This window comes from Phoenix dactylifera, unplaced genomic scaffold (assembly GCF_009389715.1).
Source record: "Phoenix dactylifera cultivar Barhee BC4 unplaced genomic scaffold, palm_55x_up_171113_PBpolish2nd_filt_p 000352F, whole genome shotgun sequence".
In the NCBI taxonomy this organism is placed as follows: Eukaryota; Viridiplantae; Streptophyta; class Magnoliopsida; order Arecales; family Arecaceae; genus Phoenix; species Phoenix dactylifera.
In genome coordinates this window covers 87,736-146,042 of record NW_024067810.1, presented here as the reverse complement: position 1 = coordinate 146,042, position 58,307 = coordinate 87,736, and the positions used below count along the sequence as shown (strand labels likewise).

At 37.8% G+C, this 58,307-nt stretch overlaps 4 protein-coding genes and 1 long non-coding RNA gene across 16 annotated transcripts; 2 read left to right on the top strand and 3 right to left on the bottom strand.

Annotated features, from left to right (window-relative positions):
* Positions 1-3,078: 3,078 nt before the first annotated feature.
* Positions 3,079-17,123, top strand: LOC103717410 (transcription initiation factor TFIID subunit 14b-like). Of its 12 annotated transcripts, XR_005508052.1 has the most exons (9): positions 3,079-3,244; positions 8,135-8,217; positions 8,352-8,573; positions 8,666-8,853; positions 8,938-9,059; positions 12,913-12,991; positions 15,301-15,411; positions 16,442-16,499; positions 16,585-17,123. XR_005508052.1 is itself a non-coding variant. In XM_039118451.1 (8 exons), exons 1-7 carry the CDS (start codon positions 3,128-3,130, stop codon positions 15,393-15,395), a joined length of 900 nt encoding a protein of 299 aa, XP_038974379.1. In that variant the 5' UTR covers positions 3,079-3,127; the 3' UTR covers positions 15,396-15,411; positions 16,442-17,123. The 12 variants fall into 12 exon arrangements, 8 of the variants coding, with proteins under 8 accessions (XP_038974379.1, XP_038974378.1, XP_026664355.2 ...); XM_039118451.1 differs by having other exon boundaries at positions 12,919-12,991; positions 16,442-17,123; XM_039118450.1 differs by lacking the exon at positions 16,442-16,499.
* An 8,576-nt stretch (positions 17,124-25,699) lies between these two features.
* On the bottom strand, positions 25,700-27,091 carry LOC103717412 (indole-3-acetic acid-induced protein ARG7-like). The gene has a single exon (XM_008805787.3). The coding sequence runs from the start codon at positions 26,436-26,438 to the stop codon at positions 25,953-25,955; it is 486 nt and encodes a 161-aa protein (XP_008804009.2). The 5' UTR covers positions 26,439-27,091; the 3' UTR covers positions 25,700-25,952.
* A 2,937-nt stretch (positions 27,092-30,028) lies between these two features.
* On the top strand, positions 30,029-36,499 carry LOC120105736. The gene is made up of 2 exons (XR_005508051.1): positions 30,029-32,227; positions 35,476-36,499. It is a non-coding gene; the product is annotated as an uncharacterized LOC120105736 (long non-coding RNA).
* A 97-nt stretch (positions 36,500-36,596) lies between these two features.
* LOC103717411 (ribosome production factor 1) lies at positions 36,597-44,884 on the bottom strand. Its single transcript, XM_008805786.4, has 11 exons — positions 44,500-44,884; positions 44,307-44,387; positions 42,953-43,048; positions 42,693-42,776; positions 42,536-42,605; positions 42,368-42,450; positions 38,358-38,437; positions 38,089-38,187; positions 37,774-37,879; positions 37,041-37,130; positions 36,597-36,936 (listed from the first exon to the last, which is right to left on the bottom strand). Exons 1-11 carry the CDS (start codon positions 44,749-44,751, stop codon positions 36,898-36,900), a joined length of 1,080 nt encoding a protein of 359 aa, XP_008804008.2. The 5' UTR covers positions 44,752-44,884; the 3' UTR covers positions 36,597-36,897.
* A 2,163-nt stretch (positions 44,885-47,047) lies between these two features.
* On the bottom strand, positions 47,048-51,180 carry LOC103717413 (ubiquitin-conjugating enzyme E2 variant 1C-like). Its single transcript, XM_039118449.1, has 4 exons — positions 51,023-51,180; positions 47,857-47,996; positions 47,654-47,779; positions 47,048-47,468 (listed from the first exon to the last, which is right to left on the bottom strand). Exons 1-4 carry the CDS (start codon positions 51,057-51,059, stop codon positions 47,328-47,330), a joined length of 444 nt encoding a protein of 147 aa, XP_038974377.1. The 5' UTR covers positions 51,060-51,180; the 3' UTR covers positions 47,048-47,327.
* Positions 51,181-58,307: the final 7,127 nt, after the last annotated feature.

Genomic DNA, 58,307 nt, shown 5'->3' with positions numbered 1-58,307 from the left:
ATGGGGCGACAAAATATTCCGCCTTATTACTGGCTTGCTCCTCTACTCTCCTCCAATGGTTTCTTCTCACTATCCTAATCTTTCTACTTCGGTAGTGCTATTGCTCCTATTCTTAGCTCAATTGACATCCTCTTTGGATTGTAATTATGGCCATTATTGCCCTTTCTCTATTATTCCTCATTTTTTTGTGTTACTATTTGATCCTGTCTTTGATTTGTTGGCATTGTGATCTACGGGGTCGGGGACTCCTTCCATTCTTCAATTATTTTCTAATTTATCCTTTGTTGTTTTGTGTTATGGTCATATTTCAAGGGTTTCGCCTTGGTTATCAAGGCCCTCAGTCTGTTACAAATGTCCATCCCCTTACTTTCTTAACTGCCATGGTACTTTCACTTTTTTCTTATGATTTAAACTTTAAATCTCTGTTTATATTCGATGATAATAACTCGTGTATTTATAGCCAATTTCATTATTAGAGCCCATGATTTTGGTTAGCTCATCTTCATACTATTGCCGCCCTATTATACGGTTTAACGATACTATTAGGTTCCTCACTTAGATAATAATGCATGCTATATATTTTCCTTTGCTTGATTTCAACTCTATTTTTATGCTTTTTTTGGTTTTATTTACATAGGTATTATTTTTTAAATCTAAGTTTTTCATATACTTATTCTTAATGAGATATAATTGGATGGCTAGTTGGCTGCATTGTATCCTATGCGTGAGGTGATGATGATGTGCCCATTTTCATAAGGGGTTTGCTAGCTATGGCATGCAACTTTTATTGTCATGATTCATGCTTGACACGACATGCACCATATATAGGACCAATGACTAAGCAACTTATAGTGTGGGTCTTCTTATTTTGTATCTATCGAACCCTATAAAATAGAGTGTGTTTGCTTTTGATTTTTGTTACATTTTGCACAATGTAGCCTTGTGAGTTTTGTACATGCAATGGCTTGCATAGACAAAAGGCTAAATGGCAACCATTGCAACTTGCATGTGTGGCAATAAGGACAAACCAATGTCAGATGGTATACATAAGGAAATGCAGTCTAGTATGCCCATGTATCCTCTTGTATAATCAGATATTGATATATATGGTTTTGAGCCCACCTTTTCTTTAACTCAAAGGCTGGTTTGGTCAAGCATTTAGTTGAGCATTATGACTAGTCATGTTACTGAGGAGATGGATTTCTTCAAGATGATTTATTATTATTATTATTATTGAGTTGTTCGTTATGTTATAGCAATTGTTGGTGTATCAACCCAACTCGTTCTTCTTTACATAGATAACAGGCGAGTTATATGATAAAGATAGCTCAATATTGCAAGCTATGATTCATGTATATATTGGTCGTAATTTATGTTTATATATCATGGCATGTCAAATGTACAACTTTCTTGATAGATGCTGTAATATTGCGAGCCATCAGTTACATATGTAATCAATGTATTGTATTAGTAATCTTGTGTGTGAGTTATTAATTATATATATAACATAAAAAGTCTATGAAAATGAAATTTCTTTCTTTTAACTTTAATATATATCATCCAAATTATATTTATCCAGTACCATTTTAATAGGAGGGGCTTATTTAGGCACTTTTCACAACTGGTTTAAGGGCAATTCTATCAAAAAAAAAAGAAAAAAGGAAAGAACTTGTTCCTCCAAGTTATCCATCCAACCAATCACCATCAATAGAATAACCTCCCAATTTATCCATCCATCCAAATTCCCTATTCCATGGAAAAAAATCTTATTCCTCCACACTTAATTGGATAACTTTCATTTTTCCTTCCAATTTTTTCTACCGCCAAATGCTATCCAAGAGTTTAAATCTAATGTTATAAAAAAATTATTACCATAAGACTCTATATCCTTCAATAGTAGATTGTGGAGCAACGCAAGCAAGGTTGTGAGTGATATCCCGATAATCCAACAACTAAAACTAATCATTAGTAGAATTGGGTCAAACACCAATAATGTATATAAACCAATAATTGAATATGAGAGGCTCATTGGGTCAAGCTTGGAAATAAATGTGTATAATCCAATAATGTAATGTATAATATAATAACAAATTACATGGCACATACACATGTGAGCTATGAACTATATATTAGCAAATTTTTCATGCATCAACATATAACACTGTATTAGCAAATGTTCTAGGTTAATTGTGTATGTGTGCTTGTGCATGTATGTCTTCTATGGTGGGTCAGCTCTTCATTTTCCTTCCAAACCCTATGTCACTTTCTCTTTAATTCAAGAATATTTGGCATCAAGAAAATTGTCGAGTCACTCAGGTTAGCCTTGTAGTTGATTTGACTATCCAACTCCAAGCATTTATATAGGTAAATGGTACTTTGAACATATCTTTACTTTCTTTTATACTAAATTAGTATTTTGTACATGATATGCATGCAATTAAAAACTTTCTATAATTAGTTGGACTCCGTAAAAAATGACTTCGAACCCAATGCCTCCCTTGTTGTTAGGCTGTACTTAGTGGTAATGGAATGGAGTGGGTAGTCTTTCTAGCCCATTTTGCTTTTCCTAGGTAAAAAAATGATTAAATGTATCATGTAATTACTACAAGAAAGGATGATCCAAGTAAAATTCTACCCATATTTAGCAAGGTTTAAATAAGTGATCAGTGATATTCACTCTCTGCACAATATGCTCTCTTTTTTTTTTTTTCAAAAATTCCTTAAGATCATGTAGCTCTATGGCATATTTAAATTTATTACTTCTACTGATATTTGCTCCCAACATGACAAGGTAGGGGCCAAAATTTCAGTGCTAAATCTAGGTTTGGTTCTTTATTTGATCCACCACCATCATGTTGGATTATCCATATCTAGATTGGGGTCAACTTACGGTTCACACAACTCAAAGTTCTTCGCCTATCCGACCGGATCCGGTTCAACGACGGCTCGACCGCTGGTTTCATCCCAGGAGCTCAAAAGAGCAGCGGTCTGAGCGGTTGAACCGCAGGGTACGGTTCAAGTGTTTTGAAATGACCAACCCGAACTGAATAAATTTAGAGCTCGCCTGCTCCTTTTCCGTTCTTTCTTTTCTTTTGGATTCGATTCCTCTTTCTCCTGTCCTTCCTCGATGCCGCCCACATCGCCGAAGAAGCACGGCGGCGAGCAGCAGCCCGATACCAACTCTGGCCAGAAGTCTCAGCGCTCCAAGGCCGCTAGGGTTTCTGATGACGCCGCCGACAAGAAGGCCTCTGCTCTCCCCTTTCCCTCTTTTATTTCTTGTTTCAAAACCTAGATCTTTCAGTAACAAATACAAAAATTCATAGGATTCCGCATTCTTTTGTTTTGTTATCATCATTTTATAATAGCACTTTGTAGTCCGAATTCCATCAGTAAAGGGATGAAGTCGAACCTTTTAAGCAATCAAGAAATTCGAGAGAAACTGATCAAAAAATTAGGAAGTTCAGCACCGATGATTTGGTGCTGATGCTTGCCTAAAATGGCACGACTGTAAGTTTCTACGTAAGTTGTATTATTAGCTAGATAGAAGTTAAATTGCGAACGAGTTTTACCTTGGAGTTCAGTTATTTGAGCTTATCCAGTATATGTTAAAACTAACCAGCATTTTTGAGTTCATGAGACAATGATGTGTATCAATCTCTATCTTGATTACTGATCTGCACCTCATCACCATCCATGTAATGGCTTTATTTAAGCTCGTATGGATTTTTTTTGGACCCTAAGGGCCTTCATGGATGACCAATGTGATATCTCCTCTGCGAATGGGAAGATGTGAAGAGGCAACATGGATCAAAGATGAAGAAGTTGGAAAGGGGGATTGTGCATAAAAAAAGGCCCAACCAGTTAGAAGAAACTTCTGGAGTTGCATGGAAGAGTTTTGGTTTCTCTATCTTAAATATCTTGACCACCTGTAGTGGCTGGAAAATTGACTCTCACCTCTATTTTTGTACTGTATCCTAATTACCTCCATCATTTGCGACCCTCGCTAAGGCATGCTTTATCGTAGATCAGCTTATCCACTCTTAACTCTATTTTTTGATTCATGATCGTCTATAGTTAGTGACATTCATTGTATGCATGTGATATGGATATATCAATAACACTTTTTTTATTGCATATCTTGTACAAACAATTTAAATAGAAGAGAAAACAAAAAGGCGACTGAAGAATTACATTATCTCCTATTTTATTTGGACTAATTATAATGCATGTGCAAATGCATGACTAAAACTAAATTTAGATATAGATATAGGGAAAATTTCAAAAAGATTTTTAATATGGATATCTTCCTCATGAAATTGTTTAAGATTTATTTGATATATTACATCCTTATTCTAAATAAGTTTAAGTTGTGCTATAGTTTTCCCTCTTGGTCTCCTTCTCAGAGTCTAGCAATGTTAGGATCCCTTTTTATAGAAGTTTAGCATGATCTAGACATCTAAGGAAGATATATAATTATAATTATTATGGGAATTAAAAATTTAGGAAATAAAGCCACCTTTGTGTAGTTTTAAGATATTCCAATTGCAAACTAATAGATATATCTGGCCATGCCATACCTAGTACAACTTAATTAGCTTGAATTTGGAGCAGCTGTTGAAGTAGATGACTTAAACTGTGAGACACATAAAAAAATAAAAAATAGTTTTAAACAAAGAAAGTGAGATCATTTATGGAGCATCAATATTTGGTGTAATTCTATAATTAAGACATGGTACGGAATCTACATATGAAGTTTCATTTTTTCTTTTAAATAATAAAGAACACATGGCACATTGATTTAGAAGTTGAAAATGGCTTCATCCAATTGAAGCTGATTATTTTATGATATTAATACGGACAATAATGCTAATGGAGATAATAATAAGAACTGCTATTATAATCATAGTGATAGAAGTTTAATAGGTCTGACACCATAATTAGAAACATTGGCTACTAATAATATAACAATACCAACTTCCTGATTGATACTCATTTTGATTTAATGGAAAACGAGTCTTTTTTTAATAATTTGCATAAATCATTGATGTCCAAGCTGCATTTCTTACTTCCTCCATCCATAAGCTGATCCCTTCTTTCTACATTCCTTGAGATTCTCATTTTGATTTTTATTCTTCATTGGAGATTTAAGCTTTTTCTAACCTTATACGAGCAGAGACTTGAAAATGATTGCTGTTTAACAATAGGAAGCAACAAAATTAATAACTATGGATTGATCTAAATGGTTCTGGAGACGTGAATGAATGGTTCTCCTAAATTCTTCTACTGTTAATCTGAGTCTATGCATGGTATAGATTGGCTTCACTATCAATGAAGAAAGAGGACATATACATGTCCAAATTGTAATTGGGATTTATAAACCTATAGGGGGACTTTGATGGTTTTCTTGATATTAAAAAGGAAACAATTGTCACCTCTGCATGGATAAGTTTATAATCTTGATCATCTGGATAGTAGGTACATGCGAAATTCAATATGAAAGGATCATGTGATGGATATTGTGATCTCGTAATCTAGATACTGTTCAGACAAATGACGGCAAGCTATATATTTCTTCTACTATGCACTCTAATATATTATTCGCAAGAGTATCAGAAGTGTGTGGTTAGCAAAGAAGATTGTTATTATATGTCTATAGTTATATACACTCCAGCTTCTTTTTCTGCAATTCTTACGTCTCTTTATTTACAGTTTATTACTGTGAACAGTGTTAAGACTTAAAAGTGTAAAAGAGGGATAAGTTAGCATCAAGCGAGATATTTAGAGCAACTACTCAAACACTATAGGGAACTTGAGGTGCTTAAACAAAGGCGTACATGCTAACCTTGATGTCCTTGTGGTTGTTTGCCTGATCTCGAGGTAACAGATAGTAGGGCGCCTAAATGTTCTTCCTACGGCAATGGTATAGAAGTGGATAAAGCGATGAAGGAACTGCTCTTTCTCTCAAGTTAATGAAACAAATAATAAAACTTAGGAAAAAAGGGATCATGCATTTCTCTTTTTTCCTACCGTTTGCCATAATTGACGATAATTGGAAGAGCAGGCTATTGAAAGAAGACATCCTAGCATGCCTTTCTGTCTCCTTCTTTGTGGCATATAGTTTAGGCCAAGCCTGTGCTTATAATCTTTCTCTGCAGTTGTCTGGGACATTACCTTCTCTTCATATTAGCTTAAGACATGCAATGCCCCGATTGATTTAAATGCCTAGATATGCAATTCCCTGATTCATTGAGATGCCTTGCAAAATGAAAACAAAACCGAACCTTTTCCAAAGCATGGCATTTGTTTTTCCTTTGCCTGCAGCTAAAGGAAAGCTTTTTGAAGTGAAAAATAGTAACCTTTTTCCTATTATTCCTTTTTTTTTTTTGGGGGGGGGTAGGGCTGTCAACGGGCCGAGCTGCTCAGGCTCGGCTCGTTAGTCAAACAAGCCCGAGCCCGAGCTCAAAATAAGGCCCGTTTAAATCCGAGCCCGAGCCCGAGCAGCTTGCGAGCCCAAAAAAGGGCTCGGTCCAATTAACAATTTAATTGGGTCCCAATTAAATTTGGATTCAACCCAATTAAATTTTATTTGGCTTAATCAATTTAAATTCCAATCTGATTGAACCCAGTTGGATTTAAATTAGACCCAACCCGAGCTAACTCAAATCCATTTAATTTCTTTAAATCGAATTGGATTGGTTCGGGTTCGGACTTAGCCTGTTAACCTGAACCCTATCCGTTAACCCTTCCCTCCACCTCTTTCTTTTTTTTTCTTCTCCTTTCTTCTCGGTTTCTCCAGAAGCTTCCCGCACCAGCGCACCGGCTGTCCCTCCCCTCCCCTCTCGCCCTCCTCCTCCACCGCCGATGCCTCGCTGCCTAGGAAAGAAATCGCACCCGAGGCCCCTCCCTCTCTTTCTTCTTCATTTCTCCCCCTCCCTTTTCCTCTCTTTGTCGACTCCTCCACCGGCGAGATTGCGACAGAGGAGAGTCCCTCGCATGGGAGGGTCGGGCCACGGCCAGCGGCGTCCTCGGCCGTGCCTGCGGTTGACGCCCGTGCCTGCGGCCGACGCCCGTGCCGGCGGTGCTCACGGCTGAAGCCGGCGGCCGCTCAGATTTAAGACAGCTTGCCAGTCGAAGAGGCAGTTGATGTCAATCTCGCGAGGACAACCCCAAGATCACGCGATGAGGTGAGTCCATTCTTCTCTCTCTTTTTTTCTTTCTTTCTTTCTTTCTTTCTTTCCTTCTTTCTTCTCTCCTTTTCTTTCTTTCCTTCGTTCTTCTCTCCGACGACGAACCGTCGGAACCGAGCTCGACTGCTCGTTCTTCTCTCTAACGGAGACGGGGATGGGGATGGGGATGGGGATGGGGCGGGCTCGGGCTCGGGCTTGGGCAAACGAGCTTTACGAGCCCGAGCCCGAGCCGGGGAATTTGTGAAACGAGCCGAGTCGAGCCTGCGGAGGCTCGGGCTCGGCTTGGCTCGTTAACAGCCCTAGGGGGGGGGGAGGGAAGCAACTTCTGATGCTCATCACCTTGTGGCCCATGTCAAATACACCATTCGAAATTTGAAGAGATAGAGGATGCCAATCCTTGTGCCCCTGATGAGGTTATCAAGGGAAGAGCCCGTAGTCACCAAGACAACAAGGGTGATTGGCAATAACTACAGTTATTCCTATACAACAAGGGTGATTTGCAATAACTACAGTTATTCCTATATTACTTTTGTTTTGATGAAGCAGCACTAGCTTGGATATAGGTGACCTCATCAATTCCTAAAATCTCGTGTAAGCCTTTCTATTTCAAGCTATTTCTTCTTCTAGCATTCAGTTTCTTCTTTTAGATTTTTTGTATCTAGATGTTTTGATTGTTCATGATGAGGTGTTAGAATCATTGGTTAGGAAAGAGCGGGTATGTAGGAAAAAAAAAGCAAAACAAGATAGGTCAGAGATCTTTTGTAAAAAGAGTTTAATTTTAGAGATTTAATTTCCTATTAACATACTCAAGAAAGTACATTTAACCTATTGTATTATTTGATCGTGAAAGAACAATGATACATCCTCTAGTGTATGCCCTTCATTTGTCATCTTGATATTCAATTTGTCATGGTCTTTATGTAAGGTTGTGTTGTCTGTATGATCAGACTAGAAGACTCAAGGACGCGGAGATCAGCTTTCCAATTGTATATGGAACTATATCATTCTGGCTTGGCAAAAAAGCAAGCGAGTAAGCCTTATAGTTTTCTAACTTTTGTATGGGTGCAATTCTCATAATAAGAAACTTCATATTATGATGTGTAATGTGCTATATCATCTTAAATAATAGTTTGTAAGTTGACACAATGTGCTTTTATCATTTAGGTTCAATTCCCACAAATGGACTGTTTATGTTCGCAGTGCGACAAATGAGGACTTGAGTGTGATAATTAAGCGTGCTGTCTTTCAACTGCATCCTAGTTTCAACAATCCAACAAGGGTTGTAGAGTCAGCACCGTTTGAATTGTCAGAATCTGGATGGGGAGAATTTGAAATAGCTATTACCCTCTTTTTCCACAATGATGTTTGTGACAAGCAGCTGGACCTGTAAATTCCTAGCTAATATCATCAACTTTGATCAGCATTGTCATTTGTCTGCTTTTCCTGCTCACATGCAACTTGTCCTAATAATTTTACAGATATCACCAGCTAAAGTTGTATCCTGAAGATGATAATGGACCCCAGTCAACAAAAAAGCCCGTTGTTGTGGAAACATATGATGAGATAGTTTTTTCTGAGCCTACTGAGGCGTTCTTCCTCCGTGTCCAAAATCATCCAGCAGCATTTGTTCCAAGGCTACCTGCTGGTCTAAACTTGCCACTCCCAGGTATAATTTTGTTCTTTTTTTCCATGTTGTGTTTTGTGCTTCCAAAAGTTCTGGAGGAATAAACTGCCTTCTTAATTTCTATAGGTCCTATTGAACATGTGAATGAAAAGAAAAGAGGCGACACCAAGGATCATCCGCTAAGTCAGTGGTTCATGAATTTCTCTGAGGCAGATGAGCTATTGAAACTTGCGGCTGCTCGTCAGCAGGTCAGACGAAACCTATTTTTCTTTTTGACTTTGCATACAAATTATTTGTATAGGAAAACAATATTTACATGAATGCACCCACCTCTGAAATGTCTGCGCACCAGAGCTTAGAAACTCTAAAATCATGATCAGTAAACTTTAAGTAATGTCACTTATCTATGAGCCTAACTAATTGAGAGCCATCCTACGAGCATGCTGGAAGAGGCCATTCTATTGAGATGAAAACTGAGTTTATAAAACTTATATAATGAAATATAACAAAATCATTACTTTTTGTTCTCTAGAATCTGGATACTGCATTTCAATTAGGAATAGAGCTGTGGACAAATGGAATTAGATTGCTTGTTTCTTATCTCAGTTTTCTATGCTGCATTAGAGGTTTTGAAAGCACCTTAACATGATCAAACAAACCAATTGTAAACAGGATTTGAGTCCAGACCTTAACAGATGGTTAGGCCGTGTTGATTCTGGTTATTGGAAATATGTCATGGGCAACGTGCAATCCTCGGTCAGAATTCAAAATGAAACAAGTTGCATCATTCTAACTTTATGCTAAGTTAAGATAATATGGTCGTCAGAAAACTCTTAGCAGATGCAGATATTCTTCCATCAACTTCCTATTAAATTGATTTTAAAGTAGTGAATATATGTTTGTGGTTCACAAATATAATTTATCACAGGCATTTGCTAGTGGACCAAGTAAAAATATTTTTCAGAATTTCTGTGTTATCTAGCTGACTTGTTCCTGAGATCTTGGTGGAGGCTGTTGTTGTGGGCTCAGACCTAAATGCAACCAAGCCTTGGACAGAGTCCGATCCATAACAACTTCGATCTAATCTAGATTAGCCTGAACTGGTTTGACCCCGCTAACCTACCTTGCCCATCTCATTTGATTGAGGTGATTAAGAGATGGTGGGCGAAAGTTGGACCCATGGGTGACACGTGGGGGCCATGTGTCACACCCCTCATCCAACTGCCTTATCTATCCGTTCTGTAGAAGAAAGATTGAGAAAGAATAGGGCTGTGTACAGGGTAGATTCACTAAAAGAAGGGGAAAAAAGATAGCTCTTTAGGCTGATAAATTGTGATCATTAAGCCAGTAGACCATGGTCTTAAAGAGCAATCCTCTGATCTGACATCTGTGAAGAGCGATAAGAATATATCAGATTAAGTCATGGCCTGTCTTCGAGTGGCAAGTGAGGCTTGATTTTGGGATTTGTTCCAAACTACCGTGATATATTTTCTAGTCTTGATTTTTGTTTGTTTATCTGGAGTGCAAACTCCAGTCAATGGTCTGAACAAGCATTTTATTTGGTGCCACGCCATATGTTGGATGCATTGGTTATGGCAAATATCTTGGACCTGGAGCATGCTTTTTTGGTGGAAAAATTGTGAAGTTACAAAATTTAGTGCAATACCAAAGTTGACCGCACCTAATTTGGTATATCATAGCTGCAAGGTAAATATGAGAGTTGCAATAGATCAAGCAAGCTGTAATAGTGGGTTTTGATTTTTATATTGTTTCTATCCTTCTTTTCTTTTCTTTGTTTGGATACAAATAACAGTGTACTGGGTTTTATAAAATGCTCGAGTAAAGCCTGTGAATTGTTGGGCGCCCTGGTATTTTTTTCATTTAGGCTTCTGTACTTTGCATGGACGGTTCTTGCTTGGTATATCCTAAAGGCAAGTTCATCCAAAACAATTGTTCAGATGAATGTGCCCAGATTAGCCCAATGTATCTATGCATGTGAAGCTTCACTTGTCATGATGTTAGCAAAATTCTTTCATATCCATTTTAACTTACACTGCGCTATTCATCGCTTATTGGTTTGATCATTGAGGGGAACCTAGCTTCTGGTGAACAGTTACACTAACATGGTGGTGCAGGACAGAAGAGAGAGAGAGAGAGAGAGAGAGAGAGAGAGAGAGAGAGAGAGAGAGAGAGAGAGAGAGAGAGAGAGAGAGAGAAGAAGAAGAAGAAGAAGAAGAAGAAGAAGAAGAAGAAGAAGAAAAAGAGGGGAGAGAAGAGAAGAAGAGGAGAGTGGTAGGCAGAGGGAGAGAGAAAGGGGATATCTCAACATTCTTAATAATGTAAGCTGTGTTCTCAATTAACACAGCAATGAACTTATATAGACAACCCAAAATCCTAATGTGGCAAACCCTAGCATCCACATAAAAATAAAATTCTGAGTCCAAATAAAATTACAGAATTCAAATAAGAATAAAATTTTCTAATTTCTATATTTGTGTCTAACATAAGTGTGCCTAAATTCCTTATTAATGGTGTTGAGCAAATGTGTGTGTGTGCACGCGCGCGTGTGTGTGAGAGAGAGAGGGGGGGGGGGGTGGATTGTTAAAAGTGAATTTGACAAAGAGGGCAATCTTGATGATAGAGGGTAAATGGGTGGTGAAGTGGAATGTAGTAGCGTAAAATGAAAGGAGACCCATTGAAGTATGGCAAAGTTAGTTGTAGAGCATTGGTAAGGCGTTGGGGTGTTTTTTTCTTGTCTTTTAGTTGTGGAGGGCAGTGTGTGGTGTAGGTCAATGGTCTTGGTATTGCACATCCCTTTACATCCCATAAAATTCGACCTGCAAACCATTCCTCACCTTTAATATAATTGTAGCAAAGACCACTGCTGTACCATTAGGATTCTTGCTTCATCATTTTTTTGCAGTTTATGCATGCTAAAGCAGCAGGTGTTTTTATAACTGCGAATTTCATTTTACCTTTTTTACATTAATGAATTTTCTGAGAATTTTCATTGTTCTTACTCACTGGCTACTTATCTCTAATATTTAAAAGGGACAATTGGTTGATGGAGTTAGAATTGTCTTTTCACTTTCATTCTACTTTTTTTGGTTATAGCCAGACTCTCTTTCTCCTTGATTCTGGACTACAATCTGGGCGTACTGATGCTTTTTGTAAACTCTCAAGCTATGGCAAGCAGAGGAAACAAGATCTATTGTTCTCTTTTCTCATTTCCAGCTGAATGTCTAAAATGCCTTTGTAGGAGATTTTCCCCACGCTCAATATGTCATCTAGCATGAGCACACTGTATATTTCTGGCTTCGGTCATGGGTCTTCTCTAGTGCCATTGACATGTTTACAAGCTCTCTTTAGAAAGATCCTGTCAAATCTAATCAGGGTTTTCAGGTCATTGAATTCTATGCAGCTAACTAAAGTTACTGGTCCCACCATCACCTAAGGTAATTGAACTCCTCATGTGTAATTCATAGCAAAGGCAGAAACAGCGTGGAGGGAAGCATCTTTGCTGCAGCTTCTCCGCCCTTGCTTATCTTGCTTTCCTGTCATTCTGTGTCTGGGATTCATTCAATGCTTCTTAACTGCCTGCCTTTTCTTTTGGTTGCTCCTTGCTTAGTATCCGCCTATCTTTTTAGCAACCTATTAAGTAGTATGTTCGATCACATCTCCATCCATGAGTTGTCCATGTTTTCTGCCGAGACCTCTGGAGTCCCATATGTACTCATTCCTAGGAAGGGGAGTCCAACCATCTGTGCTTCAAGGATAAGTCCAACAAGCGATCATAGATATCCATGCTTCCTTTTCATGTTTTAAGAGGGGAAAGTCCAGTTAGAAGAACTCTATGGACATCTTATATATACACGTTCACATGCGTATGCATATATGTATTTTCAGGGAGTAGATGAAGTGTCTCTTGCATATTCTTAATACAAACATTGCATATGCCAAATTCTTGCAAATGTAAGAATTAAGATGGATGAGTTCCTGCAGATATTCATATGATGGATTGGGTTTTTAGAACTATAAGATGCTGAATTAATTTCAATCCTCGAAAATGGAATTAATTTAGCCAATTATTCTGTGTCAAAGGTGCAGGCCCACATAGTTAAGCTCAGGAGACAGTTGAGCATGATTGATGGCCTGCCTCAGCAGTCGAAAACAGCTTCTGGTCAGTAAATCTTACCAGGTCTTCCTTTCACCTTTCATCAAATACCTTTGGAGACAGAAAAGGGCAAGAAATGAAACTGAATTATAGGTAACAACATACTAAATGAATTTAATCCCTGTGATCGTATTATTCCTGTTTTGTTCCTTTTTCAGCTAGGAGCAATCGGTTTTACGATGAAGGGAGAACAAGGGGGTGAAGGTTGTTTTTTTTTTTTGGGGGGGGGGGGGACACTGGGGGGTTATGGATCACAAGCCTGTCTGTCTTCTTTTACAATATATGAGAAAAACACTTTTTTCTGTGTTTTCATCTTTTATGAATGTAATGAAAGGAGCACCTTTGTTGTGCAACTGGTTGCTTTCTACAAATAAACTAACCATTAGTACTTCTTATATGAGGACAGCAAATAATCATCTAGTCACCATTATCTGCTGGGTGTAAATATGCTTCCAATGTTTTGTCCTTTGAAGAAAAGTGTATGCTTGGAATGCAAAGAAGTACAGGAAAATATATTCCAATAGTGATATAGTTTGCAGATTAAAAATTTTTCATCTTCATATTGCTCGATTTACCATTCAGATTATGGCCTTAGAATGATCAAGTAAACCAAATTGAGGATGAATTTTGTCTATATATCATTGTTTCCAAAATACCTACATGAATTTTTGGCTTTATAATATATTTTTTCTCAGTGTAGAGGTTTTTTTAATTTTGATATATTATTCATCTCGATGAGTGGCTGAGGTCGAGATGAATTTTTATCTTGGTCAATATGGTAAGTTGGGAAATTTGGAAGGAACTGAGATTTTCCAAGATCTCAGCCAATATTTTTGCATGAGATACCGAAATCTCGGCCACTATGGTAAATGCGAGATTAAGATCTATATTTAAGCATTGATTTCAAAATTTATTGGTTAAAAAGCTTTTTAAGAAAAAAATAATTGAAAAATATCAGTTGATATCTCGGATTTTATCAATTTATATCGGCCGAGATAATAGGGCCGATATTTTATATGTGTTACTGTGTATTGTATGAGGGGATACCTGTTAATGTGCAAACCAAGATCTCAGCTGAGATGAAAACTTTGCCCAGAGCTTTCATAAGAGTTAAATCTGTAAATATGAGGACTGATAAATATGACTGATAAAGGGGACAATTTTTACTTTCACGAAACAGGTCTCTAGAAGCAATCACTTGTGCATCCTGAATGCATCACAAAAGAAAAAGTAAAGAGCTCCCACACATATTTGATAGCTTTTGAAAGAGTTTTCTTTCCCATATTTGATAAATTTATGTCGTTGGACTCTGAACTGCAAATTCACACACCTCAGAGGAGGTATGTGAACTAGCGAATAGTTAGAACTAAAAGTTAGCAGCATCGCCTTTGGTATGTACATCAGTCAGTGAATAGCGAGAACTGGGTGGTAACACCATTAACTTTGTCCAAACATGATCTTGTTATTTGTTCAAGCAGCACAAAATCAAAGTTCTAGACCTATTCTCAGAAAGAAGCTTCATCCAGTTTTGAAATAATCTTTTTCAGGAAACTTCATTCGCCAAGTCTATTATTTGCACCAGAAGAGTACTGTAAGATCTTGTTGAGTGTGATTCAGATATTCAGTTAGAGAACATTTGCAACCTTAATACCATATTATTGCTGCTCTTCCATACTTTTAATCCATTACATGTGCAACTCATCCATTGTCAAAGGCATAACTCTGTCGGTAGCTGTTGTCATCTATCAACATTATCAAGTAACATGATGAGGTACCAGTCCTGAGTTTTTCGATATCATGCCTTTACAGACTTTTCCCTGGCTCTCCTTTGCGATGCAGATGACTCCATTCCTTCTTTTCTTTTTCTTCACAGTAACAGATTTGGATCAATCAATATCTGGATTCCTCTTGTTATATACCTAAAGCATCTTCCAATTTTACTTCACATGTATCCTGACTTACTGTCTGCTCAGTTTGTTCCTTGCTTCTATATGAAACATATATTTCAGTCTACTATCTAGTCTTAATTACTATAGGACAATGCTTATTAGTCCAATTGGTCCCTGTGGCTTTGCATTGCAAGCTTCTAAGTTAAGTGGTCACCTCTATAAAGTAGCTATCTGTTAACATGATCTAATGATTAGGCTCCCTACAGTATCAAGAGTAGTGGTCCTTGAGTCTCCCACTTAGGCATTTGAGGAAAGGAAGCAGGAAGGTAGCTTTCAATCTGAGGTGCTTGCTTGGTCCTGGCAGATCCAGGGAAAGGGGTTGGTCTACTGTGATCTTACTGGGGCCTCCCTCTGTTGTCCTTGCAGGTGATCTTGTGGCAAGAGTAACATGGCCTACATGTGCAAAACAGAGAAGGAGATCACCCTCACACCCCACCACCACAGAAATTGCTCTCTTTTGATCATTGCAAACCACTGGTGATGCTCTCCAACTCTTTCTTGCACTCCCTGCATTTCAATGTTGTTCCATCGATCACGTTGAAGGGTTTACAATTTCAGAATTCTCAATCAAACTATGTTGAATTGCATTCTTCTGCTATTTAATCAAGCACCCAAGGTTTATGGAGATCCATTTCTCACTTGGTGGTGGCTCCATTGGACTTGGCTTGCTACCTTGAAGCTGGCAATGTCATGCTCAATCTATAGGACATTGACTTTGTTGACAATTTGTTCCCATCTCGGATCAACTATAAGAGAATAGACTGCAAAAGAGTTTTTAGATGCCATAATTCTCAATATTTCAGTAAACATCTGAGTCATAATCATTGAACGTATAATGATCTACTATTCTAATAGAATCTTGAAAACCCTAGAAAGCATAAATTGTTACCAAGCATCATGATTTCAGTGAGTTGTGAATTTTTGACCTTTGGACCATATAGCTTGGTGCATAACCAAGGACTTTTATCTATCTAGTAAGCATGTTCAGTCAGGGCAAAAGATAAACTAAAAGGATTCAGCCTATCTAATATATAATAAATAAATAAAATTGATAAAAGATTTAAAAGCTCTGCTAACTTGATCTTGTCTAATTATAATTACGCTGTTATCGGTGAAGAATGACATTTTTAACTTTTACATGGGAAAGGAAAAGTAAAGTTGGTTGATAAACCTAAATCCAACTGGCTACAATGAAATTTATCAGGGATGCTTAATCAGCTGCCTACATTTTCTAAGCAAAATCATTCCATCTGCTTATTTGTATCATCATGCTTGCTTCTTATAGCCATTGCAAGTATGGATGACAAGATTTGCCATATTGGTTGGTACCATACTGTATCAGACGTACCATACTATACTGGTATGTAGTTTCGTACCATATTGATATTTAGTACGTCTCGTCATTTCGTACTGTACTACATAACAATATTGTAATAGAATGATACTAGTATAAATTTCGGTACCAAGAGACAAATCTGGATGGATGGCATGTGATCTTCTTTAGCAGATCGTTGGTGTCCAGCTGGTTGGTACCTGGCAGGACAAATATTTTACATGCAATGCTGGTAAAATGGGACCAACCTTCACAATCCGTGACTCTAAAATGCAGAGATATAATTGTACTCGCTCTTTTTCTCATCCATGTTTTAGGAAAAGGACACAGAATTCTGCCAAAAAAAAGGACCAACAGAAAACTGCCTGAAGAGCACAGTGGGAAATAAGCTGCTCGATGTAAATGTATGGAGGCTTCATGGGAATTATAACTTTGCAGTGATACTATCCTTAAAGAGTCTCCACCAAGCCCGGATGGACAGTGGAAAGAGTCTCTACATTATTGTGAGAAGGGAACTTTAGTTTCATATTGAAGTCTAATCATTTGATAAGATCTTGATCAAGCTGCTTGCCTTTGATCCAGAGACGGCTTTGACCATAAATCTGTATTAGTTTGTGATGGGTATGACTCTTTAATCTTTTCCTATACTAGAGTAAAGAAAAGGGGCGTGGAGTCTAAGCTTTTGAAAGGATTGGATTGGTCAAGCAGGAGCGAGCTGTTTACTGACGGAAACTTGGAATTTGAACACAAAGCCATGTTATTGTTGTTATTATTAAATGACATGCTTATCAATCTGTGACTCTGGATCCTTGCAGGATAAATGGAATGAGACGCCATCGCATTTGATTGAGAGCAACATGGTGTTCATTTGGAAGAAGGTTTGGCATTGTTTTTTTCCTTTTTCCTTGAAACAATGAGGCTTTTAGTTTATTCTAGCCATTAATGCGATTCTGCTAGGTGACCGTGAAGTTAAGGCAGCCATCTATTGCTTGCAAACAACTCAATTTCAGAGGAATAAGAACAAAAAGAAAAAGGAAAATAACATGAGTATATTAGACAAACTTGCCATCCAGAATATTAACTTTTACTTAATTATGTTTGTGCGAGATTTCTTCTTTATGCTATCATGGATCTTTTGCAGGAACTTACAAACAATAAGGTTGAATGAAATCTCAGTAGTAAAACCAAAAAAATAAAATATATCTAAAAACACTGACATAAACAAAGTTACAGATGGTAAAGTTGGAAAATTTTTAAAACCAAAATTACTTAACAGATACAGCCAGAGTGCATCGCTGATGTCATGCTCCTTCGGCAGCCCCACATTGAATGAGAGCCACAAATTAGAACAAAAATCATATAGGGCATGCACAGAGAAAGAAATAAGAGACAAGCTTCTTATTTTGGCACGTCTCCAGTGCCCCAAAAAAATCCAAAAGTTAGGAACCCCTACTAAAGAAGCTGTCAGTCCTGTGATAAAAAAAAAAAAGAAAATACTACACAACATTTTTTTTTTTTTGCTTCTCATTTTCAGATCATAATTTTTATCGATACACGTTATATGGTCAGGTGATACCCACTAAGCAAATTAGTTATCTCGCAAATCAATACACATCTGTAGTTAAATCGAGACGTAATTTTTAGAACCTAGTGTTGATCAATGCATAGTATTCGGTCAGATGATACACACTTAGCAAATTAGTCGCATAGCAATCCAATATATAGCTACAAGAAAATTGATACACAGTTTTCATAATATCATGTTGATCAGTACATACTACATGATCAGGTGATATATATGCGTCGACTTCCTGATACATATTGTAAGTTTTTTTATATACACCTAGTAGTGAACCAATACGCATTTCCAGATAAATTAATACACAATTTTCAAAATATATTTTTTACAAGTACAGATTTTTATGACCAGATAATGTTCACCAAATATATTAGTCATCTAGCAAGTCAATATATACCCCTAGGTAAATTGATACAAAGTTTATTAAACATGTTCATCAGGTACGTTATTGATCAAGAAGGAAATCCAAAAGGAACTCGAGTTTTTGGTGCGATCGCTCGGAAATTGAGACAGTTGTATAGTACACTATGTTTTTGCTTTGTTTAACCTGAAAATTTATATACATATTATTTCTTAGATTCCATAAACTCTTAGGTGCAAAGGTTCTAGAAAAGAGAAAGAGATTAGGAGGAGAAAGAAACTCGAAAAGGAGAAATAAGAATTTAAGGACAGAAGAGGCGACTTGACAAGGAAGAGGATGGATGCATGGTAAGGCTTGACGAGAAAAAAGGAGGATACCACATACAATTTTTTTTTTCTTCTAAATCACGGGTCGGTAGGAGAAGTTCTTATCTTTTGAATTTCTTTTTTAAGATGGGCATGAGAAAACATGCGACAAAATGGAAGGTCCATCTGGTAATTTCTTCTTTGATGCCGGCTCCATATGATTTTTGTTCCACAAATTGCATGCAGCAACTGGGCATCGGGCCATTTGAAGCTCGAAGACACAGTACACACTGTACACTGTGATTAATTATGACTGTATACAACTGTAACGTAATCGAACAAAACTATAGTTAGCAAATTTAAACTCCACCTACAAGTTTGTACTTCCTCCAGCTCCAAACTCCACAGACTATGCACCAAAGAGAGCAAGGCCCAGCATGTCCTTTGCCCAAGCCCAAGCCCCCAGCCCACCAGTCCCCTCTCGTCCTCCCCACTCTCCCACCCCTCACAGTCTCACTCACCATCTCCTCGTCCTCCTTTTTAGTTCACTTCTCCTGGTTATAAAAAATCTGACATGAAGAAGAAAAAGAAAAGATAATGACCCTTGGGAATCACTACAAGCTTTCCCAAGCTATGTTATTGAAGCAGATGCTGAAGAGGTGCTCGGGCCTCGGGAGGAAGCAGGGGTTGGGTGGTGGTGGTGGTGGTGGTGGTGGAGAGGAGGAGGGGCTGCCGGAGGACGTACCGAAGGGTCACTTTGCGGTGTACGTGGGGGAGAACCGAAGCCGGTTGGTTGTTCCTATATCTTATCTCGCTCATCCCGAGTTCCATTGCCTCCTGCGCCTCACCATCTCTTAAGAGGAGAGGATTGAGACTTCTTCTTCTTCTTCTTCTTCTGTTCTGGTTTGCTTGATGCATTTGGTAGTGTTTTTTGACGCAAAAACATGAGAATTTTTCGTGGGTTGGAATCGTAGATATCAGAGTGGCGTGCTATATAGAGGTTTTCTTGAAACAAGCTTGTGGTGTAGTATCTTATGAGTCTATAGATGAAGTTAGGCCCAAAAAGGCTCTCGTTAGTTCGGTGGATGTAGAGAAGTTGAGTAGGAGTACGATCTGAAGAGAAGTATAAAGAAGCTAGTTGTGCTGCATACAGAAACAGAGCTGGAGAGCATAAAAGCTGAAAACATATGAAAACATATTTAAACAGAAGCCATGCTTGGACATTGTAATTGGATACAAATCTCTTAGGGATTACATTAATAGCTCAGCTGTAATTTTTATCACATCTGTGCTAGAGAGAGAGAGAGAGAGAGAGAGAGAGGGAGAGAGAGAGAGAGGTCAGAAAAGGAGGATTGCCAGATGTGGTGTCATTTTCATAATTTGGATACTTGTGTTGCAACTTGGAACAGCCTATGCTATTTCTTCAGCATCAAATGAAACAGAAGAATGATGATTTCCATTGACTTCTAAACCCTACTTTTTTCTTCTTGTCTGCACTAATGCCTAAGGCATCAGCAACATGACAAAATTTCCCCCAAAATAAACTCTATTTTTTTTTGCTCATATAATCTTTTACTCAAATAATTATTTGGAAAACTGGGCATCTACTTACTTGCACAGGGTAGTGCAACTACCTTATTGAACAGTTAAGGTCAAGGTTTACTAACATTATGTACTCTTTTTTTGAGGGTAATCCTAACATTATATACTCCTAATGGACTTTCAAATAATATCTATTATTTAGCTATTATGTAATGTAAATAGCAGCCATTTTTTGACTTATTTGAATAAAGTAAAATTCTTAAAATTTACATCTCCATCTCCACTGAATTTTTTTTTTTTTAGTTCAGTTAACAATGACACAATAAATTAATGTTGTTATTTTACCATTATTGTCCATTTTTTATTGTGATGCCTGTTATATTGACTTCTGTTTCATTCTCCAAAAAAAAAAAAAAATCCAATCCAAGATCGAAGTGGACTATTAGTTGCATTATTTTCATTATATCAGCATTATTGATGCCTTAGTTATTACTTATACCATCTAGTACCAAGTACCAAGTAATAGCTACCACTTAACCCTAAAAATCACACTGAATCTTTCTATATGTGCCATTACTTCTTCTATGTTATTCACCCATATAGCATACATTGTCCTTTACACTCCTTACTTCTCTTTATTTAATGGCCCTCAGGGCATATCAAAGGCTAAGGTAGGCCATAGCTAGCCTACCCTCTCTTTTGTTTCAATGAGGAGACGACACCTGCTGCTCTCAACAACAGGATCATCACTGATGGAACCCAACTCCTTGAAACAAATGCTTTAGTTCTAGGAATCTTCCTCATCATCACACTCAAGAAGAATCTATTGTCAGTTGGAATCCTCTCCAAGTAGTTTTTGGTCATCATTTCATTAATTCAGTAGTGGGTGGATTATATAGTACCAGTGATAATGCTTTGGGGAGCCCATCAGTGGACACTTTCTGGGTCCTTATAATTTTCTCACAAAAAATTACAGCAGATATTCACTTATAACTCCAATCTTTAATTATCTCACTTTTTTAGAGAACTGGTTATCATATAATGTCAATATCTATATGTTGATATCTAGAAAGTGTTAATCCTGCCACTGAGGTGGTAGCTTAGTGGGAGCATGGCCTCACTTCCAACCAAGTGGTTCCAAGTTCGAAACGCACGGGCGTCGATTAAATTGTGGAGACCGGATGCTCCCTGTTCGGACGCGTACTTATACGTGGTATTCGTGCCGGAGCTCAGAGGGGTAACCGAGCCAGGCCCACGAGTGGGGAGGGTATGAGTAAAACCGGCTGGGGTGCCCAACACACGGTCATTTCTGCCCGCATCGAACATTCTCCTGGCGGGATGGGGGCCCAGTGGGGGCTGCTACGCGGGGGTGGGCTTGTCCCTTCTTCCCCCCTTCTCCTTTTCTTTTACCAAAAAAAAAAAAAAAGTGTTAATCCTAATTGTAGTCCTAATTGCAATCAACTTTTGTATCCATATAATGTCAATATCTATATGTTGATATTTGGAGGATTGGTGTTTGGCTAATAGTTGATTGCAAAACTTTTTTCTATTTTCATTTTTTTAATTGTAGATGAGGGGATTACACTCTATCCTGCTACCCAGGCATCGGTGAGGTTAGAATCCAGATCATTAGATATCATGGGTGATGACTTTACCATCTATGCTTATTGACATCCACTAAAATTATAGGATAAACCAATTCGACTGCAAAAGTTAATATGTAGACTTGTCTAAATAATTCAGGATGAATTGAATCTTGCACAAGGATATCAAGTTGTTTGAAATAGACTATTTATCTGTTTGAGTTTAGTTCAAGCTTCATTATGTAAGACATGAACTAAGTTTGATCATGAACATCAAACATAAAATTTATTTCAAGTTATGCTGGATCAAACCTGAAATCAATGAAGCCTAGTCTTGCGCAAAAAACTTTTTATATTTTTAAATAATAACTTCAAAGCTATCACTTGAGCCATCCCGCATTATGCGATAATTTGTCTTTGGCCTAGGCTAAAGACTGAATGTCTTAGAATGAAACCTAGTCTAACCTAAATAGAGCTCAATTCCTTTGCTCAACTCTAATTAGCCTTGGAATTTGGATAAGGTATGCCCTAAATAGGCCTACCAAATATACCTATAATAGTGCATCCACCCACATGCCTTCAGAAGCATAAAATATGTAACGACTTAGAACCTCATCCAATAAGGCCAGCTGAAAGATATTATTTGAGTTCCTTGGCTCTGCGTAAATATTCAAGATCTACCTAGTAATATGGGATTAAAGACATGCCTGTATGTTCCTCATATACTCCCTCTGGTTAAGGATCTAAATCCACGTAGGCTATGAGTCAGATGCGCTTTGATACGATTTGTAATGATCCAGGATTTCATCAAAAAAACTAGCTAAAAAGTTTTATCCATGTTTCTTAGTTTTGAATAAATACTCAAGATCTACTTAGTACACAGCCGATGTGGAATTAAAGGAACTCTCGCATGGTCCTCACATAATGCGATGCTGGAAGGATTCAGGTATCTTACAGTTGGGTCCTTGATGTCCTGTGAGACATCTTCATGTCTTGATGGGAAGCTCAATGTACTAGTTTGTCGGTCTCCTGTCCCCAGCATGCACATGACATGCTCCCATGCCATGACCCACTGCAAGTACTGTCAAAGATCCAATCATCTCGACTCCAAGTAATCAAGAATGGCACTCTATAGGAAGAGTGATATTAGTTGGTCTAATTATATCTAGGAAGCTCAGATGCCCAAAAGCAAACTCCTAAATGCTCTCAACTTTGTTATGCTTTAGTTAAAGATGGTATCACTACTATTTCCTGTTAATCATATGATAAGGATGTGGCTGAAAATTTTGATGGTTAAACTTGCAACCACAGAGGTTTAGAGATGACCTTTCCTAACCGAGGACATGAATATTATGGTCTATGTTAAGCCCTAATACACACTGGTTCATGTTAACCAGTTATTCATGAAGTGGATTTTGTCCAAACCAATAAGTGAAGTCATTTTCTTGACAAAAAACAGAGTATGAATTTATATATACATGCAAATCTGAGGACTTTGTTGTACGATTTCTTCTTTTCGGATAACAACCCTAGCATTTCTGACTTCGAGTTCTATATGTAGGGATTTAGTGAAACCTACTCGATAAAGATATTAATACTCTTTTTGATGAAAAGGTAAGGAGTCGTAGGATGCTTCTTTTTGACAAAAAAGGAATTTAGTGATTTTATAAGAGTTTTCAAAAATCAATTAGAAGAGACAACTTCACCGTAGCACTTACCAGGAACAAACTAATCTAAATTGATAACTACAAATTGCTTCGTTTTCTATATGTTTTGTACAAGATAAATGAACCAAATTTTATCATTCAAGCCATCTATTCATTACATGTTATTAATAATGTATTGTATACACATAAACTTTTTTTTAAAAAAAATTAAAAATAATGCTACTTAGTGATCTTATTGAAAACAAGATACAATGTGTTGAACCCTAATTGGCCTATAAACATGGGGCCTCGATTTATGTAACATAAGCTAGAGCAATGTTACAACAGCATGCCAAATCCACTAGTCTTCATCATAAATCTCCTCTCCTCTAGCAAAGTTTTGCCTAGGGATATTTCTATTGTAAATTACATTGCCATTACTAGGTTCCATACGAAGGATTAGATAGATTATACCATAGCACTATTTTATAAGTACAGAAATACCTTGGACACCCAGAAAAGAGCACCAAAAATGACCCCAAACCGCGGTTGCAGTTTGTGTCATCACCCTCTAGCTGGACTTCCTATTTCTTAAACAAGCAATGGCTTACACTTAATACTATGTTTCATGGCCCATTCTTGATACCATATAGAAAATTTTCTCATGAGAAGCTATGATCTATTAATGAGATAGATCTTGCTTACATCAATACTTCCCCTTATGGATGATACCTCCATGGGTTAGATACATAAATACCCTTGACTCTTTGACATAAGTAAATTTTAATATCAATAAGAGATGGCCTATGAAGTTTGATTTGCTGGTTGATACCTATCTTCTCATTGCATTTAAACATGCTAGAAGTGTAGATATATGTATACATGCATTATGCACGTGCCCTTGCGCACGTGTACAATAAAGGACCATGGCAGGGGAGGGAGAGTTTGGATCCTTTGCAGTACAGCTTGTGCACCGTAGAGTCAAGTACGATCACGAATAGTTATCACGTCATCCATATCTGAAACGGATGGCTCTTATTCATTCCTGAAATTCGACGAGATATTGGTAGTGCGATACACAGCGTCATGATGATGAAGGAAAGCCATCCTATTCTAAAATAGATGACGTGGTGGCCATCCATGGTGGTATAGGACTTTGCGGTGCATAATGTTGCAGGGCAGAGGATCTTGCTATGGGGAGGGATGACCATGTCAGTCTATGGACAAGCACAGATTTAAGTCTTGGGTTCAACATTGCCAATTTTGGCTCGGTGCAGCTATATGTTATTGTAGTAACTTGATTCAATCCAAACTACATGCCATAAATTGCTTAACAGGGAGTTTAAAGGAATCATTGTAGAATGATTGCCATAGTGACAAGATAATCCGTCCATCAAGTCGTGGTCCTATCATATCAGGAACTTTTTGGACAGACAAGATGCAATACCTTACACTAATGCATTAAACCTCCATTATTCTTAGAACATAGGTTCGTTGGTTGCATGTCCGTAGGCCCACTTAATTAATGTTTTTCCTTTGCTTTCGTGCTTCTTATTTTTATCTCAGAAATAGTTTATCTTCTGCGAGATGTTGCTGCTTTAAAAATTATAGTGAGGCATGCTCTACATGAAGGCCTAGATTGTGAGAAATTATTACATAGGCCAGATCCGAGACTAGTCCAAATCTCGAGGAACACATACGATCGATAACATGCACCCTTCTTTGATTTTGAATTGTTTAAATACAAAATAATAATGTGGCGAGTGACTATTAGACTGGTCGATTAGATCGGTCCATTAAATAACCAGATCTAGATTACAAAAACAAGTCAATGCACATAAGAAATTGAAACCATGTTCTAGTGCCAAGACTAAAATAAATAATAATAATAATAATAATTTAGTAATTATGTAACTAATTGGATAGCGTTTTATGTGATCAGGCTGATCTTTGACGAGTGATTTTCCCTTTTCAAAATAGAGGACTTGGGAGAGTTTGAACGACTGATTGATTGATAAAATCCGAGGCCCTTGTTTTTGGTGCTAGCACTCTTTCTAGATTCTTTATTAGCTTTGGTTCGAAGCAAAGAAGTTCTTTCTCTGCTCTTCCCATCACGGGACCTAAAACTGGCATTTGTATAGCTTTAGGTATCATTTAGTTCAAGACCTCGGTCAGATCCAACTTGAGGGGACTTCCTTATAAGCCTTATCGGGGATAAACATTATGGGATTTCATGACATCTATTCCTATTTAATTGTTAAATTTTTTGTTTGATGATTCTCACATTTAATTTATCCATTTTACCCAAAAAAAATAAAAAATAAAACAAAAAATATATTTAAATAACGATGTGCACCATCTTATCACCTTTTGACCTTTTCATGGGAGAAGTGGAGGACAAATAAACACAACCATGTGACCGAATCCTGAACCACTTTATTTTCCTTCAGCTTTATGCGGATTCGAATCCGGATCCAAAATCCAAAATTGGAGACATAAAAACAGAGGAGCTTAAATTTTAAACATGCAAATAAGACTATAATGAAGATGCCACCGCCCACCGGCCATATTAATAACTATGTATTAGAGATAATCACATTATTATTTACATCGAGGGCAACCCCTGGTCCGCCCACCAGCCCAACTATTTGATGTAATGCCTGAGTGAATCACCAGACGGATTTCTCGGCGCGGACGAGAGGGACGGACTCAGGGGAGTGCCATCCGGCACTCCGCTGGCCGGCGTGGCAGCAGGAGCACGAGCAAGAGGAGGACGCCGGCGCGGTCTTCCGGAAGTCCTCGAGGCTAACGAAACGGGAAGACGAGGAGGAAGAAGAGGAGAGGTGGCGGAGAATATGTTCGAAGAAGGACTCGTCGCAGGGGAGGGCGAGGGGGCCGGGCCGGGAGGAGAAGCCGTACTCTTCCTCGGCTTGCCGGAGGAGCTGCCGGAAGACCGGGTGGTTGAGGTGCGCCGCCCGCACCACAAATCGCCGCGAGCTGCTCCCCACGCACACCGCCACGTGCCCCGCCGGCACGTCCGCCGGCGCCCCCCGCGACGCCGACGCCGCCCGCATCCGCCACCGCCGCAGCATCTGCCGGAGCCTCACAATGTGCCTGATCTTGCTGCATTTCGCCATCCCCACTCCATTTCCCATTCTCTCCTCTCTCCCTCCCTCTCTCTCTCTCTACAACACCTTTTGTTCTCTCTCTTCCTTTCTTTCTTTGGGATTTTGGGAAGAAGAAAGAAAGTGAGGGGGGAGGGAAGAAGAGGGGGGGATTGAGGATTATATAGATGGGAAGGGAAATGGTCCCAGGACCCAGGTTGGTGATAATTACAAAAGAATTTTTGCTTTTTTTTAATAGTTTGTTATATTTATTTTGGGGTGGGCTTGGTCCAAAGAAGCACAAGTTCAGCTTTATTTTACTCTAAATATAGCGAAGTTATGGATAAAAACCTCATCTAGGTCATTTAACTTCTTCCATATCATCCAAAATTTAAAATTTGATTGATCGGGCTTAAAGGATTGGGTTGGGTTAAGATATGATAAATATTTATAATTTTGATTCATAGTTACATCCAACTACGACGGGCTTTCTTATTCCAAAATCATCCTTATGGGATAATCATCGCAAGATCAAGAGTGATGTGGGTGGAGATGATGATATCACCACGATGATCCTACGTGGCAGTGATTCTAACTTACCTCCATCCCTCAAATCACCGCCCAACCTAATCTGGGTTGCCTATCCTTGAGGTTGGAAATCAAAGATCACCGTAGGGCGGTAATCTTAGGTTGAAAATTGAAGACAAAAATGCCCCTCAGTCCAAACAAAAAATATATATCAATATATCATTAATACTTATAACAATATTATATATATTATATTTATAATATATTATACTATAATATATTATTAATTATATTGATGTCATATGACTATTCAAAGATAATTTCAAATTATAGTAAAAGACTAGAAGTACATTATCAAAATTTATATTTATATAGTGAAAGTATTTATTATATTATGTTTATTGGCCGTATTTTCCTTGATTAAATTAATTATTAGTATTAAAATAATATATTATAAGTAGAAATAAAAATATTAATTCTATATAATAATTGATATTCTTCTAAAGGATTAATAATTTATAACACTAACAAATATATTTTTATGTAATATATTAATAATTAAAATGTGAATAAATATATTAATATTTTATTATAGTCTATTTTATATAATTAATAAATATTTTTTAGAATATATTAAGGATAATTTCTATATTATATGGTTGGTCCGTGAGTGATCTTGGATTTTTATGGAATGCCAAACAGGTTACACGTGGATATCTAGATATTCTTAACCACTGGAACATAACATACCAAACACAGTTATCCTAAATCATCGAGGATCAGATTATCCTACGATAAAGATCACCGGTGATCTAAGATCACCTTGATAATCCCACTTTGGTCATCAAATGCCACCTTAAGGTAACTAAATTACAGTCTAATATAATTCGTATATTTTTTGGATTGTTGAGTTGCTTGTTTTAGACCTATATTGCTGTCAAAATGATTGCAAGATAAGTTGCAGCTCCTCAAGTAGGTATTTTAATTAAAAAAAAAATCTCTCCTCCTCCTTTCCTTCCTCTCTCCTCCCCTATCTTGCTCTTGAGTTCCTCCTCATCGCTGCTCTCGACGCCTCCCATCTATGGGAGGCTAAAGGCTGCCTTCTCCGCTCAAACTTTATTGCAGCAGGTCTCTCCTCTTCCTCCTTCCTCCCCTTTCCCTTTTCTCCTGGCCTTGCTCTCAAGTCCCTCTTAGATGTCACCACTAGCTGCATCTGCCATCACCAGCATTCTAATCCCTTGAGGTAGGTGAGTTATAGAAACAAATTCTATGCTAATCCCTAACTCTGCTGGTTGATTTCCTTCTCTGCACCCATGGGATAAGTTAAAATAGTCCAGTACTGTAGCCACACATTGAACAATGTCTGAAAGAAGAGGATGCAAGGAATAGGTTGGTACTAAACCGGTTCTATGATTTTTAGTCCATTCAATGACAGTTAAGCAGTCTCCTTCTAGCCAGATATTTTTTGAATTGAAGATGTTGAAATGGTTAGCAGATTAGTCATGAGATGGAGTTCATGTCATCATATGAGATGGAGTTCATGTCATCATATGATTCAGTTCGACTCGCAAGGGCTAGCCATCATCTGTTGGTAATGCATGGAAAAACTATCCACAGGCCTAACAATGTTCTTTTGCTAATTCTAATTAATAGTGAGATTAGTCATGAGATGGTGTAATTTTCTCTAGAGATTATTGCTTTAATACATGATTTGGTACTCTTCTGCTCGGTTGGACTCATTGGTTACAACACCTCGAAATGTAAGTCATTAGCAAGCTGTTTCATCATAGATTAAACACATATCATCAGTTCTCTAATTAATAAACAACATGATACAGAGGGTGGTTGGCCATGATTTAACAAAACACATAAGGTTAAAACTTTTGCCAATAGTACATCAAAAGAAGGAAAGTACATACAAGGGTTGTCCTCTACAAAATTAACCTATAAGTGTTGGTCAAATTTGAATGCCAATTAAGTTTAAGTTTCTTTCTATCCTAGTCATTATCATTATAATCCAATTTAGATAGCATGAAATATCAAGCATTTCCTTTCATAAAATGTTGAGTTGTCCGATCTACACAATCTCAAAGAACCTAAAATTGTGGTTATCTTTATGGGAAGGATGACAAAAGATTAGTCAATGTTGTCTCAGTCAAAATGAATGCTTAGGAATTTGAAAACATTGTAAGACCCCACAGAATCTTGGCTGACATGTAACAACAATTTGAAACATCAGTATTTAGTAACAAAAACAAGAATAATTGTCGTTTTATCAAAAATAAGTACAACATTAGTGTTGTTGTGGCTGATAATATATGTTTAAGAAAATAGTAATGTTGAGAAATTTATCTTAAATGAGATAATGATAATGTTAAGAGGAATTTGTTATAAATGAGATAAAAGTGACAAATCTTAAATCTTTATGCTCTTTTAACCCCTAAAAAAGTCACTATTTACACATATTGTATTCCCAATACAAATTGATATATTTTCTAGAACACTCAATCAAGATGAAGAAGGCATTATCAACTAATTATTTTCCAATCATTCATCATTCAAAGATTCTTGTGTTAGTTATCAGAGAGCATTGGAGTGAAACTATTCTAAAAGAAAAGTGGTATTAGGTTCTGATTGCTCATGTTAGTTATATAGTGCATACATTTGAGTGAAAATATTTAAAGAAAGACTGAAACTAGGTTAGAAATGGTCATATAGGAAATTTTCACAAACCCAATAAACAATTCCCACCTCTGACTCCCCAACCATGTGCAAGCTGGACCATCTCCTGTTAGTCCTCTTCCTTGGTCGCTTTCTTTATCTTTAATAATTGCTTCCCAACTGCCATAACTCCCTAATTCAAAGTAAACATGGCATGCCCGGTTTTAATTAAGAATAAAGTGCTAGCTTCATGATTAGTTAGCTATTAAAGTAATCATTTTCTCTTCTCGCTATTCTTAGTCTTTGGGACAAGAAGTATAATGGGGTATGCTCGTTTTAAATATTTATGGAAGCTATGCCTTGAATAGTAGAGTCAAAAATTCATATACTCGAATCTGACCCATTTCTTAAATAGGTCAAAAACCTAAATTCAAACCTGACCATTTTATAGAATAGATAATTTAAATTTAACTCGATCTCCTACAAGTTGAATTAAGTTAAACAAGTTAAATGGTTAAGCATTGCTACCTCTATTTTTGATTTTTGTTACTTTTTGCAAAATGTAGGCTTGTGAGTTACGTATGTACATGGATTGTATAATCAAAAGGCCAGATGGCAACCATTGCAACTTGCATATGTGGTGATGAAACCAAATCCATATCACATAGTTTGCACAAGAAAACACAGTTTAATATGTCCTTGCGACCTCCTCTATGAGACTGTGACTAGATATGGGTGTCTCAAGTTCTGAACCGCCTTCTCTGGTCATGCATCATGACTAGTCGAGTTAGTGCAAGAATACAAGATAGAGCTTATCAGGGTGATTCTGCTTTCACACTTTCTTGACTTGAGTTTTTGGTATATCAATTATTAGAGTATTAACCCAGCTTGCCTTTCTTTTTAGGGTTAACCGGCTGGTCATATAACAAAGACATCTCAGTATCATGAATTATCATTCATATGTATGGTAGTCATAATTTGTGCTCATATATTATGATATATCAAATGTACTACTTTCTCAATAGATATTTCAATTTTGCTAACAATGTTTTGTGCAAGTAATCTTATGTGAGGTGCAATTATTAGTTTGAAACCAATCCAAACCAAGTCAAATCAGTTTGGTTTGATTCCTATCATGTCCCAAACCAATCAATCTTAATCTGATCCATCTAGTTCCGCACTGGTTTGATATGACATATTATGACTTGGATGGTTCAGATTCGTTTTGCAACCTTTGGCAATTCCACTTAATTCTATATAATATGCCCCGAACTAGGCAGTTCAGGTCGATTTGGAAAACTTGGGTGCCATGGCTCTATATGCCTGGAAGGCAACAAAGGATTTAAGTAGCATGAAGGAAATAAAGGAAAGAAGATGTTAGAGAACAATATAGTGTATACAAGCCAATGTAGGGAATGGTGTCCTTATGGTACAAAGCTTTATTTTTTCCTTTCGCATATTAATATTCATGACACAACACATATCAAAATGGTCGGCAGCTTTGGCAATGGTCCAAGAGAAGCTAATTAACAAGCAGAATTCCACAAAGGTACAATGACTCCTCATTTTGAATTATGCCTGTTTATTCCTTTAATATAAAAAAAATTATCTGGCGATCAATGCATACTCACCACTATAGGTAATGGCGATGGTAATGTATGTGGAGAAGTTCAACAGAAGTTTGAATGTGAATTCTACATGGTAAAATTGATTCCTTGAATTGAACTGCATCACATTCGCATCTTCCTCTTTAAGAATTATCATATATTCATCATATGTACGCCACCATGGCGGGCGATGGAAGAGCCAATGGCAATGGTCTTTGAGAAGCTCATCAAAAGTTTGTGCGCTCTCTAATAGATTCCTTGAACTGAATTATAACATGTTCTTTTATGAAAAATTATGTCAAAGTCATATACCAACCTGCCTATGTTCAATAGCCTACCTTCCTTGACCAGCATTCCCCTCCATTTTGCACCCTATTTCTAAAAAAAATCATGCCACGCTCATATTTGCTCAAAAAGAAATATTTGCATTCTTTTTGTAACTGCTACTACGCGCAATGACGATGATAATAACCTTTGAGAAGCTCACAACAATCTACATGTAAACTCTGAAAAGTACATTGATTCCTTAAATTGAACACTATTTTTCTCACCTTAGTCCCTCAAGCAATTGAGGTCCAACCTTTGGATTAACTGCCACCTAATGTTTAGGCTCATCCACAGGCATTTTTAATGATCATTTTTCTTTTAATCCCTGGCCCAGGCATAAGTATGTATAAAACAGACATAACTACTGCATATATAGGGAAAACAGTGTGTAGGAAACTATGGAGATTGGCCTGCAAATAGGCAAGTAATTTGCATAGAATGCAGAGAAGACACAGGAGAAAACTATAGTGTACCGGTCTTTGGCTAAAGCATGAGGTTTTCCACAGGACTTAATTTTTTAATTTACATTCACATTTCCTCTAAAGTTCTTCATCAGGAGAAGTGATCGGTCTCAATTCCTCAACAAGTTCTCTGGCAAATTCAAATTGGATAGGAAACGAGTTTCCTGGTGGCAGTTCAACCCTTTAAGCAAGGCTTTCAGATGCCACAAAGTTTCAATCAACCTGATATGCCTTGATGGGCCTTCGCCTTGGCTAGGTTTAACTAGAGTCGGGCATCGGGCCGTGCCGGGCCGGCCCAGGCCCACCGGGCCCAAGGTCTAAACGGGCCGTGCCTGGCCCGGCCCGCTTATGAAGCGGGCCGTGTCGGCACGGCCCGTCTCGGGCGCAAAAGGAAGCCCGGCCCGGCCCCAGGCCCATCTATTGACGGGCCGGGCCGGGCACGGCACGAAACGGGCCGTGCCAGGCACGGCCCGCAACGGTTTCAAACGGGCCGTGCCAGGCACGGCCCGCAACGGTTCCAAACGGACCGTGCCAGGCACGGCCCGTCTGGAGAGGGGGGGAGAAAAATAGCCGTTTTCAACGGCTATTTTGGAAAATTTCCAATTTTGCCCCTCCCAACAGTCCAAAAACGGCTAAATTGAGGGGTATTTTGGAAAAAAAATTTTGGGCTTCTATAAATAGCCCTTTCCTCCCTCATTCTCACCACACCAAACCAACTATTCTCTCCTTCTCTACTGCTATTATTTCTCTCTTCTAAAGTGCTCTTCTAGCAATTTAATTTTTAGTTTGCATTTAGCAAGTGTTCAAGTGCTACACAAGAGGAGGTTCCTGTTGAGAAGAGAAGGTCACTCCTGTTGAGAGCACAAGAGGAAGCTCAGAATCTCGGCTCTGCCTCTGCCCTCCGACCCTCTACTCAATTCCTCCTTGTGGTTAGTTTTTATTTTTTGAATTCATCAATTTAGATATGTCATGTTTTGAGGAAAGTCAGTTTGGCATTCCTCCTGTTTCTGAGGGAGAAGAAACTAATCCCCAACCCCATGTTCCTAGTTCCTCTAGAACTAGTGAATTGAGTGAAGATCAAACCTCTTCTCGTAAGAGGACTAGTGCTGTATGGAATGAATTTGATAGAGTTATGGTTGATGGAGTCAGGAAAGCTAAATGTAAAAAATGTGCCAAACTTTATAGTTGTAGTAGTAGTGGGGGAACAGGGCATTTAAAAAGACATCAAGAGAGTCCTAGGATGCATGATTCTCATGCTCAAACTCAAAGTACCCTTAATATACAAGGGGGATTACTTGTAGGTAATTTTGCATATAATCATGAAAATCAAAGAAAAGCACTTGTAAAATGGATAGTTAAGGATGAATTACCTTTTAGTTTATGTGAATCTTTTAATTTTGAAGAATATGTTCAATTAAACCTACAACCTACTTACAAAAGAACTAGTAGGCGTACATTTAGAAGAGTAGCCATGACTAACTTTTTAGCAATGAAACAAAGTTTAATTGAAACACTTTCTACTTTAAATGTAAAAATTTCATTAACTTCTGATATTTGGTCAGCATCTGTAGGTAGTAATTGTTTTATTGCCATTACTGCTCATTATATTGATAATGATTGGCAATTAAATAAACGTATTCTTGCTTTTCGTGCTTTTGATTTTCCACATTCTGGGCAACAAATTTCAAATATCATTTATCAAACTGCATGTTCATATAATATTAATGATAAAATTATGTCTATTACTTTTGATAATGCATCTAATAATAATTCTGCTGTTGCATTATTAAAAGACTCATTGCATCCCATGTTAGATGAAAATTTATTGCATATTAGATGTGCATGTCATATCTTAAATCTTTCTGTTCAAGCTGGCATGGGTATGATTCAAGATGTGATTGGTAAAATTAGAAATGCAGTTTCTTTTATTCATGCTTCAAGATCAAGACTTCAAGAATTTAAGGAACTATGTATAAATCATGGTAAACGTTTTAAAAAATTTAAACTTGATGTAATTACTCGTTGGAACTCCACATATAACATGATACATGATGCATACCCATATAAAAATTTATTAAGTGCATATATTAATGATCGTGGATTAGGCTTTACATTGACTGAAACTGATTGGAATAAAGGAAAAATTTTGGAAGATTTTTTGCTTAGTTTTTATAATGCTACCAATGTTCTTTCTGGTATTTATTATCCAACTTCATGTTCATTTTTACAACAAGCATATATAATTAGTCAAAAATTTGCAGAACATAGATATGATGATGTTTTAATGCCTATTATTGACCTAATGGAATCTAAATGGAATGAGTATTGGGACAAGATATGTCCTATGCATAACTTAGCTGCTGTATTTGATCCTAGAGTTAAATTAAATGGCGTGCTAATTTTACTTGATGCATACTGTGAAAATATGAATCAAGATTCTGAATCTGCTAAAAATGAGGTAAAACAACTTCTTTATGATATTTATGCTATATATGATGAAAAAATTCGTGGATCTAAAACACAAATACAAACCTCTATTTCTTCTTCTAGTAGTTCTTGTTCGTCATCTATTTTTTCATTCATTGCACAGAGAAGACACACACATACTTCAAGTTTATCTTCATCTTCTTCATCTTTAAGTAGTGAACTAGAATTTTATTTACGAAATGATCTTCAGTCTGCATATGATGAAAATCAAATAGAGAATCTAGATGTATTATCTTGGTGGAAGAGTGTTAGAAATCAATATCCTGTTATGTCTGCAATTGCACGCGATATTTTAGCTGTGCCGATGTCCACGGTAGCATCGGAATCCGCTTTTAGTGCAGGTCGGCGTGTTCTTGACGAAAAGAGAAGTATGATGACGGGCGAAACGGTGGAGATGCTTCTCTACTTCAAAGATTGGTTGGATGCTGAGGCAAGACTTCAAGATAAAGGTGGACATAATACAACATCCTCTGATGATGATGATACAAACACTATTGAAGACTGAAGAGTGAATACTGATTCACTGAATTACTGATGATTAGTAAGATTTCTTAATTTTTTATAATTGTACATTTTTATTGTATTCTGGAGGTCAGACCAAGGTCCAAACCTCGGCCCTTTCTTATTGTATTCTGGAGGTCAGACCAAGGTCCAAACCTCCCTTCATGTACCATTTTGATTTAAATTAATAAACTGGTAGGGGTCTATGCCAAACCCCCCACCATTAAGGTGGCTTTATATTCATAAATCCTTAGTTTTCAATATTTATTAATTTATTAAAAAAATTTATGAAGCATTAATTTTTATCGGGCCGGGCCGGGCCCGGACCGTGCCAGGCCCGCGGGCCAGCCCGGCCCAGGCCCGAAGCGGGCCGTTCTGGGCTCGGCCCGCGGGCCAGTAACCTGTGACCCAGCACGGCCCCCTTAAATGGGCCGTGCCAGGCACGGCCCGGCACTGTAGCTATCGGGCCGTGCCAGGCACGGCCCGCTTCGTGCCGGGCCCAGTGCCCAACTCTAGGTTTAACCACAATGCTTGCAAGCAATTAAGCATTGAGCAACAACGTAGCAGAGACTTTGTCAGGAAACTACATAGACCAGAATAGAAAGTTCAACATGAAGAATAATCTTTAGTTAAGACCTCTCAAAATTAATAGATTGCAAGTACAACCTTGCCAAGATTTGCAATCTCCAATCATACCTCCCCTATGGCCCATATCGGGTAGGGTACTAAAACTTTAGTATACCCCCTGCTTCAAGTATCAGTAATGAGGCACATGAGGCACATGCCGTAGGATGTATTGGTTGGACATTGGTACAAGATCTGGTACCAAGATTGCAAAATACATGTCTTATGTCTAATATCCGTTAAAGTTAAACAAGTATCTTCGCATGCAAATTATAGCTAAATGTTCTTAGCTTACTGCATGATGGCAACCCTTACCATTTTCTACATATGTACCTGGATTGCACTGTGTGTGGGGCTTTGTGCTAGAGTGACGCATTGGTTTCTGAAAGATTTAACAGAGTGGTTGAAACAATACTGTCAATTGTTAATATTCTGCTTGTTAATATCTTCATCACAGATTTTTCGGAACAACATTGAGTTTGTCAAATAAGGCTAGAAAGAGCTAGTTATTGACTGCAGGTGATTCCACTTAGCAATATAATCAGTTGTCTTGCAACAGGTATGCAGTTCAGTCTCATGGCTAGCACTAACACTTGTTCCAATTCAGGAGGAAGATTAATACAATCCATCCGAATGTTAGTATTTACATCCAGAGTAATGAAGATTATTTGTGAAAGTAGCATTTGCAAATCAGACTTGGAAGCAGAGACGCTTCAGTTTGTAAACAAATTTGGAGAAATGAGAAGAGTTTGACAGAAGTTGACAAAAAAATAAAAGAATAAATATAATAGAAAGCATAAAGTTACTGACAAAAATACAATAGTCCATGAGGGGGCAAGCATGGTAGACTCCAGCATTGGCTAAAGTTCTTTTCTTTGAAAAGACCTTTTTGAAAAAGTGATTGAGTAAAAAAAAAGTCTAGGCATATCCCCACCAACACCAATAGCAACAGATAACATATTATTTTGCAATCATGCTTATTCTTTATACAAGTCACAAATAAGTCATGAACAAATCATAAAGATGGTGAATGATTGAATAACTATTTACTAAACAATTATTTGAAAATCAATTGGATGATGAAAAGTCATGAATAACTTGAGGACTTCCAATATTTCAGAAAATGTTCTCACATTACTTTGAAACAGTCAAAACATATAAAGCTCGGATAACCAATGTAAAAAAAATTGCTCGAGAAGCTAGGACTATGTTGTTAGACACCAACAGATGGAAAAGATAAATGCAACTGCTGCCGATACCTCGGCCAAAAACTTCACCCCAAAAATCAAGTGACTCTGTAGCAGATTCTCTTGATTATAAGAAAAATCTCCTGCGGCTAGTATCCATCTCCGGCTAAAATACACAAGAAGCAAAATATGATGAGGAAAACAGCACAAACAGTTGCACATTATTAATGGCAGAAGATGCTATTAAAATGACACACGAATAAAAAATACCTTATGGACCCATTCAAACTCTCCACCTTTTGTATCAAATGTTCCATGCTGCAGACTAATTAATTTCATTGTGAAGCGAGGGCCACACTCCTGCATGTTGGAAACAAAATATGGTAAAGGACTGCTACAATGGATACATAGCCAAATATTAAAAGATTAAGACCCACAACAAACATCTTAAGTTGTTTGCTATGGATAAACTTTCAGAAATGGTGTCGCACAACAGATTGCAAAGATGAAAGGACATTAAGATAAGAGTGCTTGCTGCCCATGACCTGAGATCCTTCTACAGTTTTACTCCAACAAGGTCCAGCAAATTAGAGACAACCAAATAAAATGGGTCCATACCAAGTCAATTAATCATGTGCATGAGTGCATGCATGACTGTTTGCTGTGCGCATACATGTCTCTACTCGAAGGGAACACTTATGGTAAATCTGGTAAATGTGCTAGACTTTCTAAAGCTTATGATGATAGGGTGAACACAAAGCAAGTTTTGGATCTTTTTCAGATGCACTCCAATGAAGGTGTGGGAATATTCAATGGCTGCTGTGTTGGATTAACAGAGAACACAGACTAGACTAAAATTCAAGCTGAGAACATTTGCTGTCATTAGGAGAACACAGAGGGAAAGGAAGAGAGATGATATATCTTGACATGTGAACCAAGTGATGAAATTACAATAGCTGGAAACGCATAGCCAAATGATTAATAATTGCAGATAAACCTATACCTGAAGGCGCGCAATCACTTTTTGCTGTGATGCATTCTTTTCCTTTGCACCCTTAGCTGCTTTATCCTTTGGGTCGACTTTCTTTTCTTTTGTTTCAAATATATACCTAGTTTCCACAGTCAATTGAAGCTATTAGTAAATTCTAGAGGGAGTAAAAGCTTCAGATCTCTAATACATTTATAAATAGGACTACAGAAAATAGAAAAGAGAACCAACAGAGGGCCACTTTGGGCATTCAAATTATAATATCACCATCTCAATAGTTAACTACATCAAAATATACAACTGATAAAACAGTGATACATGCATATATACCTATGATGGCGAAAGAATATGAAGTCTCGCTGATTGTGGAAGGTTACAACTCGACGGCCACGGAAGTTAGGATCATGAGGGAAAAGAGATTGTACCATTCTAATGAACAGAGAAAAATCCAACAGGAAAACTATTAGCAAGTACAAACAGATAAATATATTAAGGAAAAAAAGAAAAAAGGAAAACTAAAAAGGAGAAAATAAATAAATTAAAAGAAAGGGTAATGTATCATTTGGCATCTCAAAAATTTATTGAAAAATATTAATCACCTTCCAATACGATGACCAAGGCGTGTGGTGAAGTTGTTCAGTACTAACTCTGGCATATGGCTTGTAGGTCTCCCATGATTCTGTTAATTTTGGAAGAGAAAAATAGATATGTAGAGTTGAAAAAGAAATAGGTATTGTATTCTTGCATGTAAGATCATACAATGTCAATATTTCAATGAATTATAAAACAGCAGCACCCAAAATATGCAAATATTAAAACTTTATAAGGTTAAAAAAATTGCTAAATTCAATCATGAAATATGCACAAAAGAAATTTAATAATTCAGTGCACAAGTCAACTATGGTCATAAAATGATCAGTGAAATATGTGCAAAAGAAATTTAACAATTCAGTGCACAAGTCAATAATGGACATAAAATGCTCAGTGAAATGTGTGCAAAAGAAATTAAATAATTCAGCACACAAGTCAATCATAGACATAAAATGCTCGGAGTAAATCACAATATTTAGTAACTGTAGATAATCATCCTAGCATACTGGAATCATATCCGGAGTCAAGGAGCAAAGGAACAAGAATGAAAACAAAAAACAAGATGGCTGAAAGGCACATGATTCAGCATATCACAGAGATTGCAATATGCAGAGAAACTAATAACCAAATGTTGAAGGTTGAATAGACCAAAAATTAAAACATATAAGTATGACAATATACTAAATCATCTAGTATCAAACATAGCTTTACAACTCAGAATCCTGATTTAAAAATCAAATATGTTACAGCATGACTATGATATTATTGGATATCTGAAAAATTTAAATGGACTACTAGTTTATTTATAACTATACAGAAAGTATAAATCATATAGACTGAAGCAAAAAAATAAAAAAAATAAAGGCATATAAAAATGAAATTTAAAGAATTTATATATAATACAAATACTTCTGGAGGCATAGGAGTAATAATTTCTCATTCTGCAAATATCCTCTTAAATACTACTGAACTATAACCTTTATTTCAGAACCTATATTTAGGGAATTCTGTCCCCAAATCCAACACAAGCCTCTGCTTTCTAATTGAGATAATATAATTCTTTATGATAAATAAAATTCTTCAAAGCATATTTATTCCAATCTTGAAGAAAAGTAAAAACTATCAGTGGTCTATAGGATACGTGGATCAACATTCCTTGTGGATGTTCAGAATATCAGGTTGACCAATTGCAACCTATATGGGCCGTTATTCCTACCATATTCAAATCGATCTGTGGCAAACAATTTTTGACAGAAGATATGACCCCCTCAAAAATATTCAAGAATCCTTCTATCAATTAATTGCTATGGAGGTAATATTGTGAGCACATGGTGGACAAAATTTCTAAGAGGTCCTTGGTTGCTGAACCAAAAGAGAGAACCAAGCACGAAGTTCTCTTTAATAGGTCTGGAAATGGGCTAGGTTGGTCCAAGGCACACCCCTACCCGAACTAGGCTTGAATATGTTTTTTAGGTTTCGTGTTGGGCTTAGGCCCAAATTGTTTTGGAAAACCCAGGCCCAGACCTGACCCGAACCCGATTGAGCCAGGCCGAATTTGTGGAGTGGACTACAATTCATTGAATCACAAACGGCTTTCTCATTGATAATTCAAAATTCTCATCATTTGAACATATCTTGAATCGCATCCAACTATTATGCCTTCAGAAGATTCTATAGAAGCTTGAAAACACCAATATTTAATAGTTGTAAGCACAATGATTTAAGGAAGGATGACGAAGGGTTTGGGACTTGTTCAAACCTAAATTCTGGCTCCGTTTCAGACCTTGTTCGGGCTCGGATCGGGCTCGAACCGGGCCCCAGCCAAGCCAATTTCAAACTCGAGTCCGACCCGAAAAAAAAGTGGGCTCTATGTTTAAGCCCAAACCCAGCCTGAACTCTTTCGGACCCAGCCCTTAGCTCATCCCGAAGTCGCCCCAGCCCGTAGCTCAACCCGAAGTCGCCCCAGCCCATAGCTCAACCCGAAGTCAGCCTAGCCTGATGGGCCTCGGGCCGGCCCGAGCCCATTTCGGGCCCTAATCTTTAGCTATTTAAATTCAAGCATTCAAATCTTTAAAATAAAAATTTGTGGAACAAAGAACAAACTCACAAAAGTGAGAACAAATATTAATGTTCACAAAAGTATGCTTGACATAAAAAATTAATTAATCTAACTTTTATGTCTTTCAAAGGCAAAAGAAATTGCCTAATGTATATACATTGAAAAATCATCATTTTGCATCAGACTTCCTAGATCCTGTGACTTGATGGAAATGAGGCATTACAGTATGGCCTCAAGGTAATAATAATTGGTGGCCTGTTGAAAATGTGGGAAAATAGGAACACTTAGCCATATATGTCAGCAAATCAGATGGGCAAAATGTAAAGAGTTTTGTAAAGAGTTTTCAACTATGTCTTAAGAGAATACATGCACAATTGTTGGCCAAAAACCCATGATAACGACTGATAATATGTAAGTAAAGCAACTCGGACAATGTTTATATTTGATTTTGTGCATGACAAAGTTCTAAAATTACTGCTATTAAATGGAATCATTATGATGTATAACATTTATACATTGACTTGATTGAGACATGACAGCAATCCTGACATTCTGTTGTTCCCATCAAAGCTATACACTTGCACCCTTAACGTAAATTTAAAACTGCTTTGCATGTGACATTCATGTGACTTTTATAGAAGAAGTGAGAAACTATGATCCCATTAGCTAAACAAGAGAAAGGCCATGATCCAATTAGCTAAACAAGAGCATAGCTACGATCCCATCAACTTATCTTTATAGTTTATACATGCTACACCCATGGTTTTTCTAGAGGAAGTAGTTGATTGATAGTAAAAGCCCAGCATATGTCATGAATGATTGCATATACTGACTAAAGTGGAATAAAAATCCAATAAACAGCTTCAATTCATCAACCAACCAAGAAAGTAGAAATATTTGATGGAGAGCTGTGACCTTGAACAATTAAGATAATGAAGAACTGTAAAATCCCACAAATCACTGAATGCTACTATATATATGAAATGCACATCTAATTCAACAGCTAATTTGATGGAGAGTTGGGATCCCACTAATCAATGAAACATTATTCACCACATATGATGCATAGAATTGATTGAGAAGGAAGTAAAATTTAGATGTGATTCAAGATGAAGGAGTATTTCATGCACAGCTCTGGATGCAATATTTAGTGATGATATAAGAGGAAGAAGTATTTGAGAAATAACTATAATTGATCAGAGAGGTGAGAAGTAGGGACTAAAGGTAACATGTAGAGCAGACATACAAATAAAGAAAGGTGTCCCTAAAACACATTAAGAAAAATGGTAAGTGGTGTTCATTAGAAGAAGCTGCTTTCCAAAGTTACCAATGGAAGTGCAGAATTAAATCAGCTTTCTAGCATTATCTCTAACAGATGGCAAGGATGGAGCAACGGAGGATGTATGAAGTCATGCTCAAGGGTGGAGATGCCCACTGAGAGTTCACATTATAATAGTGAAATTGCAAACAGGCTACTCTCTTTTCGTTTGAATTTTCTCACGTGGATGTGATGGTAAATTGGTTCACATATATTAATACTTAGTTGCCTCTTTGAGAAAAGAAGTTCCTCTGTAGCATTTGAACTAAGCATCCAAGTTGATTGAAGTTAATTTTTTAAATGTATATTGATATTTAATTGCCTGCTTGAAACACCCTTTACAACTTTTGAACCAAGTTAGACGATATCCAAGGTGGTCAACTTCTCTAATAGAACTATGATTACTACATACAAGACGTAGGCAAGATCCAACATAATATGGTCCCCAAGGGTATGACTGCTACAAGACAAACAAAGAACATGCCTGGAGGAAAAACAATCCATCCACAGCTAAGACAAGTATTCTACTTAATGAAACATAAATAAATATGGAAATTATTAAAGAAAAACTTAACGTGATCAAAGGTGGGCAATTTTTTTGAAAAAGGAAGAAAAATATGCAGCCCAAGTGGGAAAGATACCTTTATGTCTTTGCGCAAGACAACGTTTGATAGTTTGAAATGCGCAGTAGGTCCATCCGGTAAGTTGATAATCAGCAAGGCATCTACAAATTATTCATTTAAAAAAAGGTTAAAGACATCATTACCTAAAGAATGCTAGTTTCTTGGAGTTTATGGGTAAATGCAGACCTGGTTCCCTGCGATTAGTATGCACAACTATGATAGAAGTGAAGTCTTTGTTCTTTGCATATTCTATGATCTGCAGAAAGAGACATTTCATCTCCATGAAGACCACAAGAATACAATCATAAGCAAATAAAAACCATGTCACTTTCAGATAAGCTACCTTTTTCAGTTCATAGGTTCCCCTTTTGTAGTAGTGGGCATTTGGGATCACCGACAACAGCTCCTCAATAAATGCAGGACCTCTCTATAAACATAAAAAATGTGAAATATTTGATTGTACGAAGTTCAATTTTTTCTTGCAAATCAATATTCAAGAATATTTATGCTGACAAACATCCCATGAAAGTAGTAGAATAAGTAGACAACTGTCATATAGAATGCAGGAATGAAAGTAAAAGGAAAGATGTAAGGAAAACATACAGTAGAGTTGAAACGACATGTAGTGATCAATATCTTCGGACTTACGTCCTGTTTCAGAACTTCACAAAATTCATCAGCATCATTTCCTGCAAACAACTGCATTTAACACAAAGACATCTTCAATTCAGAACAATAAACACTAGGATCTAATCACAAACATATAACATATTCACTATTCATGAAGAAAATACAAGTATCAAGATTTGAGTAGTTAATACAGTCACACAACTACTACATAAATTCTATTCTCATACTCAGAACTGACAAATTTTAAACATTCTTTGCATCAAGTGGTATCTGTTTTGACAGAACCAACCTTACATACGCCTACAAAATCCTTAAAATCTACTCTGGTCTGTATCCTAAAATATTCCAAACAAAATATTGAACCATGATGATACTGCTCCCAAGCATTTTCAAGCCCCTTATTGCAAATATACCTTCCTCTTCCTCCATAACACTGCCATCAGAGTGGTACTGGCCTATCTCTTTGGAAGAAGCACTTATGTTTTTGCAACCAACTTTCATATGATAAGTGATAACCATAAGCAACTTTCACATAAGCAACCCAGTGGCACACCATTGTGTAGCCCAATGAAACCACCAAATTTAGCATATCTATCCGACTTGACTCCAAAAAGCACCTAGCAGGAGCTATAACCCTTTGTGGTTTCATCCGCTGGCAAACTTCCGATATTCACATTTATTCCAACCTACTTCCAGATATCAGGGAAATATGCATTCTTTCTCTCTCTCTCTCTCTCTAGATTACACTAATAACCTGAAGGTGTTTATGTTCCAAGTCCAACTACATATTCCATTCCACAGTGAGCACACTTTCCAGACTTCATTACAAATCATATAACAAGTCTTGTGCCATAGAGTTTTACTTCATCAAACCCAGTACTGTATATGACCCTAAAAATTGGCATATAATGTTATAAATTGGCCATATAGTGTCCTTCATAATTATGAAACATCATTGCATTATTAGAAGTTCATACGAAGGGGGCAAATCTTTCTATAACATACAATGGTAAAATGCCACGTATCGCTACAGCTTGCTTTGAAACAGAACACCCTGTGGTTATCCCATATTTTCTTTGTGTCAATCTTGTACTTTAAATAAAATTCCCACATTGTTTTGAGAAAGAGGAGAAGAAAAATCATTCAGGCCACCAACCCAAATTCCCAATCCAGTCAGTGCCAAAAATCACAAAACACTCTAAATTTCGCTGCCTAATTTCTTCACAATAACAAAAGTACAGTAACAAATTATTAAATTTCACAAGATTAATGTAAAGGAACCTACAGAACTAAAAACAAAAATCAAGAAAACAGATAGATCACTCGCCTCCTCATCATCCGGTTTACAAACGGTCTCATCAGGCTCCCTTGTGTTCTCAATCGTCCGTGGAACCTTCTTTAGCGGAGGCTAAATTTCAACAACAAAAAAATACGATTCTTAGGAAAACAAGAGCTTAGAAAAAAGCCAAAACAACAACAACACACACAGAGAGAGGGAGGGTGGAAGAGTTATTTAATACCTCTTCGCCGAGCTCGATAGCTCTCTGGAGAGCGGCCTCTTGGGCCTTTGCCTTCTTCCGCTTCTCGATCCTCTTCTCGCGCTTGAGCTCGGCGTGGACGGCGCTCCTCTTCTCCTTGTTCTTTATCATCGATGGGAGCGTCCTCCGCTTCTTCTCCTTCACTCCTTCGCCTCCTCCACCTCCCCTCTCCGCCGCCGCCGACGCCGCTTCCACTTCGCGGCCGTCGGACTTCTTCCGCTTTCCGGTGCCCATTCTCGCCTTCTTTCCCTCGCTCGGTCCCGCACTGCAAGAGGAGTCCGCAATGGGGCCGACGGCGAACTAATTAGGGTTTCAAGTACAGGGCGGAGCCGGCAATTGTCTGGGCTTGGCTGGGCTAGGCCCGCCGAAATTGCTACAAGGGATCAAAACTATATTATATAATAATATATACTTTTTATTAAAAAAAGTAAAGAACATCCCGACCGTCCATATTTACGGGTGTCAACTTATGAGCTGCGACTAACTAGCCAACCCCTCCCACAACTGACCCGAATTGAATGGGTTCAAGTTTTGGCATAAACCGTTTCAAGTTGTAAATAAATTGATCTGATTTGACTTATGGATCTAATTCAAGTTAAAAGTTCTGATTCATTTTCACTTATTTAATAGTTAGATCGAAATCAAGATATAAATTTATAGTTTAAGATTCATTTACTTATTTAAGATCCGTTTAATCTAATTTAACTTATTTGTTAAACAAATTATATGGGCCAAATCCAGTTACTAGTTTAGTAAAAAGTTTAATTTGATTTTAAATTTTTGACCCATTTAATAGATTGGTCAAATTAAAATGACAGATCGATCCGTATCTGACTTGACTTGTATCGGACCCAGTTCAATCTATTTGCCGTCATATTAAGCTAATGTTTTTTTTTTTCTTATATCTAAGAGTCTATATCGATGGATGTTGTTGCTCGGAATAATGGACACTTTGTGGCAGGCATCTCACCGTGACTTTTAATAGGGATATCTACCGTTAACCAATATTTACTTTCCCAAGTCCAAAAGCTTACGTTGGTGGATAATTATATCCTAGTGATGGATGCGTCTCTTGCAAGTAGTATTGTGACATTGAATATGAATGACCATCATATCTATCCAATTTGTACTTGGATGTACTTCTATGTCATCATGGATTATGAACGTACTTTTGTTAATATCCTTTTCATAATCTTTAACATGGCTAATATTTAAGTTAGTGCTCACATGGAAGGAGGGAACTAAGATTATCTTATGTATGGGACTATCATACATGTTTTATCTTTCTATATGGGATGATAATAGTCATATATTCTTTAATGTTGAAGCTTATCTATCTTATGTATCTACATGTATGGGTGTTCTTGTTAATATGTCATCTGTAATATTTTTTGTTCTGGAATCAAGCTCAATGCTCCTCTTTCTACCAAAAAAAAAAAAAAAAGAAGTGATGAGTGGTAGAGAAAGGTCAAAGTCCTTAATAATCTGATCATGATTTATGATTCACTAGAGCAGGATAACTTTGTCTCGTCCCCTTTCCAGGTTGTGCCTTGAGGTTACCCATGAGAATTTTGACTTACAAGTGCATGCAAGGAGAGCACAGGTTTCCTGGGTAAAAAGAATTTGAAAAAGATTAGCCAGAGCCTGGTTACTTTCATTAAATAAAAGATAACAAAGAAATGCAAGAAGAAAGCCAGCCAAAAGAACAAGAAAAGAACCATCAAGTAGAACTTTCAGATGCCCTCTAAACACAGCAACCTACTCCAAACCAAGTTGGCTCCCAAACAAGAAGGTCCATCACTTACCTGAAACCCCAGTAGAACTGAGGCTATTAGATCCCAAACAGGGAATCAAGAGGTTGCAACTTCAAAATCCCAATCAATCCATCACCATATGATCCAAACTTGATTCACATTCATTTAGCAGGCGGCTGCTGTTCTAATATTATAACGGCCGTTATAATAATTTCAAAAGCCCATTTAGTTATGTACATCTACAGATACATAGATGCATGCACCATACACAACAGAAATCAATTTTAGAAAATGATTTTTGTTCAGCTGATATCCTATTATAATAGCTGTTACATACATTGCTGCTCATTATTGGCTCACTTAAACATATCAGCTGATATTTTTGGATCACAGTGGCTAATATAAGCTGTTATATAACAGCCACTACTTCGGCCACATTGGTGAATACTGAATAAGGATCTGTCATTACACCGGCATTATCAAAACGTTATTCAGAATCATCCGCATCCAAATCCAAATCTGGTTTGCAATGACAGATTAACCCCCAATTCTAATCCAATTGCACTTGGATTTTGGCTTAGATGCTGCTTAGTTAAGCAGGCTTATATTCAGTTATGTTAAGCAATGAAGGTACATGCCCCTTCACCATGAAGGATAAGGCGAAAGATATTTGACAGCACATTGCTCCCGATTACATTCATGATCTAATAAAAAAATTATTATGCAAAACAGGAAAGCTCAATGGAAAGATCTTTATCAATTTCATGAACACCAACTAAATCAGAATCTGATGTAATGATAAATTATATCACATGGTTGGTCCATACAAACTAAATTCCAAGCACACACCTTCCAGGTAACACAGAACAATAAGGTCAAGGAACAGGCATTCTGAACATTAATTTCTTCAAGTCCACGGTGCAAATGATGCACAATTACACCAGCTAAATACAACATGCAAACTTCCACCTCAAGCACTGTTCTAAGAAAGACTTGTTGATTAACAAACATACAAAAAGCTCACTTCATCAGAAGATGACAATCACACCCAACAACCTAGAAGAAAGTTCCTTCTGGAGGCTGGACTAGTTTCCGGTTTTGTGGTGCTGCCATTTCTTTTTTAAGCTGTGTTAATATCACCTCCATAGTGTACTCGCGTTGCCAGTTTGCCAGAGGGCCAAATTTTTTTGCCTCTACCTGCAATTCATTTGACCAAACATTAGTCTTAGAGACCAGTTGGAGCCTAAAGCATACTGATGATACAAAACTGAATGCAAAGCAAATATCTTTACATGTCTGCGCATGCATGCACAAGCAAACAGGATAGTTAGGAGGGGGTGGAAGAGAGAGAGAGAGAGAGAGAGAGAGAGAGAGAGGCATACAACTCCTGTCTCAGGATTAACACATGTCATGTTTATTCGTGAGTGGAATCGAACACTGGGTGGTTTTTCAGGATAGTCTTTGTCACAGAACAACTTCAGCTGATATATACGGCCTTCATGAACAGTCTGCAAAACAGTGCAAGTAATGAAGATGATAACAGAAACCAGAATATATTTGGGGTTTAAGTACAAAAGTAACTCACGTTATGAGGGCCAATTATTGTGCCTGTCCAGGAACGCATGTAGATGTCATCTCCATCATCCATACCATAGCTAACTGTTCCATCTCCAATGCCCTTTTCTCCTCGTTCAAGCTCTTCTAGCAATCTGAAGTTCCGAGGAACTGTACAAAAATGAAGGAAAATATTGGCAATGGAACAATGAGCCATCATCTTCACAGAATAATGGGTTGTCTCCTGACCAAGTATCCGGCCACAGTATAGTACTCCATGACTTTTATAGAAATCCAAAGCATTCACATAAAAGTTTACAAGCATAAATTAAAATATTCCTGAACTAATTGCTCTCAACCCAAAAACGAAAGGTTAAAAAAAGAAAAAAGAAAAAGACTACGGAACTCAATGTCTAAAATCATTAAAGCTTAGAGTCTCCACACAAGGACTGAAGCCTTCACATAAGTTTTCTTTTTTCATATTCTGCACGGGTCTAAAGAATCCCAACTTGAAAAGGAAATGAGCAGGGATTTTGTTTTTTCACAGCCATCCATAACCCTCGCATGCATTGAACATTTCCCATACTGGTGCTTTTATGGCAGATAATACTAACAGAATTTCCACCCAATCGAGAATTTCTTTGAACTGAGAAGTTGATACAATACATAAATGTATTTATCTTACATCATGTCTTTGTCTTACATCACTTCGTTCTTCAGCATTACACAGCCATGTGATGCCATTTTCTAAATTAGTACCAGAAAAAGCAGGTAGACAAGCATGTAGAGTTACAAATGTTTTTTGATCCAAAAAGTCAATAACAATGTAAAACGAAAACATCACTTAAATGTTCACATAAGAAATTAAAAGACCTTAATCCTTCATGAGACCGTAAATGAGATTAGTTTCTTTTATCCTTGTGTTAATTGAAGTGACAAAAATATATACTTAAATGGTTTTCTACATAGGGTCTTTTAACTCTGAGCAGCCATGCTAATGAAATCTCAAGTTTAAGATGTAATTTCAGAGGATAGGTACCAAGGTAGCATACGGTTGTAAAAGAAAAGATTATATAAGATAATACCCTGAACAATTAAGGCAAACATGCTGTCAATAGTTACGAATATAGTCAAATTTATTTCGGTAGGTTTTTTAATCCACCATGTTATGCTCTTTTTCTTAATTGGAGGGCTCATCACCTATATAATTTTCCTTTGCGAATCTATATCACTAGAGTTATGGCAGAGTTTATGTTTGAATATTTCCACCAAGACATATCTCACTTGGTGAACAATTAGAAAAACATAAACTCTGCCATAACTCTAGTAATTAGTCCTCATACTAGAATTAATGTGGCAAACAATTAGAAAAAGGCACTCATCTCCCCAACCTTGCGTTAGCGCTTTCAAACCATGATAACTTGGTCTAAACAAGACTGTATGCACCTAAAACATTTAAGGATAGGCCTCCCTTGAGAACCCAAAATACCTGTATCTTAGCTAAAACAAGTGCCTGGATTTAATGTTATGGTTCTGAAAGTTATGACTAACTAAACATGAAAACAGGAAAATAATAACAAATAAAATTTAAGCATTATTCTGAAACAAAATTACTAATCTTAAGGGCACTCAATGATGAGCAAACACTCCACACCATTTATGAATTAAAGTGGATGATACAATAACAAAGTGTCTTGATGCTTACTGAGTAATTCCAGATGATTGTGTAATATGTCTAGAGTACTTGAGGTGAATTTATAACCGATACAAGATAAGCAAGATTTTGATAAGTCGACCCTTTACTACAAACTTGAAGGCTTTTTGAACGACGTGTCTTTGGAGTATTAGTAAGCATTAATTCAATTCAAGTTACCTGGTGAACCTGTTAAAGAAAAGGAACTCATTTTGATGTGCCTTGATACATAAAGGACATCAACTCCTTGCTCAGTCTCCACTGAGTCACCTCCATGGATTTTCACTGTTAAATTGCAGTTTACTCTGTAAACCTTTAGCATTTAAATGTTTTTTTATTGCAAATGGAACAATGATGGTGTTCCAGTTCCTTCCTCGCTTCTCCAAGGTTAATATTCCAGGATTTGCTTCTGTTACTGGAGCTTTACAAGATCCAGCAGGTAATCCATCTAACCTTTCAATCAACAGAAAGCTAGTATAAAGCTGGTAATTGTACAAAGTGCTAAACAGGTTGGTCTAGAAATCATCATCCATGAAATGGTGAAAACATGCAGTTGTAGTAATCTAATAGATAAGACAAGTGCTAGCTTTGTATATCCAAGTTCCAGTTTGGAATATATTAGTAGAAATCCGAAACAGCCAAATGACAGTATGTTGAACTGTTCATGGTCATTCAGTGGTTAATTGCCAAATGACTTGTATTCTATTGCGATGTTCTCCTGTCTTCAACTTCATCAATAATTTATCTCTTATCCAGCAAATCCATAGATTCAGTAGACATGCCACCACAAAGGGAGTGTAGATTTTTGAAAAGGTATATAATCATCTCATTTGTGCAAGTTTAAAACCTGATGCCGGTTCCACATATCTTGGATCTCATGTTGCTTCTCTTTGTATTCACAGGAATTCCTTTTCAGACTACTCAAAACATGAGAGTTCTGATAACATGGATGGAAAAAACCTATGCACAGGGGTTTTAAAGACTGCTAGACTGTCCAGATGCACTGTTATTGCACAAGAAAATTGCATCTCTACCTAGTAATTTGCTTCAGTCTGAGCATCGTGACTCTGGCAGTCCAAACTAGAATACTACACCTTGCTACTTATAGGAATCAAGCTAGGTTTTAACACATATAAGCCACACCCAAAACCTTGGCTGATTCTTAAACTAACCGATCAAATAAGCACCAGTTTCTCATCATAAGAACGTCCTACAAGATTTGAGGCACATCAAGGAAACAATTTGAACCATGAAAATATTATGTTTTGATTAAATAATTCGTCAAAAGAATCGCATAATCTCTTCCCCTTTCCTAAATTTTCACGGACGGATCTGTACCAATTTCACTGTAAAACATGGAAAATGAAACAACCACGCGCAATCGTTTATCACAAGCAGCAAGAAAAATACGACCAATGAACAATAAGATATCCGAACAGATCCAGATGAAGCCCTAATTCGATGAAGATTTCGAGGGGGAAAAAAAGGCGAGTTTTTTTCTCACCGACGACGCTGGATCCACCGGAACCTCCAAACGTCATGAAGGATCGCTATTTCTTTCCTCCCTGAATCTTTCTCTCTCGTTCTCTTTCCGGATGTTTCCTTCGCGAGTACGAGACTCCGTCGCAGCCGAATAAATTCCAAGGGTGGATACCTCCACACGTGTTTAGCTCCGTATAATAAAAGTAAAAGTCGGCGTTGGAGATAAATGCTTAGATCCGGACACCTCAGCAACCTCGTGATCAAACGGCTAAGGGAAGTCAACCCAAGACCAAATTTAAAAAATAAATAATAAAAACCAGTAGGCTACGTGCTCCAAATAACGGTAGCTTACATCAATATATCCGCACAAAAAAAAAAAAAAGTTTTTTTCATAAATATCTTCATCAACATTAAATGCAAATATTTTTTTAAATTAATATTTACATGTATACCATCGTAAAACACTTGTTTTGCTATTATACTCTTTTTTTATTCTTATTTTTGTATATGTACCCACGTCATCTAACGTCGTTAAAAATTTAACGGTTTCAAATTAAAATTATTAAAATACCTTTATTTGGTAGATGTGCAAAAAAATTTTTTTTATGCAAATATGGTTTTTATTTTATTTCAAAAAAGTAATTTCAAAATTTTATTTTATTTTTAATTAAAGTAAATATGGCTTTTATTAATGGTGTTAGAAGAACAGTTATATTAGGGGTATTTATGCAAAAATAGTATTTTATGAGAGTATTCATATAAATTTAATTTTTAGAAAGATATTCATGCAAAAAAATTTATAAAAAAAAAAGCCGGTAAAGGAGTGGGGAAGAGGACTCTCTCAACTCCCCCCCCCCCCCCAAACCCAAAATAGCTTCAACCAATCAAAGACTTATTTGATTGGCAAAAAAATAAAATAAAATAAAATAAAATATTTTTAAAAAAATAATATCATAATATATGATGTCTGAAAAAAATTATATATTTTTAAGCAGATAGCTTCTATATTTGGTTGAATATTTATTTTTTAAAAATATTATATACAATATATATTATATTAAAAGATCGTACATTATTCTATCTAAAAATTAAAAAATATTTTTTAAAAAATATCTCAAATTTCAGCCAATGAAAAGATATTTTTTCATGTCCTATATAAATATAAATTTATTATTTATATAAAAAATATTTTTAATTTTTAAAATAAAAATTTTAATTAATATTTTTTAAAAAAAAGATCGACGCTCAAAACTTGAAAGAATTCGATGAACTTGACTAGCTGCCACCTTCAAATCATGCTAACGAGAATGATGATTTGAGTGCATTAAGTTTTGGTTGGGATCATAAAACAATATGATTCTTGTATTAATGACCATCCTGCTCAGTCAAAATATTCTTGGCCCAAGGGCCAAACAAAATTGCATATATCCTCTTCATTGTATACTGTTGCTGGAAATTGGACCCGGGGGCGGCCGTCGGCTGAGAAGGAGGAGCTCCGACGTGTGATGGCGGGCGGCGATCCGTCGGCGGGCGGCATCCTCCAGGGGCCTGCAAAAAAGCCGATGGCCAGGGTTTCCGGCGTCGGCCCTCCGATGCTTAAGTCAGAGGGGGTAAGTGTATGAGAGGAGAGTAAAAAATGTTTCAGGAGTTTCAGAGTCCAACCTCCTCTAAGGTGGAGGGGTTTTCCTTTTATAGAAGGGTACAGGATTACCTGTGATGTGATGGGGCGAACGGGTTACCGTCATGATTGAGCATGTCGTATGAATGAATGCACGATCGTGTGAATTAATGCATTGCCGTAGGAGATCAGGCCGGAGTTGACGAGTCATCGTGGGTCAGCTATTTGTCGTGGAGGGTTTGAGATCCGTAGATGGCATGCGCATTAATTATTGAGTGAGCCGGAGATCAGCAGAGACCATGCACATTGATTGTTGAGTGAGCCGGAGATCAGCAGAGGCCATGCGCATTGATTGTTGAGTGAGCCGGAGATCAGCAGAGGTCATGCGCATTGATTGTTGGCAGTGGAGGCAGGGCATGGTCCCTGATCGAGTTGCAGAAAGATGTGACCACGGCGGATGGATGGTGAGGCCGGGCCTCCGAGGTCGAGAATGTTGAGGTCGGGTGCCAAGTTGAAAGCTCTGAGGTCGGGCGCCAGGTCAAGAGCTCTGAGGTCGAGCGCCTGGTCGGGCATCCGAGGTCAGGCGCTTTGAGGTCGAGCACCTGGTCGGGCGTCCGAGGTCGGGCATGTCACGCTCCGGATCCGAATCCGTGACACGGCCGTGCTATTGCCGACTACTGCCCACAATAGCACGCATCCTCGTATATGGTTAACAGATAGTCAAAAGCAGTCAAACTTGTATATATCAAAATATGTGCATTACAACAAAGGATATATATAAGGTACAGAGCTTCTACATAGTTTATGTACACAAAAGTATATTCATATCTCCCAAAAATAAAGAAGTCCTGTTGTAAAAGAAAAATGCTTCTAGCAGCTGTCACTGGTGGTGATCTAAAAAAAATATAAATGAACAGGCATGAGCTACACGGCTCAGTAAGTAATCCTGCATAATCTTGTCGAATCAACTAAAAAGGTTAAACATGTTTTAGCAGGGTTTGAGAAGCTGACATGTATACTATCTAACACATCATCATGATAAAATATTCATGCTGAGTAAATAAATCAGTGTCCTATATCAACAAGAATTTTCATGCATATATAAAAAGAATCGTACCTCTGGCATGCCGTGGTCATACTCTCAGATGCTACTGCGAAGTCATTATCGGCCACTGGCGGGGCCAGCTCAGTTATTAGGCAGCCACTGGCGGAGCTGGCTTAGTCATTCTCGGCCACTGGCAAGGCCGGCTCAGTTGCATTCGATCAGTAGCTCTTAAGAGTCCGTAAACAATACTTCTTGTAGGTAGTATCTCATGGATGCTACGGCGAATTCATTATCGGTCACTGGCGGGGCCTGCTCAGTTATTAGTCGGCCATTGGCGGGGCTGGCTCAGTCATTATCGGCCACTGGCAAGACTGGCTCAGTTGCATTCGGCCCGTAGCAATAAGAACCCTTAGGTATCCCTTGCAAGCAGTGCACATAACTAGATGCAATTCATTATCTTATTTCATATGGATATCACAATTATGTAGCAATGTAACCCAATTCATCTTGCATGCATAATAAAATCTGCATAAGCTCAATACATGCATTATCATACATTATATGGTTAAAACATACCACTCATATACATGATGCATAATTCATAACTCAAGATACATAATTCACAATAAAGTTGGGACAGGTTAATTACATGCGTGATCCATAGAAGATTAGGACAGGTTACTTACCGTGACTCGCTTTTTCCCAGGTCTCTCGCGTCCTGGTGACGGATCCTGAGTCACCTAAAATCATATCATAACGAGCATGTTATTTCTTTTTACTTGTTTGGATCCTACCCGAAATTTAGCCCAAGTCTAATGCATCCGTATTGGAGCCTTGATTGGATCCATATGGGTTAATTGGCCTTCTAATTAGTCAATAGGCTTAATCCCAAGTTTAATTGGGTCAAATTTTGGGTTTAGGGTCAATGTGGCCCATTTGGGCCTGGGTCAGGGTCAGCCCGAGGTCAATTTGGCCTCTGGTCCGTTGAATTGGGCTTGAATTGGGTCTCATTTTAATTAATTTGGCCTGTTAGGACTAACCCGGCTTAATTGGGTTCGGACCCAATTCAAATTGGGCTTAATTTGGTTTAATTTATAATTTGGGCTCATTCAGGTTCAGCCCAATTTGATTGGGCTCGGATTTAGTCAAATTTGGCCAAACCCGTTTTCTTTTTCTTTTTCTTTTTCTTTTCTTTTTCCTTTTTCTTTGGGCTTAACGTGTTGCGGGTTCGGATTCGGATCCAACCCGTGAACCCGTTATCAGGGTTTTTCTCCCCCCTTCCTGAGGTTTCCGTCTCTTCATCACCCGCTCCCCTCTCTCTCCTCTCTTTTCTCCTTCGTCTCCACTGATGACCTCGGTTGCTCCGGCCGGTCCTTCGGCCTTCCTCTCCGCCTCCGGCCGAAGCAACCCTCTCTCTCCCTCTTTCCTCCCCTTCTCTTTCTCTCTTTGGTTCCGACCGAAAGCCCTAGCCATTTTGGCCGGTCCTCCGACCTTCTTCTTCTCCTCCAGCCGGATCTACGGCCTCTTCCTCCTTCCGACCTCTCCCTCCCCTTCTCTTTCTCTCTTTCTTTTTTCTTCTCTCTCTCTCTCTCTTTTTTTCTTTGTTTCCGCCGAAACCCTAATCACCTTCTCCCCTTCCTTTTTGCTGGCGACCGGAGTGGGACTTCCCCGACTCTCCGGCCGAGTCGGGGTTCTCACCTCGGAGCAGTAGCAGTGGAAGGCCGGCCCTTTCCCTTCTCCGAAGTGATGCCGGAGAGGGGAAGGGGGCTCGGAGTTGGGTCGGGATTCGGGCTATACCCGAGAGTCTCCACCCGCTCCGTCCACGACGAGGCATGGTCGGAGAGGATGAAGCCTCAAGATCCGGTGAGTTCATTCATTTATCATATTATTTATTTATTATTATTATTTTTCTTTTTCTTTCTTTCTTCTTTTCTTTTCTTTTCTTTGGTCCTTCCCTCCGGCACCACCACCTCTTGCCGGAGAAGAGGTGGTGGTTTGGCCGGGGCTGGCGGCCTTGTGGCCGTGTCTGTGCCGGCTCGGCCAGATCCGGCGGCCTGGGGCTGCCCCTCGAGCCCTAGGGTAGCCGCAGCCGATGCTGCGGTACCCTGTTCATCCGCAGGCCGAGCCCAGTTGGGCTCGGCTCGGGTGATCGTCGGGCTCGGGCCTGGGCCGCGGCCGTTCTCAGGCCGACCCACGGCCTGTGAGTCCGGCCCTGCCCGGCCCGGCCCGCGGCCTGTGGGCCTTTCTCCCTCCTCTGTGCCGGTTTCCTCCCCTCTGTTTCATTGTTGAAACAGAGGGGAGAACACCCCACAGAGGGGTTTCTCCACCCCTGTTAAAATTCTAACCCCAATGTTCCTTACCTTGGCCGGTTTGCGGTCGGGCAGTGACTCTTGGGTGGTACCTCCCTCCTCTTCTAGAGCTCCAGTGTTTCTTCTACCTTTGGCTCCAGGGCTTCGGCTCTCTAGTTTAGTGTTCTAAGGGGTCAGGGGATAGAGGGTACAGTACTGGGGCTTAAATAATTTTGTTTAAGGGATGAGACCCCTTTTGAGAGGTCCCATCCCCCCCTTCCCTTTTGCTCCGGGGGCTTCCAGCTGCCCCCCCTTGTCTCAGGCCCGCCGGAATCGGTTGCCAACAAGGGGTGTGAGGTGGCGGCCCCCGGTTTTGCATGGCTGAGGGTCCCTCAGTGAGGTCCCATCTTCCCCTGTTCTCTGGTCCGGGAGCTTCCAGTTGCCCCCTTGTCTCAGGGGCGTGTAGTGGCCCTCCCTCTGCCGGCCAACTATGGCCCTATCACTTCCCTTCTCAGCATGAGGTGGCAACCCCTTCACGGTTGCCACCCTATCAGTACTGCCCATACAGTAAAATCGGGCCCCACTCCCCCCTAACTGGGCCTTAAAATATTGGGCCCAGTTGTTAGTGGGCCCGGACATTACAGGGCGCCTTTGAGGTCGAGCGCCTGACCGGGCGTCCGAGGTTGGGCGCTTCTGATCACGTGCTGACGATGTGCTCATGTGCTTTGGGGCAATTTACATTCCCCCAACATATACTAATAAATGACATAAAGGGTTCTCTTTTCAGCATTTTCTCTGTGCTCTACTTAGTGACAATCAATGGCTTTATGATCACTATATTGCATTAAAAATTATCACACGCAGCAAGCTATAGGGTGTACATTAGTCATACCCAATATAATTATTTTCGAGATTTTAATAAATAAACACGAATTTTGGACCTTGTTATGAATAATTTTTTCTATGTTTATAAAGTAACTTTTGGAAGGTTTCATGGCCATTACATATGAAATAAAAATTAATATAAACAAAAAACTCCAAGGGTCTAGTTATCAAATCCTATTTGTTATTCTTAAAATAGTGACTCATTAGTTTCATGGACGTTTTGTCAAAATTGAATTTTTGTGAGCAACAACTATGGAAGGTTTCCGGATCAAATATAGAGTAGCCCATGTTGGTTATAGGGTCATAATATGTGAACACGTAAAAATTTCTGAATGGTTTTATAATCATGCCTGAAAATTAAAAATTATTATAAGCGACATACAATAGATGGATTGCTAATCAACTTCTTTTAAACATATTTAATATAATGGCTCTATAAAATTTCAAGGGTCATAATATGGGAACTTGTAGAACTCGTTTAGTTCACGAGAAGAGGAGAGAGAAGAAAAAATCAATGCAAAAATGAAACAATACTTCATGTATGGCCGGAGTTTTCAAATGAGAGATGGAAAAGTAGCTTTTTCATAGAAATAAAATTTCCATATTTTATGAAAAAAATCTATGCTTGACATGGAAAAGCCACTTTTCCAGTGATGAAAATTGTATTAGATTCTTTCCCCATAACATGCTTAAGCCATCATGATTTTCTTAATAGCTTTTTTTAATAATTAATCTTAAACTATAAAAAATGTACTATTAAAAATTACCACAATATAAAAAAGTTGTGGTTATTTTAATATAACAATATATTAATAACTATTTAAAATTATCACAATATAAAGAAGTTGTTTAACTATTAAATAAAAACTCAATCCAATAAATATTTTTATTAGCTATATTTAAATATTTAAAAAATATTTTAAAATTTTAGATTAAAAAATATTTAAACATAGCAATTAGAAATATATTCTGATCTTTTTGGTGTTGAGCGTTTAAAACCTTCGGACCTTGGTATTCCAAATTATGCATGTGATGTTTTTTTACCTTATAGTCTCTTTATTAAGAGCATAATATATATTTTGCACAATTTTTTTAGAAAAATAGATGCTCAACCAAATATAAATCACCCTAAAAAGTGTGTTTCTTGTATCATTTTTTCATAATTAACCAAATACGAAAAATTATTTTTTTAGGTATCATATACCCATGCATTAACTTTTGAGGAAAAATATTCCAATAAGGTAATCTTTCCGCGAACCAAATAAGTCCAAAATTGGAGCCTTGTTATAATTTTTTTTTTTTTTTATGTTACATGTAGTGATATATTTTCTTTATGCATCCTATGGTTAAGAGCCATAGTTGGATAAAAGTATCTAGCCTTACCCTCTAGGTGACTCCTCAACAACCAACATAGTCGGCACAAGTCTCTCTATCATCATCATCATCATCGTCATCGTCGTCATCATACTTG

What these genes read in the sequence shown, in the direction of transcription:
- LOC103717412 (XM_008805787.3), bottom strand. Translation starts at nt 26,438, where the DNA reads ATGGGAAATGGAGTGGGGATGGCGAAATGCAGCAAGATCAGGCACATT.
- LOC103717411 (XM_008805786.4), bottom strand. Translation starts at nt 44,751, where the DNA reads ATGGGCACCGGAAAGCGGAAGAAGTCCGACGGCCGCGAAGTGGAAGCG. An exon ending in CTATCGAGCTCGGCGAAGAG is followed by an intron (nt 44,388 to 44,499) that starts GTATTAAATAAC and finishes GTTGAAATTTAG; the next exon opens with CCTCCGCTAAAGAAGGTTCC. An exon ending in CTTGGTCATCGTATTGGAAG is followed by an intron (nt 38,188 to 38,357) that starts GTGATTAATATT and finishes TCTGTTCATTAG; the next exon opens with AATGGTACAATCTCTTTTCC.
- LOC103717413 (XM_039118449.1), bottom strand. Translation starts at nt 51,059, where the DNA reads ATGACGTTTGGAGGTTCCGGTGGATCCAGCGTCGTCG. An exon ending in CGGTGGATCCAGCGTCGTCG is followed by an intron (nt 47,997 to 51,022) that starts GTGAGAAAAAAA and finishes ATTTTTGTACAG; the next exon opens with TTCCTCGGAACTTCAGATTG. An exon ending in CAATAATTGGCCCTCATAAC is followed by an intron (nt 47,780 to 47,856) that starts GTGAGTTACTTT and finishes ACTGTTTTGCAG; the next exon opens with ACTGTTCATGAAGGCCGTAT.
- LOC103717410 (XM_039118450.1), top strand. Translation starts at nt 3,128, where the DNA reads ATGCCGCCCACATCGCCGAAGAAGCACGGCGGCGAGCAGCAGCCCGAT. An exon ending in CTTGGCAAAAAAGCAAGCGA is followed by an intron (nt 8,218 to 8,351) that starts GTAAGCCTTATA and finishes TTTATCATTTAG; the next exon opens with GTTCAATTCCCACAAATGGA. An exon ending in GCAGTCGAAAACAGCTTCTG is followed by an intron (nt 12,992 to 15,300) that starts GTCAGTAAATCT and finishes TTGTCCTTGCAG; the next exon opens with GTGATCTTGTGGCAAGAGTA.